At 49.5% G+C, this 71053-nt stretch overlaps 2 protein-coding genes across 5 annotated transcripts; both read right to left on the bottom strand.

Moving 5' to 3' along the window:
• Nucleotides 1-13973: 13973 nt before the first annotated feature.
• On the bottom strand, nucleotides 13974-27475 carry PDP2 (pyruvate dehyrogenase phosphatase catalytic subunit 2). The gene is made up of 2 exons (XM_038772835.1): nucleotides 27372-27475; nucleotides 13974-18111 (listed from the first exon to the last, which is right to left on the bottom strand). Exon 2 carries the CDS (start codon nucleotides 18058-18060, stop codon nucleotides 16483-16485), a length of 1578 nt encoding a protein of 525 aa, XP_038628763.1. The 5' UTR covers nucleotides 18061-18111; nucleotides 27372-27475; the 3' UTR covers nucleotides 13974-16482.
• Nucleotides 27476-47159: 19684 nt separating this feature from the next.
• Nucleotides 47160-69167, bottom strand: CA7 (carbonic anhydrase 7). Of its 4 annotated transcripts, none has more exons than XR_005457352.1 (9): nucleotides 69087-69167; nucleotides 65693-65890; nucleotides 57560-57678; nucleotides 55827-55922; nucleotides 53142-53204; nucleotides 51428-51490; nucleotides 51024-51179; nucleotides 48440-48732; nucleotides 48058-48149 (listed from the first exon to the last, which is right to left on the bottom strand). XR_005457352.1 is itself a non-coding variant. In XM_038772790.1 (8 exons), the coding sequence occupies exons 1-8, from the start codon at nucleotides 69124-69126 to the stop codon at nucleotides 48027-48029; spliced, it is 858 nt and encodes a 285-aa protein (XP_038628718.1). In that variant the 5' UTR covers nucleotides 69127-69167; the 3' UTR covers nucleotides 47160-48026. The 4 variants fall into 4 exon arrangements, 2 of the variants coding, with proteins under 2 accessions (XP_038628718.1, XP_038628719.1); XR_005457353.1 differs by having other exon boundaries at nucleotides 48440-48729; XM_038772790.1 differs by lacking the exon at nucleotides 48440-48732 and having other exon boundaries at nucleotides 47160-48149.
• Nucleotides 69168-71053: the final 1886 nt, after the last annotated feature.

Below are 71053 nucleotides of genomic sequence, written 5' to 3'. Positions count from 1 at the left end.
CCCCCGTGGGACAACCTGATCACCTTGTAACCTCCCCAGCGCTTAGAACAGTGCTTTGCACATAGTAAGCGCTTAACAAATGCCATTATTATTATCATTATTATTATCCCGGCTCTGCCAATTGTCAGCTGTGTGACTTTGGGCAAATCACTTCAGTTCTCTGGGCCTGTTACCTCATCTGTAACATGGGGATTAAGACTGTGAGGCCCCGTGGCACCACCTGATCACCTTGTAACCTCCCCAGCGCATAGAGCAGTGCTTTGCACAAAGTAAGCGCTTAGTAAATGCCATTATCATTATTATTATTATTTGTTAAGCGCCAGGCTATTGGATTACAAGGTGAAACACCCCCACCTAGTGGGCGAGCCTTGGAACGACATGCATGAGATGGGTAATGCTGTTGCAACCTAATAATTCATTCATTCATTCAATCGTATTTGAGTGCTTACTGTGTGAAGAGCACTGTACTAAGAGCTTGGGAATAATGATAATATTTGTTAAGCGCTTACTTTTCATTCATTCATTCATTCAATCGTATTTATTGAGCGCTTACTGTGTGCAGAGCACTGTACTAAGCACTTGGAAATAATGATGGTATTTGTTAAGCCCTTGCTTTTCATTCATTCATTCAATCGTATTTATTAAGCGTTTACTGTGTGCAGAGCACTGGACTGAGCGCTTATCAGCATGGCTCAGTGGAAAGAGCCCGGGCTTTGGAGTCAGAGTTCATGGGTTCAAATCCCGAATCTGCCAATTGTCAGCTGTGTGACTTTGGGCAAGTCACTTCGCTTCTCTGTCCCATCAATTCCCTCATCTGTAAAATGGGGATTAAGACTGTGAGCCCCCCATAGCACAACCTGATCACCTTGTAACCTCCCCAGAGCTTAGAACAGTGGTTTACACATAGTAAGTGCTTAATAAATGCCATTGTCATTATGATTAGTATTATTTGTTGAGCGCTAGGCTATTGGATTACAAGGTAAAACACCCCCACCTAGTGGACAAACTTTGGAACGACACGCATGAGGTGGGTAATGCTGTTGCAACCTAATAATTCAATCATTCATTCATTCAATCGTATTTATTGAGCACTTACTGTGTGCAGAGCACTGTACTAAGCGCTTGGGAATAATGATGGTATTTGTTAAGCGCTTATTTTTCATTTATTCATTCATTCAATCGTATTTATTAAGCGTTTACTGTGTGCAGAGCACTGTACTGAGCGCTTATCAGCATGGCTCAGTGGAAAGAGCACGGGCTTTGGAGTCAGAGTTCATGGGTTCAAATCCCGAATCCGCCAATTGTCAGCTGTGTGACTTTGGGCAAGTCACTTAACTCCTCTGGGCCTCAGTTCCCTCATCTGTAAAATGGGGATTAAGACTGTGAGCCCCCCGTGGGGCAACCTGATCACCTTGTAACCTCCCTCGAGCTTAGAACAGTGCTTTGCACATAGTAAGCGCTTAATTAATGCCATTATCATTATTATTATTATGATTATTATCCCGGCTCCGCCAATTGTCAGCTGTGTGACTTTGGGCAAATCACTTCACTTCTCCGGTCTTCAGTTACCTCATCTGTAAAATAGGGATTAAGACTGTGAGCCCCCCCGTGGAACAACGTGATCACCTTGTAACCTCCCCAGCGCTTAGAACAGTGCTTTGCACATAGTAAGCGCTTAATAAATGCCATTATCATTATTATTATTATTATTTGTTAAGCGCTAGGCTATTGGATTACAAGGTGAAACACCCCCACCTAGTGGGCAAGCCTTGGAACGACATGCATTAGGTGGGTGAAGATGATGCAACCTAATCATTCATTCATTCATTCAATCGTATTTATTGAGCGCTTACTGTGTGCAGAGCACTGTACTAAGCACTTGGGAATAACGATGGTATTTGTTAAGCGCTTACTTTTCATTCATTCAATCGTATTTATTGAGCGCTTACTGTGTGCAGAGCACTGTACTAAGCGCTTGGGAATAATGATGGTATTTGTTAAGCGCTTACTTTTCATTCATTCATTCAATCGTATTTATTAAGCGTTCACTGTGTGCAGAGCACTGTACTGATCTCTTGTCAGCGTGGCTCAGTGGAAAGAGCCCGGGCTTTGGAGTCAGAGTTCATGGGTTCAAATCCCAGCTCCGCCAATTGTAAACTGTGTGACTATGGGCAAGTCACTTTGCTTCTCTGGGCCTCAGTTCCCTCATCTGTAAAAAGGGGATTAAGACTGTGAGCCCCCCGTGGGACAACCTAATCACCTTGTAACCTCCCCAGCGCTTAGAACAGTGCTTTACACATAGTAAGCGCTTAATAAATGTCATTGTTATTATGATTAGTATTATTTGTTAAGCGCTAGGCTATTGGATTACAACGTAAAACACCCCCACCTAGTGGGCAAGCCTTGGAACGACATGCATGAGGTGGGTAATGCTGTTGCAACCTAATAATTCATTCATTCAATCGTATTTATTGAGCGCTTACTGTGTGCAGAGCACTGTACTAAGCGCTTGGGAATAATGATGGTATTTGTTAAGCGCTTACTTTTCATTTATTCATTCATTCAATCGTATTTATTAAGCGTTTACTGTGTGCAAAGCACTGTACTGAGCGCTTATCAGCGTAGTTCAGTGGAAAGAGCCCGGGCTCTGGAGTCAGAGGTCATGGGTTCAAATCCCGAATCCGCCAATTGTAAACTGTGTGACTTTGGGCAAGTCACTTAACTCCTCTGGGCCTCAGTTCCCTCATCTGTAAAATGGGGATTAAGACTGTGAGCCCCCCGTGGGACAACCTGATCACCTTGTAACCTCCCCAGTGCTTAGAACAGTGCTTTGCACATAGTAAGCGCTTAATAAATGCCATTATCATTATTATTATTATTTGTTAAGTGCTAGGCTATTAGATTACAAAGTGAAACACCCCCACCTAGTGGGCAAGCCTAGGAACGACATGCATGAGGTGGGTAATGCTGTTGCAACCTAATAATTAATTTATTCATTCAATCGTTTTTATTGAGCAGTTACTATCTGCAGAGCACTGTACTAAGCACTTGGGAATAAATGATGGTATTTGTTAAGCGCTTACTTTTAATTCATTCATTCATTCAATCGTATTTATTGAGCGCTTACTGTGTGCAGAGGACTGTACTAAGCGCTTGGATATAATGATGGTATTTGTTAAGCGCTTACTTTTCATTCATTCATTCAATCGTATTTATTAAGTGTTTACTGTGTGCAGGGCACTGTACTGAGCGCTAATCAGCGTGGCTCAGTGGAAAGAGCACGGGCTTTGGAGTCGGAGTTCATGGGTTCAAATCCCGAATCCGCCAATTGTCAGCTGTGTGACTTTGGGCAAGTCACTTCGCTTCTCTGTCCCTCAGTTCCCTCATCTGTAAAATGGGGATTAAGACTGTGAGCCCCCCATAGCACAACCTGATCACCTTGTAACCTCCCCAGCGCTTAGAACAGTGGTTTGCACATACTAAGTGCTTAATAAATGCCATTGTCATTATGATTAGTATTATTTGTTAAGCGCTAGGCTATTGGATTACAAGGTAAAACACCCCCACCTAGTGGACAAACTTTGGAACGACATGCATGAGGTGGGTAATGCTGTTGCAACCTAATAATTCAATCGTTCATTCATTCAATCGTATTTATTGAGCGCTTACTGTGTGCAGAGCACTGTACTAAGCGCTTAGGAACAATGGTGGCATTTGTTAAGCGCTTACTTTTCATTCATTCATTCAATCGTATTTATTAAGCGTTCACTGTGTGCAGAGCACTGTACTGAGCGCTTATCAGCGTGGCTCAGTTGAAAGAGCCCGGGCTTTGGAGTCAGAGTTCATGGGTTCAAATCCCGAATCCGCCAATTGTCAGCTGTGTGACTTCGGGCAAGTCACTTCGCTTCTCTGTCCCTCAGTTCCCTCATCTGTAAAATGGGAATTAAGACTGTGAGCCCCCCATAGCACAACCTGATCACCTTGTAACCGCCCCAGCGCTTAGAACAGTGCTTTGCACATAGTAAGCGCTTAATAAATGCCATTATCATAGTTATTATTATTTGTTAAGTTCTAGGCTATTGGATTACAAGGTGAAACACCCCCACCTAGTGGGCGAGTCTTGGAACGACATGCATGAGGTGGGTAATGCTGTTGCAACCTAATAATTCATTCATTCATTCAATCGTATTTATTGAGCGCTTAGTGTGCAGAGCACTGTACTAAGAGCTTGGGAATAATGATGGTATTTGTTAAGCGCTTACTTGTCTTTCATTCATTCATTCAATCGTATTTATTAAGCGTTTACTGTGTGCAGAGCACTGTACTGAGCACTTATTAGCGTGGCTCAGTGGAAAGAGCCCGGGCTTTGGAGTCAGAGTTCATGGGTTCAAATCCCGGCTCCGCCAATTGTAAGCTGCGTGACTTTGGGTAAGTCACTTCGCTTCTCTGGGCCTCAGTTCCCTCATCTGTAAAATGGGGATTAAGACTGTGAGCCCCCCATTGGACAACCTGATCACCTTGTAACCTCCCCAGCGTTTAGAACAGTGCTTTGCACATAGTAAGCGCTTAATTAATGCTATTATTATTATTATTATTATTATTATTATTATTATTATCCCGGCACCACCAATTGTCAGCTGTGTGACTTTGGGCAAATCACTTCACTTCTCTGGTCCTCAGTTACCTCATCTGTAAAATAGGGATTAAGACTGTGAGCCCCCCGTGGCACAACCTGATCACCTTGTAACCTCCCCAGCGCTTAGAACAGTGCTTTGCACATAGTAAGCGCTTAATAAATGCCATTATCATTATTATTATTATTTGTTAAGCGCTAGGCTATTGGATTACAAGGTGAAACACCCCCACCTAGTGGGCAAGCCTTGGAACGACATGCATGAGGTGGGTAATGCTGTTGCAACCTAATAATTCATTCATTCATTCATTCAATCGTATTTATTGAGCGCTTACTGTGTGCAGAGCACTGTACTAAGCGCTTGGGAATAATGATGGTATTTGTTAAGCGCTTACTTTTCATTCATTCATTCATTCAATCGTATTTATTGAGCGCTTACTGTGTGCAGAGCACTGTACTAAGCGCTTGGGAATAATGATGGTATTTGTTAAGCATTTACTTTTCATTCATTCATTCAGTCGTATTTATTAAGCGTTTACTGTGTGCAAAGCACTGTACTGAGCGCTTATCAGCGTGGCTCAATGGAAAGAGCCCGGGCTTTGGAATCAGAGTTCATGGGTTCAAATCCCGAATCTGCCAATTGTCAGCTGTGTAACTTCGGGCAAGTCAGTCACTTAACTCCTCTGTGCCTCAGTTCCCTCATCTGTAAAATGGGGATTAAGACTGTGAGCCCCCCGTGGCACAACCTGATCACCTTGTAACCTCCCCAGCGCTTAGAACAGTGCTTTGCACAGAGTAAGCGCTTAATAAATGCCATATCCTAATCCTCCTCGACCTCTCAGCTGCCTTCGACACTGTGGACCACCCGCTTCTCCTCAACACGCTATCCAACCTTGGCTTCACAGACTCCATCCTCTCCTGGTTCTCCTCTTATCTCTCCGGTCGTTCATTCTCAATCTCTTTTGCAGGCTCCTCCTCCCCCTCCCATCCCCTTACTGTGGGGGTTCCCCAAGGTTCAGTTCTTGGTCCCCTTCTGTTCTCGATCTACACTCACTCCCTTGGTGACCTTATTCGCTCCCACGGCTTCAACTATCATCTCTACGCTGATGACACCCAAATCTACATCTCTGCCCCTGCTCTCTCCCCCTCCCTCCAGGCTCGCATCTCCTCCTGCCTTCAGGACATCTCCATCCGGATGTCTGCCCGCCACTTAAAACTCAACATGTCCAAGACTGAACTCCTTGTCTTCCCTCCCAAACCCTGCCCTCTCCCTGACTTTCCCATCTCTGTTGACGGCACTACCATCCTTCCCATCTCACAAGCCCGCAACCTTGGTGTCATCCTCGACTCCACTCTCTCGTTCACCCCTCACATCCAAGCCGTTACCAAAACCTGCCGGTCTCAACTCCACAACATTGCCAAGATCCGCCCTTTCCTCTCCATCCAAACCACTACCCTGCTCGTTCAAGCTCTCATCCTATCCCGTCTGGACTACTGCATCAGCCTTCTGTCTGATCTCCCATCGTCATGTCTCTCCCCACTTCAATCCATACTTCATGCTGCTGCCCGGATTGTCTTTGTCCAGAAACGCTCTGGGCATGTTACTCCCCTCCTCAAAAATCTCCAGTGGCTACCAATCAATCTGCGCATCAGGCAGAAACTCCTCACCCTGGGCTTCAAGCCTGTCCATCCCCTCGCCACCTCCTACCTCACCTCCCTCATCTCCCTCCTCTCCTACAACCCAGCCCGCACCCTTCGCTCCTCTGCTGCCAATCTCACCGTCCCTCGTTCTCGCCTGTCCTGCCATCGACCCCCGACCCACCTCATCCCCCTGGCCTGGAATGCCCTCCCTCTGCCCATCCAAGCTAGCTCTCTTCCTCCCTTCAAGGCCCTACTGAGAGCTCACCCCCTCCAGGTGGCCTTCCTAGACTGAGCCCCCTCCTTCGTCTCCCCCTCGTCCTCCTCTCCACCCCCCGTCTTACCTCCTTCTCTTCCCCACAGCACCTGTATATATGTTTGTACATATTTATTACTCTATTTATTTATTTTACTTGTACATATCTATTCTATTTAATTTTGATAATATGTTTGGTTTTGTTCTCTGTCTCCCCCTTCTAGACTGTGAACCCACTGTTGAGTAGGGACTGTCTCTATATGTTGCCAACTTGTACTTCCCAAGCGCTACGTACAGTGCTCTGCACACAGTAAGCGCTCAAATACGATTGATTGATTGATTATTATTTGTTAAGCGCTAGGCTATTGGATTACAAAGTGAAACACCCCCACCTAGTGGGCGAGTCTTGGAACGACATGCATGAGGTGGGTAACGCTGTTGCAACCTAATCAACCAATCAATCGTATTTATTGAGTGCTTATTGTGTGCAGAGCACTGTACTAAGCGCTTGGGAATAATGATGGTATTTATTAAGCGCTTACTTTTCATTCATTCAATCGTATTTATTGAGCGTTTATTGTGTGCAGAGCACTGTACTGAGCGCTTATCAGCATGGCTCAGTGGATAGAGCACGGGCTTTGGAGTCAGAGTTCATGGGTTCAAATCCCGGCTCCGCCAATTGTCATCTGTGTGACTTTGGGCAAGTCACTTCACTTCTCTGGGCCTCAGTGCCCTCATCTGGAAAATGGGGATGAAGACTGTGAGCCCCCTGTGGGACAACCTGATCACCTTGTAACCTCCCCAGTGCTTAGAACAGTGCTTTGCACATAGTAAGCATGTAATAAATGCCATCATCATCATTATCAATTATGGTATGTACCAAGTACTGTTCTAAGCGCAGGGGTAGATACAAGTTCACAGACCCTGTCCCACATGGAGCTCAAACTCTTAACCTCCATTTTACAGATGAGGGAACTGAGGCCCAGAGAAATTGACTTGCCCAAGGTGGCACAGACATGTGGCAGAGCTGGGATTAGAACCCAGGTCCTTCTGACTCGCAAGCCTGAGCTCTATTCACTAGGCCATGCTGCTTCCAACTCCCTTCACCCATGCTCCTGACTGGCTTTTGCTCCTCAAGATATTTCTCTCACTTCAACATTGAGAAGCAGTGTGGCTCAGTGGAAAGAGCCCGGGCTTTGAAGCCAGAGGTCATGGGTTCAAATCCCACCCCCACCAACTGTCAGCTGTGTGACTTTGGGCAAGTCACTTCACTTCTCTGGGCCTCAGTTACCTCATCTGTAAAATGGGGACTAAGACTGTGAGCCCCCTGTGGGACAACCTGATTACCTTGTAACCTCCCCCACGCTTAGAACAGTGCTTTGCACATAGTAAGCGCTTAATAAATGCTGTCATTATTATTATTATTATTAGGAGTCAGAGATCATGGGTTCAAATCCCACCCCCACCGTCAGCTGTGTGACTTTGGGTAAGTCACTTCACTTCTCTGTGCCTCAGCTACCTCATCTGTAAAATGGGGATTAAGACTGTGAGCCACCCGTGGGACAACCTGATCACCTTGTAACCTCCCCCGCGCTTAGAACAGTGCTTTGCACATAGTAACCACTTAATAAATGCCATCATTATTATTATTTGGAGTCAGAAGTCATGGGTTCAAATCCCACCCCCGCCAACTGTCAGCTGTGTGACTTTGGGCAAGTCACTTCACTTCTCTGTGCCTCAGCTACCTCATCTGTAAAATGGGGATTAAAACTGTGAGCCCTCCCCGGGACAACCTGATCCCCTTGTAACCTCCCCAGCGCTTAGAACAGTTGGTCCAAGAGTTGTGGGTTATTGTTACATTTGATTTGAATGGAACATTGTCTCCCCCCACAACTGAGTTTGACTGACTTAGCTTTTCCAGCACTTAGAACAGTGCTTTGCACATAGTAAGCGCTTAAGAAATCCATTATTATTATTTGCACATAAAATATCATTATTATTATCTCTAAGTTTATCGGCTCATGGCTCAGCTGTCTCCACAGAAGCAATCAGCTCATGAGCAAGGGTAACAAGTGTCTCTCCCCCCCGCCACACACACACAGTGGGAAGCACAAAGAGTAGGACCAGAGGATAGCCCAAAGATGGGGTGTCACACACACACAATTCCCTAGACAGCCTAGCGGAATAGAAGAGGAAAATTTTCTGCAGCAACCTGAGGCCAGCTGCTTTCTTCCTCCTCCCGCTATTTGTTTCTGCCCCATCTCCTCCCAATTCTGCCTAAAGCCACAGACGAATGCCCTAATTCTTTCTCTTCCCCAAAGTGAAGAGGGCAAGGAGATAGGAGCATGCGAGCTGGGGTGTAGGACCACGTGTGTATCTGTAATCTATTTATATAATATAAATTAATTAATTTAAATTTAGAAAAACAGCGTGGCTCAGTGGAAAGAGCCCGGGCTTCGGAGTCAGAGGTCATGGGTTTGAATCTGGGCTCTGCCACTTGTCAGTTGCGTGACGTTGGGCAAGCCACTTAACTTCTCTGGGCCTCAGTTCCCTCATCTGGAAAATGGGAATTAAGACTGTGAGCCCCCCATGGGACAACCTGATTACCTTGTATCCCCCAAGCGCTTGGAACAGTGCTTTGCACATAGTAAGCACTTAAATACCATTATTATTATTATTGTCTGCCTCCCCCTCTAGACCCACTGTTGGGTAGGAACCGTCTCTATATGTTGCCAACTTGTACTTCCCAAGCGCTTAGTACAGTGTTCTGCACACAGTAAGCGCTCAATAAATATGATTGAAGGAAGGAAGAAAGGGCAGGGAATGTGTCTGTGAATTGTTGTACTGGACTCTCCCAAGCACTTAGTACAGTGCTGTACAGACAGTAAGCACTCAATACAATAATAATGGCATTTGTTGAGTGCTTACCATGTGCCAAGCATTGTATTAAGCACTGGGGTGGATACAAGCATATCCGGTTGGGTAAAGTCCCTGTTCCACAGGTACAGTCTCAATCCCCATTTTACAGACGAAGGAACTGAGGCCCAGAGAAGTCAAGTGACTTGTCCACAGTAGGCACGTGGCGGAGTCAGGATTAGAACTCATGACCTTCTGACTCCCAAGCCCATGCTGTACCCACTAGGCCATGCTGCTTCTCAATCAAATGAATGGATGAATGAACGAACAAGCTGATGGAGTGCTTTAAGGCGAATGGTTGGGAGTTTCTGCTTGATGGAGAGGTAGTTAGGCGACCATTGGAGGTTTTTGAAAAGCCAGGGAGACACGTCCAGAAAGATGTTTAGTACAGTGCTCTGCACACAGTAAGCGCTCAATAAATATGACTGAATGAATGTCGTAGAAAATTGGTCCAGGCAGTGGAGTGAAGAGGGGAAAAGGGGACAGGCCCCATCGTGTTCTGCACGAGCCCCACAGTGCCAGTCTGGTGCTGGAACCACGGCAGGAGCAGCGGCTGGCCGAGTGCTGCGGCTCTGAGCCCCTGAATCCCTCATCCCCTTTTTGGTCTTCTCCCCTGCACGTCCCATCTTGGTCCCTCCTGCTTTCCCTTTCCAGTGCTGCTCCCAGAGGCCCCCTCCACACCCCACCTTGAACTTCCAGAAACCTGGGCCCTGGGCGAGATCCCAGTTCAGCTCGACGCTCCGCCACTTCCTCAGCCCAGGGCTGACGTGATTCTGCGGGGTTCGGTGGAATCACCTGTTGCCCCACTTCCTCCCTGCCCTTCCTCTTTCCAGCCTCTAACCGCACTTTAGCTTACTGAATTGCCTGGTTCACCCTTTGAAAGTGGAGAAAAGGGGTTAATGGCCCAGCAGTTACCGTGCACTCAGGGCTGAAGACCAGTCCCTACCAGCCAATTTCAAGACTCTTAATCGATCAATCGTATTTATTGAGTGCTTACTGTGTGCAGAGCACTGTACTAAGCGCTTGGGAAGTACAAGTCGGCAACACATAGAGACAGTCCCTACCCAACAGCGGGCTCACAGTCTAGAAGGGGGAGACAGAGAACAAAACCAGACATACTAACAAAATAAAATAAGGTTTTAGAGTCTTCACTTTGGCCTGTCCCTTTCTTTCTGGAAAGCAGGTGCTGTCCAGGGGAAAGAGCCTGGGTCCGAGGGGCAGGGGACCGGGGTTCAAATCCCATCTCTGCTACTTGCCTGCTGTGTCATCTTAGGCAAGTCACTTCACTTCTCTAGGCCGGCCTCAATTTCTTCAGGATTGTAGACCTGTTCTCCCTCCCCTTTAGAATAATAATAATAATAATGATGATGGCATTTATTAAATGCTTACTATGTGCAAAGCACTGTTCTATGCGCTGGGGAGGTTGCATGGTGATCAGGTTGTCCCACGGGGGGCTCACAGTCAATCCCCATTTTACAGATGAGGTAACTGAGGCACAGAGACGCGATTAACCCAAAGTCACACAGCTAACAATTGGTGGGGCCACGATTTGAACACCTGACCACTGACTCCAAAGCCCGGGCTCTTTCCACTGAGCCACGCCTGCGAGTCAGAAGGAGCTGGGTTCTAATCCCAGTTCTGCCACTTGTCCTTGTGACCTTGGGCATTTCACTTCACTGTGCCTCCGTTACCTCATCTGTAAAATGGGGATTAAGACCGGGAGCCCCACGTAGGACAGGGACCGTGTCCAACCTGATAAGCTTGTATCTACTCCAGTGCTTAGCACATAGTAAGTGCTTAACAAATACTGTCATCATTATTACTTGGACTGCGAGCCCAATGCAGGACAAGGACTGTGTCCCAACCTGATTGTCATATCTCCCCCAGAGCGGAGTACGGTATTTGGCACATAGCAAGAGCTTAACGGATCCACAACTGTGATTATCCTTGGTCTGACTTGAGGAGGAAGAGGCCCTCGGAGGAACGTGTAACCAGCACTTCACTGGTACCCCTAGTAACGGCTGCCAGGCAGCCTTTGAGAGAGCTCTCACGCTGTGCCCCCACCAGCTGTTCTGTTGTAACAAATGGAAGTGGCTGACTGCCCACAGCTTTTTAGAGGTGGAGCTTGGCCCTGGTTGGGAAGAGCTGCAGCCAGGAGGGTGGGGAGGCCCCCCCGGCCGCAAGCAGCTAAGCGCAGCCAGCAGCGGGAGGATGGGCTGGAGCGGAGTGGGGAGAGGCCTCAGCCACAAGGCTGGCTGGGAATTTGGGCAGGAAGGGGAGGGAAAGTGCCAAGTGTGCCCCCAGCCAGGTAAAGCAGGCCAAAGTGAACGGGGGTGGCTAGGGCTCGGGCCCACCCCCCTTCCACCGCAGCAGCGATGGCAGAGTTGACTGATCACATGTGTGAGTGCGGCTGAGGAAAGACGCTCCCCCAGCCCCTTCCGCCCAGACTGAGGGGACAGACAAAAAGGGAATTCTCACAAAAGTTAAGTAATCGAGTCAGAAGACAAGAAAGAAACAAGCACAAAAGGCAAAGTCAGAAAAGCAAGTGATCAGAGCCCAGCTAGGAAGGGATGATACACCCATAGAGGGGAGAGGAGAGGCAGAGTTATCTAGTGGATCCTGGAGGCTCAGGTACTTGTAGTCCCAGCTCTGCCGTTGGACTGCCGGGTGACCTTGGGCAACTGACTTCACCTCTCCGGGCCTGTTTTCTCATCTGTAAAATGGGGCTTGATTCCTGCTCTCCCTTCCCTCCCATCCCAGTTGAGGCTCACAGACTAGGAGGAATGGGGCCTCTGGCTTTGACCTGATTCTCCTTTATCTGTCCCAGGACTTGGCACAATGTACTTTAATCCCATAATTAATAATAAGAGTTAATAACTATGGTATTTAAGTGCTTCCTATGTGCCAAGCCCTGGGATGGATACAATGTAATCAGGTTGCCCCAAGTGGGGCTCACAGTCTTAATCCCCATTTTCCAGATGAGGTAACTGAAGCACAGAGAAGTTAAGTGGTTTGCCCAAGGTCACACAGCAGACAAGTACCATTTTATGCCTTTCCCTTAGAGGGGAGAGTACAGTCTTTAGGTGGTAGCCATGTACCTGACCACCCCCTGCCCCCCCACCCCCCCAAGCACCAGCTAAAGCACCACAGGCAGTCATTCCCCAAAGGTATTAAGGTGAGCAGTGAGGAGGTGTCCTTAATCACTACCACAGCACCATGTTCATAGCAGGGAAAAGGCCCGGGCCACCAAGCTCAGTCAGTCAATTGTATTTATTGAGTGCCTACTGTGTGCAAAGCACTGATCTAAGCCTTGGAAGAGTTCAACACCATACCAGACACATTCCTTGCCCACAATGAGCTTACATTCTAGACGGGGGAGACCGAAACTAATATAAATAAATTACAGATATGTACTTAAGTGCTGTGGGGCTGGGGTGGGTGAATGAAGGGGAGCAAGTCAGGAAGATGCAGAAGGGAGGTGAAGAAAAGGAAAAGAGCAGAACTCCTGAGGGCATGGCATGGCCCCCGGTGGGAATGGGGCACAGATGAGGCAGTGCCCCCGAGCACCCCCACAACTGGCAAAGTTCCCACGGGGCTTCGGTAAGCCGCCGCTCTCCCGTTCAGTGTTTCCCAACCTCTGCATGGAGGAGAGAGTTGGAATTAAGCCGGTAGGAGAGGTCACAGGTTGCCACGGACACAGGCTGCCTTATTCACAAGGTCCTGTCGGACCTCCTGGTGAAGGTGAACTCTGGCTCCAAGAATCACCCCACCTCAGTGGGCCCGATCCAGGCAAGAGCCCAAACCAGCAGCAACACAAAAGGGAAGAAAAGTTTGCAAAATTTTCTTGGCCTGGATTTACAAGCCACCATTTGCCCAGCTACAAGTTAGAAAATTACAGATATTTAAGAGAAGCAGCATGGCTCAGTGGAAAGAGCCTGGGCTTTGGAGTCAGAGGTCATGGGTTCAAATTCCGGCTCTGCCACTTGTCAGCTGTGTGACTTCGGGCAAGTCAGTCATTTAACTCCTCTGTGCCTCAGGTCCCTCATCTGTAAAATGGGGATTAAGACTATGAGCCCCCCTGTGGGACAACCTGATCACCTTGTAACCTCCCCAGCACTTAGAACAGTGATTTGCACATAGTAAGCGCTTAATAAATGCCATCAAAAAAAAAATCAGGGACAAGGAAGAAACAATACTCATTCTAGAAGAGTCCAGAGTCCAATGGTCTTCCCGGATTTAGATCTCTTCCGAAGAAACAAGACTCATTCTAGAAGAGTCCAGAGTCCAATGGTCTTCCCGGATTTAGATCTCTTCCCTCCTCCCCTACCCACGACTCCCTCTCCCTTCTGCATCGTCTATGCACTTGGATCTGTACCCTTTGGGCATTTGGTATTCACCTTCATGTCTGTCTCCCCTTCTAAACTGTTAACTCTAACTCTTTTTTGGTTGGGAATGTGTCTATCAACTCTGTTGTACTGTACTCACTGTACTAAGCACTTGGGAGAACACACACATATACAAACAGAGAGAGAGAAAGAGAGAGAGAGAGTGTGTGTGGCAAAAGAATGAATCCCATTGGTCAGGTCAGCAAGCAAGTTCAGCCTGAAGCATCAGGTTAAGAATAGTCCCATTAAGCCTCCCACCCTGACAAGACGGCTCAGACCTCTAGGCCAAGTCTAGAGACTTGCCGCTAATTGCACCAGGAAGTAAAGGCACTGTTCTGGGAGCCGTGGGGGAAACAAGTTATCAGCGAGCGGGACCACACTTGCTGTGGCACGCACTTCTTGACACCACAGAATGGAGTAGCGATTTCCCAATCTACTTTTACCCATCAGCAGTCTTTGAAAGTACTCTTTAAACGCTATGACTTTTGCCTCAAAGTTCCCCAAGTCCCACCCTACAGCCTTAACTGAGATAGTCCGCAGCCAGGAAGAGCGCACAGGAACAAAGCATCGCCGTCTCTTCAAGGAGATGTGGCAGTAAACGCTTCTTGGAAAGTGATGGAGACTGAGCAACTTCATCTGCCACGTTCATCTTAACCTGGGCTGAACCGTCCGTTGCGGCCACGGTTCCAGGAGCCGGATCGTCTGGCAGCTCGGGAGCGAGGACTTGCCTGGTCTCTCCCGTCGCCCTGCCGGTGCTACACGGAAGATGGAGCATTCGCGTAAAAGCTCCTTAGCCACATCTTGAATGAGGCAATTTGAGCGAGGAGATTTTTACCTCTCAGGGAGAGGGGGAGAAAATAACTGATACTGTTTTCAAGAAATTTCCATTGCGATACTAGCTTTCTCCCAGATTCGGCCACTCTAGAATGCATCCATCAGTCCAGATTCCCTCCGGCGCTGCAGTCCTCTATGAATCGCAAATTGGGCATTTACCTCTCAGGCAGGCGCTGAAGCAGCAAGGCTCCGAGCTCAATCTGTCCAAAGAGGTGGGCACTCATCCCTACCGAAATTCGAGAGTCTAGGGCGCCTTTCCTCCTCGGCCCCTAACTTAAGCAGCCCTGTAGGCGCCAGAGGGGCCACCAACTCGAGAGCCCGGCAGTAGGCTGCTTGGCTTTTCCCTTCAGAAAGGTAAAGGGACAGAGGCAGCACCTCTGGAAGTGAATCCCTTTAAGGGCCAGCGTGGCCAGGGTCAAAGAGTGCCTCCAAGCAAAGGCCAGCCGTGGCTTCCCCTGGACACCGAGGCCCGGATTTGTCTGCCTGGCAAAATGGAGCTGGCACCCCTGGATGGGTTACTGGAATGACCACCAGACATGGCTCAGGGCCAGCACAAAGGGCAAACTGGAAGAGGAGCTGGCAGAAGAAGAGGCGTTCGCAGTGCCCAGCCCAAACCGACGGCACCTCAGCACTGGGCTAGTGTCCTAACCGACTCTCCCCATCGCAGGTGGTTCTCCGGAGTCACAACCTCTTCGGTAAGCAGTGGCTTCTCCATTCCCACTTCCCAACAGCAATGGAAGTGGGATAATGGAAAGAAGGCACAGAAGCCAAACCCAACAAGGTCAACCTTGCCAGTAAAGTAGGAAGAAGTGCCTGGGGCTTCCTTTTCTTGTGTCTGGGAAAAGTGGAACACAATCCCTAAACCTGGAGGTGCCCCCGCGACCACGGGAGGCCGGGGCACATGTGCACACACAAACACGTGGAAAACTTCACACTACACCCCCACCTAGGAAAAAGGTTTTTGTGATTGGAGGCAGAGCCCCCTTCAAGTGTAAAGCAGAGAACTTGCAACATTCGATGTCCATCAGTCCCAAGGCACACTGAATCTCACCAGAGTTTGTTTGCCCCAGAAGAAAAGTCCCAGCTAAGCTCAACAGAACCTACTTCAGTGGAAAACAGTGGCCTGTAACTTGATGTTCAGCAAGTTGCCAGTGGGGCAATTTAAGTGGCCATGATCCAACTCCAGCAAATCAGGTCCACGCTCCATTTTCCTCTGGAATTCTAGCACTTTTCTAGGGGCCTTCCTTTGAGTGTTCAAAGTGATCGCACATCACCCCCAAGCTGGAACCTAGGGTCCCCCTAAACCAGCAGGCCCGCTCTGCCCATGGCCAGAAGTGGCGGGAGGCCGCTTCAAACCTTCTAGACTCCAACTCTTGGCTGAAAGGGAAGCTCAACTTTCCCCCGGGAAATGCCCTAACCTGGAGAAGAACGCCCAAACCTACCAGCAAGCTTGAAAGTATCCAGAGGTTTTCAGCAGAAGCTGAAAATGCAACCTAAGGGGTCTCCTAGTCACAGGTCAGGAATCTGCTCCTCCCTGCTCCCCGCCCCGAGGCCTGGAACCCCAAAGGAGTTGTTTCCACGGCGGCATGGCCTAGTCCACCGGCTGCATCGGGGACCTTTCTCTGGTTCCAATCCCTCCCTGGGGGTGGGAGGGAAGAGGGGACATGACGGGCCAGGACCCAAGTGGGTGGCGAAGCTTCCCAAAGGTCTATCTACCGATCCTTCTATGTGTTAAGGCCCACCCTCTACCAGAGAAAGTTCGGTTCTCATCCGCAGCTCGATGGCGGGGGACAAGAGAGCATCCTTGGTCCCAAATGGAGCTATTGGTTCCCTCGGTTGTATAGGTCAACGGTTTCAGAGTTAAAATAGACCACGGTCACGGTGACATCATCTCGATACATGCGGGCCAGGTCTTCGGGCAGAGTCAGCATGGCCACCAGCCTCTCCCGGTCAGTGTCCCCGCTCCCGTTGCTGCCAAGGGCGTGGCGGATCAGGTGGGTGGCGGCGTTCTGGTCACGGGGAGGTAGCGGCCCGGCCTTCCTCCGGCGCAGTGGGCCCGGCGTCCGGTCGACGGGCGGCTCCAGCTCTGGGGGACCGGCCCCCCCCAGGTGCCCGGCCACGAGCTTCACCACATCTTCATTGGCCAGCAGGTCCCAGAGACCGTCCGAGGCCAGGACGAGAAACTTATCCTGGCGCCGCAAGCGGTGGTAAGTGACCTCTGGCTCGGCCGTCAGGTACGGTGGGGTGAGGAGGTTCGGGGGGTCGTACTGGTAGATGTTGAGCGCCTCGACGTCGAAGCCCCTACCCAGGATGCTCCGCTGCAGCTCCCTGCTCCACTTGAAGCGGACGTCGCCGAAAGCCCGGGAGGGCATGAGGACGCCCAGTAGCCGGCCATCCACAACCACAGTCCGCTCCTCGGACGCCGGGTGCTCCTCCTTCAGCCGCGACAGCTCGGCCCGGTTCGAGGCGTTGTGGTCCCGGGTCAGGGGGAGGCATGACCAGGCCCCGCCTTCCTCCCGAACCCCCAGGACCGCCCGGCAGTCCCCGGCATTGGCCACGTGAAGGTGGAGGCCGTCCACATGGGCCACGCACGCGGTGGTCCCGGAGAAAGCCACCTGCAGGGCCAGGTTCCGCGTCAGCTCATCTTCCACGTGGGCCTGGACCTCCAGCGAGATGTCGGAGTCGAGCCGCCGGAAAGAGTGCTTCAGGGCTTCCTCGACGCTGAGCCCCGTTTCCGCATGCAGCTCCAGCAGTTCTTGCCAGTACACGCGGAGGTGGTCGGAGTGCAGGGAGGCCACCACCTGGGAAACGGAGTCACCCGCGTGCCTGTGCCACTGCAGGATGGGCAGCACCGGCTTCATGCACTCCAGGGCGTGCTCCATCTCCTCCAGGGTCCGGTGGGGCAGCAGCGAGACCGCGACATAGTAAAAGAGCCGCTCGCTCACCACCTGGGCACAGGCGGGGCCCGCGTGCCCATCAAAGATGCCAAACATCATCCCCCGTGTCTGCAGGCACGTGGCCGCACTCCTGCGATCCTCGTTCGGCGTGTTGGCGGCCAGCTGGTTGCTTTCGAACCTCAGCACCGCACGGCTGGGATTTCTCCCGTCACACTCGAGGACCTTATGGGACAATTCAGCAGCCCGCAGGACGTCGTCCACTTGGGCTGGGGACAGCTGGAAGTGAAACTCTTCCTCCGTGGAGGTGTGCCGCTGGGTCCTCACCAGCATCAAGCCGGCGCCGGCCCGCGAGGCCAGCGGCCCTCGCGAGAGACTCGTCCATTTCATCTTACTCCTCTTTTGGACGCATCTCGGGTACCCGCACCCTCTCCCTTGCAAAGTGGCGACAATGCCATTTCTCGCACAGTTCAAGATCCAGGACGACACAGTCCTTGACATCATGAAAACCCAAACTGGCTGGCCCGATTCCTTCAGGAAACCAGATTTCTCAACCTGAAAGGTAGACACGCCACGTTAAAATTGTCATCTGGGGAATTAAAATTCTGGGACGCAGAACACGTGGCAAATACATCGGGTAGCCCCAAGCTTAAAATGGGAGGGAGAAGAGATTTCCACATCAAGCTCCAGCCACTTTGAAGCAAGGTCTTATTCTTCAAGTACTTTTTCTGAGGCAGGAAAAACAAAGCAGCGTGGCACAGCGGAAAGAGCATGGGCTTTGGAGTCAGAGGTCATGGGTTCAAATCCCCGCTCCACCAATTGTATGACTCTGGGCAAGTCACTTAACTTCTCTGTGCCTCAGTTACCTCATCTGTAAAATGGGGATTAAGACTGTGAGCCCCCCGTGGGACAACCTGATCACCCTGTAACCTCCACAGCACTTAGAACAGTGCTTTGCACATAGCAAGTGCTTAATAAATGCCATCATCATTATTATTATTAATTGCTAGCTGTGTGACCTTGGGCATGTCACTCCCCTGTGCCTCATTTTCCTCAACTGTAAAAAAAAAAAAAGTCAGGATTCAATACCTGTTCTCCCTCCCACTGAAGACTGAGTCCCATGTGGGACAGGGACTGTGTTTGACACATAGTAAGCACTTAACAAGTACCATCAGAAGTTACCATTCAGGGGGCTCAGCACCACAGTCCGTCAGAAGCAGAGCCAGTAATGTTGTTTCGTCTCCCGGCCACCCTCGATCTCAACCTATGGTCTTCAGGAGGTAAGATTATCCAGGCAAGAAGTGCAGTTCTCCATTCATTCATTCATTCCTTCAATCGTATTTATTGAGCACCTACTGTGTGCAGAGCACTGTACTAAGCGCTTGGGAAGTACAAGTTGGCAACATATAGAGACGGTCCCTACCCAACAGCGGGCTCACAGTCTAGAAGGGGGAGACAGACAACAAAACAAAACATATTAACAAAATAAAATAAATAGACTAAATATGTACAAGGAAAATAAATAGAGTATATTACACAGGTGCTGTGGGGAGGGGAAGGAGGTAATAATAATAATGATGGTACTTGCTAAGTGCTTACTATGTGCCCAGCACCGTTCTAAACGCTGGGGTGGTAATAATAATAATAATGATGATGGTACTTGTTAATCAATTGTATTTATTGAGCGCTTACTGTGTGCAGAGCACTGTACTAAGCACTTGGGAAGTACAAGTTGGCAACATATAGAGACAGTCCCTATGCTTACTATGTGCCCAGCACTGTTCTAAACACTGGGGTGGTAATAATAATGATGGTACTTATTAAGCGCTTATTATGTGCCCAGCACTGTTCTAAGCGCTGGGGTGGTAATAATAATAATGATGATGGTACTTGTTAAGCGCTTACTATGTGCCCAGCACTGTTCTAAACGCTGGGGTGATAATAATAATAATGGAGGAGAAACACCTTGGCCCAGTGGAAAGAGCCCGGGAATCAGAGAACCTGGGCTCTAATCCTAGATGCCACTCCTTGCCTGCTCTGTGTGACCTTAGACAAGTCACTTCATTTTTCTGGGCCTTCGTTTTCCCTATAAAATGGGGATTCAAGTACCTTTTTCTCATTCCCCCTTACACTGGGAGCCCCATGCGAGGCAGGCAGGGACTGATACTGATCTTTCATTCATTCAATCGTATTTATTGAGCGCTTACTGTGTGCAGAGCACTGTACTAAGCGCTTGATCTGATTGTCTTGTACCTACCCCAATGCTTAGCATAGCACCAGACACACTGTCAGCACTTAACAAGCAAACTCCTGAAGCTCAGGTTTAGAGACCAGATCCCATGACCATCTAAGTCCTTGCTACACCCTAGCCCCAAAACTCCAAGCCACACCACCGGCCCTGGCTACATCTTGTGGTTTAGTGGAAAGAGCACGGGCTTGGGAGTCAGAGGTTTTGGGTTCTAATCCCGGCTCCACCACTTGTCTGCTGAGTGACTTTGGGAAAGTCACTTCACTTCTCTGTGCCTCAGTTACCTCATCTGTAAAATGAGGATTACAACTGTGAGCCCCACATGGGACAACCTGATAACCTTGTATTTACCCCAGCGCTTAGAACAGTGCTGGGCACATAGCGCTTAACAAATATCATCATCATCATCTTCGGGAGGGGTCCTGGGGTCAGGTTGCCCTGATTCCAGGAGCAACTGAGAGGTTCGGTGGCCACGGCCCATTCCAGGGATCCTTGGGCTCAACTATTCATTCGACCGTATTTACCGAGCGCTTACTGTGTGCAGAGCACTGTACAAAGTGCTTGGGAAGTACAAATCAGCAACATATAGAGACGGTCCCTACCCAACAACGGGCTCATAATCTAGAAGGGGGGAGACAGGCAACAAAACAAGTAAACCGGTGTCAACACCATTAGAATAAATAGAATTATAGCTACATACACATCATTAATAAAATAGAGTAATAAATATGTACAAATATACACAAAAGTGCTGTGGGGAGGGGAGGAGGAGGAGAAAAAGCGGGGGCTCAGTCTGGGAAGGCTTTCTGAAGGAGGTGAGCTCTCAGTAGGTCTTTGAAGGGAGGAAGAGAGCCAGTTCGGCGGATGCGTGGAGGGAGGGCATTCCAGGCCAGAGGTAGGACATGGGCCGGGGGTCGACGGCGGGACAGGCGAGAACAAGGCACAGTAAGGAGGTTAGCGACAGAGGAGCAGAGGGTGTGTGCTGGGCTGTAGAATAAGAGAAGGGAGGTGAGGTAGGAAGGGGCGAGGTGATGGAGAGCTTTGAAGCCGAGAGTGAGTTTTTGCTTGATTCGAAGGTTGATAGGCAACCACTGGAGATTTTCGAAGAGGGCAGTGACACGCCCAGAGCGTTTCTGTACAAAGACAATCCGGACAGCAGAATGAAGTATAGACTGAAGCGGGGAGAGACAGGAGGATGGGAGATCAGAAAGGAGGCTGATGCATTAATCCAGTCGGGATAGGATGAGAGTTGAACCAGCAAGGTAGAGGTTTGAATGGAGAGGAAAGGATGGATCTTAGCGATGTTGGGGAGGTGAGACCGGCAGCTTTTGGTGACAGACTGGATGTGTGGGGTGAAAGCGTGGTGTCAAGGATGACACCAAGGTTGCGGGCTTGTGAGACAGGAAGGATGGTAGTGCCGTCTACAGTGACAGGAAAGTCAGGGAGAGGACAGGGTTTGGGAGGAAAGATAAAGAGCTCAGTCTTGGACATGTTGAGTTTTAGATGGCGGGCAGACATCCAGATGGAGACGTCCTGAAGGCAGGAGGAGATATGAGCCTGCAGGGAGGGAGAGAGAACAAGGGTGGAGATGTAGAGTTGGGTGTCATCAGCGAAGAGATGATAGTTGAAGCTGTGGGAGCAAATGAGTTCACCAAGGGAGTAAGTATAGATGGAGAACAGAAGGGGACTGAGAATTGACCCCTGAGGAACCCCTACAGTAAGGGGGTGGGAGGAAGAGGAGAAGCCCACGAAGGAGACTGAGAATGAATGGCCAGAGGGATAAGAGGAGAGGACGGAGACTGTGAAACCAAGGTTGGCTAGCGTGTTGAGGAGAAAGGGATGGTCCACAGTGTCAAAGGCAGCTGAGAGGTTGAGGAGGATTAGGATAGAGTAGGAGCCACTGGATTTGGCAAGAAGGAGGTTATTGGTGACCTTTGAGAGGGCAGTTTCGGTGGCGTGTAGGGGACGGAAGCCAGATTGCAGGGGGTCTAGGAGAGAGTTGGAGTTGAGGTATTTGAGGCAGTGAATGTAGACGACTTGTTCTAGGAGTTTGGAAAGGAAGGGTAGGAGGGAGATAGGGTGATAATTAGAAGGATCAGTGGGGTCAAGAGAGGGGTTTTTTTAGGAAGGGGAGATGTGGGCATGTTTGAAGGCAGAGGGGAAGGAACCAGTGGAGAGTGAGCAGGTGAAGATGGAAGTTAAGGAGGGGAGGAGGGAAGGGGCAAGAGTTTTCAGAAGATGAGAGGGAATGGGGGTCGCACTTGAGAGGAGTGGGGAGATCTCATCTGAAGATACTGCTGGGAAGGATGGGAAAGTAGTGGGGAGGGTTGAGAGCCGGGGGGATGGAGACAGGGGAGGGGTGACTTTGGGGAGCTCAGACCTGATGGTGTTAATTTTACTAATGAAGTAGGTGGCCAGATCATTGGAGGTGAGGGATGGAGGAGAGAGTTAAGTGTTTAGAACGGCTGACGGGGGTGATGGGCATGAGTGTTAATAAGGGAAGAAAAATAGTTTTGCCTGGCAGAGGAGAGGGCAGAGTTAAGGCAGGAAAGAATAAATATGATTGATTGATTGATTGATTGAAAGGATAAATTGAAAGTGAACAAGGTTGGCTTGGTGTTTAGACTATTACCAGCAGCGTTCAGCAGCTCGAGCATAAGAGCAAAGGAGGCAGACAGTGGCAGTGATCCAAGGCCGTGGGTGAGTGGTGCAAGAGTGACGAAGGGAAAGGAGAGCGAGCGAGTTGAGATGAGTAGAGAGGGTGGAGTTGAGAGCAGTAATCTGGTCATCAAGTGTGGGTAAAGGGGACAGGGAGGCGAGGTGGGGTGTGATGCACTGAGAGCGATGGATGGGGTTGAGAGAGCAGAGGTCTCTGTGAGGGAGTAATATAGATTTACAGGGGAGAGGAGTGTGAGAGAGGAGGCAGGTGAGAAGGTTATTATCAGAAAGAGGGATTTCAGAGTTGGTGAGGGTGGAGATAGTGCTGCGGTAGGAGATGATGAGGTTGAGGGTGTGACCACGTTGGTGAGTGGGTGAGGTGGAGTGGAGAAGGAGGTTGACAGAGTCAAGGAGAGATAGAAGGTGGGTGGCAGAGGAGTCACTGGGGACATCCATGTGGACGTTCAAGTCTCAGAGGATCAGAGTGGGCATGGAAAAGGAGAGAAGGAAGGTGAGAAGGGGGTCAAAATGGTTTTAAAAAGTTGGAGGTGGGGTCTGGGGGGCGATAGATGATGGCTACAAGAATCTGGAGGGGGTGGTAGAGGTGAATAATATGGACTTTTTTATGGCATTTATTAAGCACTTACTATGTGCAAAGCACTGTTCTAAGTGCTGGGAACTTCAAAGGAGGGGAAGAAAAGGGAAGGGGGAGGAGAGATAATAATAATGATGGCATTTGTTAAGCACTTACTATGTGCAAAGCACTGTTCTAAGCGCTGGGGGGGATACAAGGTAATGAGGTTGTCCCACATGGGGCTCACAGTCTTAATCCCCAGTTTCCAGATGAGCTAATTGAGGCACAGAGAAGTTAAGTGACTTGCCCAAAGTCACATAGCTGACAAGCGGCGAAGCCAGGATTTGAACCCATGACCTCTGACTCCCAAGCCTGGGCTCTCTCCACTGAGCCACGCTGCTTCTCTAGTGCTAAAGCGACACTGGAGTGAGAGAAGGAAGCCAACACCTCCTCCTTTCCCGGGGAGTCTGGGGGAGTGGGAGAAGAGAAGCAGCGTGGCTCAGTGGCAAGAACCAGGGCTTTGGAGTCAGAAGTCATGGGTTCAAATCCCCGCTCTGCCACTTGTCAGCTGTGTGACTTTGGGCAAGTCACTTAACTTCTCTGAGCCTCAGTCCCTCATCTGTAAAATGGGGATGAAGACTGTGAGCCCCCCATGGGACAACCTGATCACCTTGTAACCTCCCCAGCGCTTAGAACAGTGCTTTGCACGTAATAAGCGCTTAATAAATGCCATTAAAAAAATAATAAAAATTATTATTAAAAAAATAATTTAAAAAAAGAGGCCTCCGCGGGAGAGAGCAGCAGAAGAGACTGTGTCATCCAGGGGGTGGGGGAGAAGAGGAAGAAAGCGGAAGAGAGTGGGAAAGGAACAGGTCTACTGATTACATGAGATAAATCTGCTCAGGTGACTGTGGGTCCACACAAAGTTTAAAGGGCAGAGGTGCTTGCTCCAGCTGAGAAACTTTGCCAGTTGGAAAAGCTCTGCTAGTCCCTCACACTCAGGCACCACCAATGATTAGCCGAACACCCACCCCAAAGCACCACTAATAGGTGGGTAATAATAATAATAATAATGGTATTGGTTGGGCACTTACTATGTGCCAAGCACTGTTCTAAACCCTGGAGTAGATACAAAGTAATCAGGTTGTCCCACTTGGGCCTCACAGTCTTAATCCCCATTTTACAGATGAGGGAACTGAGGCCCAGAGAAGTGAAGTGACTTGCCCAAGGACATACAGCAGACAAGTGGCAAGGTGGGGATTAGAACTCATGACCTTCTGACTCTCAGGCCCGTGTTCTACCCACTACAATAATTACAGCATTTGTTAAGCACTTACTATGTGCACTGTTAATGATGGCATTTGTTAAGCACTTACTATGTGCAAAGCACTAAGCGCTGGGGGGGGGGATACAAGGTCATCAAGTTGTCCCACATGGGCTCACAGTCTTAATCCCCATTTTACAGATGAGGGAACTGGGCAAGTCACTTCTCTGAGTCCCAAAGTCACACAGCAGACATGTGGCAGAGTCGGAATTAGAACCCATGACCTCTGACTCCCAAGCCCAGGCTCTTTCCACTGAGTCACGCTTGCCCAATAGAGCACAGGCCTGGAGTTAGGACATGAGTTCTAACCCTGGCTCTGCCACTATTCTGCTGTGTGACCTTGGGCAAGCTGCTTCACTTCTCTGGGCCTCAGTTTCCTCATCCGTAAAATGGGGATTCATTCATTCATTCAATCGTATTTGAGCGCTTACTGTGTGCAGCACACTGTACTAAGCGCTTGGGAAGCAGAAGTTGGCAACATATAGAAACTGTGAGCCCCGGGTGGGACAGAGATTATGTCCAACCCGATTTGCTGGAGACCAACCCAGCACTTAATACAGTGCCTAGCACATAGTAAGTGTTTAAATACCACAATTACCACTCCACCTCCCCCAACCCCAGTCAAATTTATTGAGTGCAGAGCACTGTACTAAGCGTTTAGAAGAGTACGATATAACATTCCCTGCCCACGATGAGTTTACAGTCTTGGTGGGGGGGGGGGATGCAACCCCCTACGACCCACAGCCCTCCCAACCCTGGGGCCTGCTACAGTCCCTCGCCCCCCCCCCAACCCCTGCCCGCTATAATTCATTCATACATTCAATCGTATTTATTGAGCGCTTACTGTGTGCAGAGCACTGTACTAAGCGCTTGGGAAGTCCAAGTTGGTAACATATAGAGACGGTCCCCACCCACAGCGGGCTCACAGCCAACATTCATTCATTCAATCGTATTTATTGAGTGCTTACTGTGTGCAGAGCACTGCACTAAGCGCTTGGGAAGTCCAAGTTGGCAACATCTAGAGACGGTCCCTACCCACCAGCGGGCTCACAGTCTAGAAGGGGGAGACAGAACAAAACAAAACATATTAACAAAATAAAAGAGAATAAATATGTACAAATAAAATAGAGTAATAAATACATACAAACATATATAGCATATATACATTATATATAATAATGATGATATTTGTTAAGCGGGTCAAGCACTGTTCTAAGCGCTGGGGTCGAAACAAGGTAATCAAGTTGTCCCACGTGGGGCTGACAGTCAATCCCCATTTTACAGATGAGGTGGCTGAGGCCCAGAGAAGTGAAGTGACTTGTCCAAGGACATACAGCAATCAATCAATTGTATTTATTGAGCGCTTACTGTGTGCAGAGCACTGCACTAAGCGCTTGGGAAGTCCAAGTTGGCAACATCTAGAGACGGTCCCTACCCAACAGCGGGCTCACGGTCTAGAAGGGGGAGACAGAGAACAAAACAAAATAAACAGAATAAATATGTACAAATAAAATAGAGTAATAAATACATACAAACATATATAGCAAATAGACTTTATTACATATAATAATGATGGTATTTGTTAAGCGGGCCAAGCACTGTTCTAAGCGCTGGGGTCGAAACAAGGTAAGCAGGTTGTCCCACGTGGGGCTCCCAGCCTTAATCCCCATTTTACAGATGAGGTGGCTGAGGCCCAGAGAAGTGAAGTGACTTGTCCAAGGACATTCAGCAATCAATCAATCGTATTTATTGAGCACTTACTGTGTGCAGAGCACTGCACTAAGCGCTTGGGAAGTCCAAGTTGGCAACATCTAGAGACAGTCCCTACCCGACAGCGGGCTCACAGTCTAGGAGGGGGAGACAGAGAACAAAACAAAACATATTAACAAAATAAAATAAATAGAATAAATATGTACAAAATAGAGTAATAAATACATACAAACATATATAGCAAATATACATTATTATATATAATAATGATGGTATTTGTTAAGCAGGCCAAGCACTGTTCTAAGCGCTGGGGTCGAAACAAGGTAAGCAGGTTGTCCCACGTGGGGCTCCCAGTCATTTTACAGATAAGGTGGCTGAGGCCCCGGGGAAGTGACTTGTCCAAGGACATACAGCAGACAAGGGGCAGGGTCGGGATTAGAACTCACGACCTCCTGACTCTCAAGCCCGCGTTCTAGCCACTACAATAATAACGATAGCATTTGTAGCACTGTAGCCCCCTTCCTTCCTCTCCCCCTCGTCCCCCTCTCCATCCCCGCATCTTACCTCCCTCCCTTCCCCACAGCACCTGTATAGATGTATATATGTTTGTACATATTTTTTTTTTACTCTATTTAATTTATTTGTACATATCTATTCTATTTTATTTTGGTAGTATGTTTGGTTTTGTTCTCTGTCTCCCCCTTTTAGACTGTGAGCCCACTGTTGGGTAGGGACTGTCTCTGTATATACAGCACCTGTATATATGTATATATGGTTGTACATATTTATTACTCTATTTATTTACTTATTTATTTATTTATTTTACTTGTACATTTCTATCCTATTTATTTTATTTTGTTGGTATGTTTGGTTCTGTTCTCTGTCTCCCCTTTTAGCCTGTGAGCCCACTGTTGGGTAGGGACTGTCTCTATGTGTTGCCAATTTGTACTTCCCAAGCGCTTAGTACAGTGCTCTGCACATAGTAAGCGCTCAATACGATTGATTGATTGTATGTTGCCAATTTGGACTTCCCAAGCGCTTAGTCCAGTGCTCTGCACATAGTAAGCGCTCAATAAATACGATTGATTGATTGTATGTTGCCAATTTGGACTTCCCAAGCGCTTAGTCCAGTGCTCTGCACATAGTAAGCGCTCAATAAATACGATTGATGATGATGATGACTGTACGAAGCGCTGGGGGGGGGATAGAAGGCTTGGCCCAGGTCACACGGCAGCCAAGTGGCAGAGGCGGGATTCGAACCCATGACCTCTGCCTCCCAAGCCCGAAATCTCCCTTTTTACCTGGACCACCACGCGACGGGCTGGGGGGGGGGTGGAGGCGAGAGTCCGGTCCGGCAAAAGAGGTCGTTTCCAAGCCCCCCTCGTTGCCTAACTAGCCACCGGGCCCGCTAACTAGCCACCGGGCCCGCTAACTAGCCCACCGCTCTGCTCCGTCCCCCCGTCCCGCACCTCCCCCTTGGCTCCCAGCCCCGGCGGCCCCTCCTCCTGCCGCGATTGGCTCCTACGTAGACGGGCAGGGAAACCGTCCAATCACAGAGGCGGATGCGCCGCGGAGCGACGAACTGAGCCCGCCCCCTCCCTGGCTCCCGCCCGGCCCCCCCCGCCTGAGCCGCCCGCGGTGGGACTGCTTAGGGAAAATCAATCAATCAATCAATCAATCGGATTTATTGAGCGCTTAAGGTGTGCAGAGCACTGTACTAAGCGCTTGGGAAATCCAAGTTGCCAACATAGAGAGACGGTCCCTACCCAGAAGGGAAAAAAGGACCGACCCCTGGCTCCGAAATATTTATCAATCAATCAATCAATCGTATTTATTGAGCGCTTACTATGTTCAGAGCACTGTACTAAGCGCTTGGGAAGTACAAATTAGCAACACATAGAGACAGTCCCTACCCAACAGTGGGCTCACAGTCTAAAAAGTGGGCTCACAGTCTAAAAATTTGACTTGCACATATTTATCCGATTTATTTGATTTTGCTACTATGTTTTGTTGGCTGGTCTCCCCCTTCTAGACCGTGCGCCCGCTGTTGGGGAGGGACCGTCTCTCGATGTCGCCAACTTGGACTTCCCAAGCGCTTAGTCCAGTGCTCTGCACGCAGTAAGCGCTCAGTAATAATAATAATGGCATTTGTTAAGCGCTTACTATGTGCAAAGCACTGTTCCAAGCGCTGGGGAGGATACAAGGTGATCAGGTTGTCCCCACGTGGGGCTCACAGTCTTAATCCCCGTTTTACAGATCAGGGAACTGAGGCTCAGAGAAGTGAAGTGACTTGCCCAAAGTCACACAGCTGACAAGTGGTGGACCCGGGATTTGAACCCATGACCTCTGACTGCCCAGCCCGGGCTCTTTCCACTGAGCCACGCTGTACGATTGAATGAATGAATGCATTCTAGACTGTGAGCCCACTGTTGGGTAGGGACCGTCTCTAGATGTTGCCGACTTGGACTTCCCAAGCGCTTAGTACAGTGCTCTGCACATAGTAAGCGCTCAATAAATACGATTGAATGAATTCTAGACTGTGAGCCCACTGTTGGGTAGGGACCGTCTCTAGATGTTTCCAACTTGGACTTCCCAAGCACTTAGTACAGTGCTCTGCACACAGTAAGCGCTCAATAAATACGATTGATTGAATGAATGAATTCTAGTCTGTGAGCCCACTGTTGGGTAGGGACCGTCTCTAGATGTTGCCAGCTTGGACTTCCCAAGCGCTTAGTACAGTGCTCTGCCCACAGTAAGCACTCAATAAATACGATTGAATGAATGAATGAGGGCGGACAGCGCCTGGCACTCCCCTGTTCATCTAAAACCTCTCGGAGACCCCTCTGAACTGGGCTGCCAACATTCATTCAATCGTATTTATTGAACGCTTACTGTGTGCAGAGCACTGTACTAAGCGCTTGGGAAGTACAGGTTGGTAATATCTAGAGACAGTCCCAACCAACAGTGGGCTCACAGCCAACACATATTAGAGAAGCAGCCCAGTGGAAAGAGCCCGGGCTTTGGAGTCAGAGGTCATGGGTTCAAACCCCGGCTCCGCCAATTGTCAGCTGTGTGACTCACTTCACTTCTCTGGGCCTCAGTTCCCTCATCTGGAAAATGGGGATGAAGACTGGGAGCCCCCCCCGGGGGCAACCTGATCACCTTGTAACCTCCCCAGCGCTTAGAACAGTGCTTTGCACATATTAAGCGCTTAATAAATGCCATCGTCATTATTATTATTATACCCCGAAGACGGGCCTAGGAGGCCGCGTGGTCCAAATGGAAAGACTACAGGGCTGGAAGACCTGGGATCTAGTGCCAGCTCTGCCCCCGACCTGCTGGGTGCCCCGGGACAATCAATCAATCGTATTTATTGAGCGCTTACTGTGTGCAGAGCACTGTACTAAGCGCTTGGGAAGTACAAGTTGGCAACATACAGAGACGGTCCCTACCCAACAGTGGGCTCACAGTCTAGAAGGGGGAAACAGAGAACAAAACCAAACATATTAACAAAATAAAAACAATAGAATAGATATATACAAGTAAAATAAATAAATAAATAGAGTAATAAATATGTACAAACATATACACATAAATACAGCTCACGGAACCCCTCTGGGCGTCACTTTCCTCTTCTTTAAAATGGGAATAAGATACGTCCTCTCTCACCATTTTGGGCTGTTAGCCCCATCATTCAATCAGGGAGCGCCTCCCGTGAGCAGGGCACGGGGGACTGTGTCCAACCCGATTTGCTTGTATCCACCCCAGCGCTTAGTACAGTGCCTGGCATATAGTCAGCGCTTAACAAATACCATAATTATTATTAAGACTGAGTCCAAGGCGGGGCAGGTACTAGTTTAATTTGTATCCGCCCCAGTCCTCAGGACAGTGCTTGACGCATAGAGATTAACAAACACCATAAAGGTTAAAAGGGCACTCAATAATAATGGCATTTATTGAGCACTTACTATGTGCAAAGCACTGTTCTAAGCGCTCAGTCAGGGTGGTCCCTGATTTGATTATCTTTTATGGACCCCACCTCAGCCCTTAGCACAATCAATCCTATTTAGAGCACTTACTGTGGGCAGATCACTGTACTAAGTGCTTGGGAGAGGATAAAACAACAGAGTTGGTAGACACATTAGCTGTCCACGATGAGCTCACAGTCTAGAGGGGGAGACGGACATTAATAGAGATAAAATAAACTACAGATATGAACAGAAGTGCCGTGGGACTGAGGGAGGGGTGAATAAAGGGAGCAAATCAAGGAGATTCATTAATTCATTCATTCAATCGTATTTATTGAGAGCTTACTGTGTGCAGAGCACTGTACTAAGTGCTTGGGAAGTACAAGTTGGCAACATATGGAGACGGTCCCTACCCAACCGCGGGCTCACAGTCTAGAAGGGGGAGACAGACAACAAAACAAAACATATTAACAAAATAAAATAAATAGAATAGTAAATATGTACAAGACGCAGAAGGGAGTGGGAAAAGAGGAAATGAAGGCTTAAAATGAACTCATTTTACAGATGAGTTCTAATCCCGGCTCTGCCACTTGTCAGCCGTGTGACTTTGGGCCAGTCACTTAACTTCTCTGTGCCTCAGTGACCTCATCTGTAAAATGGGGATGAAGATTGTGAGCCCCACGTGGGACAACCTGATTGCCTTGTATCTTTCCCAGTGCTTAGAACAGTACTTGGCACATACTAAGTGCTTAACAAATACCATGATTATTATTATTATTCTCTGTGCCTCAGTTACCTCATATGTAAAATGGGGATGAAGACTGTGAGCCCCACGTGGGACAACCTGATTACCTTGAATCTATCCAAGAGCTTAGAACAGTGCTTGGCACATAGTAAATGCTTAACAAATACTATTATTAAGGGACCGTCTCTAAATGTTGCCAGCTTGTACTTCCCAAGCGCTTACTGCAGTGCTCTGCATAGAGTAAGCGCTCAATAAATACGATTGAGTGAATGAATGAATTATTATTATTATTATTATTGTGATGGTTTACTTCCAAGAACTCAGCGGCCAATCCTCAGAATTAGAAATAAAAGACAATCATTTTAAATCAATCAAATCGATCAATTGCATTTGCTCAGGAATCAATTGGAGGAACTGTTTGAGTCCTTTCTGTGTACAGGGCACTGTACTAAGCACTTGGGGAAATACAATAAAGTTGGTAGACTCAATCCCTGCCTGCAAGGAGCTTACGTGGTGCCTTAATGGTAGAGGAAGCAGCATGGCATAGTAGAGAGCAAGGGCCTGGGAATCAGAAGGTCATGGGTTCCAATCCTTACTCCGCCATTTTTCTGCAGTGTGGCCTTGGGCAAGTCACTTAACTTACCTGTGCCTCAGTTACCTCATCTGTAAAATGGGGATTAAGACTGGGATCCCCATGTGGGACAGTGACAGTGTCCAACCCGATTTGCTTGAATCCACCTCAGCGCTTAGTATAGTGCCTAGCACATAGTAAGCTCTAGCCATCATACACATGTCTCTTTTGCAGGCTCCTCCTCCCCCTCCCATCTCCTTACTGCGGGGGTTCCCCAAGGTTCAGTTCTTGGTCCCCTTCTGTTCTCGATCTACACTCACTCCCTTGGTGACCTCATTGGCTCCCATGGCTTCAACTATGATCTCTACGCTGATGACACCCAGATCTACATCTCTGCCCCTGCTCTCTCCCCCTCCCTCCAGGCTCGGATCTCCTCCTGCCTTCAGGACATCTCCATCTGGATGTCTGCCCACCACCTAAAACTCAACATGTCCAAGACTGAACTCCTTGTCTTCCCTCCCAAACCCTGCCCTCTCCCTGACTTTCCCATCACTATTGACGGTACTACCATCCTTCCCGTCTCACAAGCCTGCAACCTTGGTGTCATCCTCGACTCCGCACTCTCATTCACCCCTCACATCCAAGCCGTTACCAAAACCTGCCGGTCTCAGCTCCGCAACATTGCCAAGATCCGCCCTTTCCTCTCCATCCAAACCACTACCCTGCTCGTTCAAGCTCTCATCCTATCCCATCTGGACTACTGCATCAGCCTTCTCTCTGATCTCCCATCCTCGTGTCTCTCCCCACTTCAATCCATACTTCATGCTGCTGCCCAGATTGTCTTTGTCCAGAAACGCTCTGGGCATGTTACTCCCCTCCTCAAAAATCTCCAGTGTCTACCAATCAATCTGCTCATCAGGCAGAAACTCCTCACCCTGGGCTTCAAGGCTGTCCATCACCTCGCCCCCTCCTACCTCACCTCCCTTCTCTCCTTCTACAGCCCACCCCGCACCCTCTGCTCCTCCGCCGCTAATCTCCTCACCGTACCGCGTTCTCGCCTGTCCCGCCATCGACCCCCGGCCCACATCATCCCCTGGGCCTGGAATGCCCTCCCTCTGCCCATCTGCCAAGCTAGCTCTCTTCCTCCCTTCAAGGCCCTACTTAGAGCTCACCTCCTCCAGGAGGCCTTCCCAGACTGAGCCCCTTCCTTCCTCTCCCCCTCGTCCCCATCTCCATCCCCCCATCTTACCTCCTTCCCTTCCCCACACCACCTGCATATATGTATATATGTTTGTACATATTTATTTCTCTATTTATTTATTTATTTATTTATTTATTTTACTTGTACATATCTATTCTATTTATTTTATTTTGTTAGTATGTTTGGTTTTGTTCTCTGTCTCCCCCTTTTAGACTGTGAGCCCACTGTTGGGTTTGGACTGTCTCTATATGTTGCCAATTTGTACTTCCCAAGCGCTTAGTACAGTGCTCTGCACACCGTAAGTGCTCAATAAATATGATTGATGATGATGATGATGATGACACCCAGATCTACATCTCTGCCCCTGCTCTCTCCCCGTCTCTCCAGGCTCGCATCTCCTCCTGCCTTCTGGACATGTCCATCTGGATGTCTGCCCACCACCTAAAACTCAACGTGTCCAAGACTGAACTCCTTGTCTTCCCTCCCAAACTCTGCCCTCTCCCTGACTTTCCCATCTCTGTTGACGGCACTACCATCCTTCCCGTCTCACAAGCCCGCAACCTTGGTGTCATCCTCGACTCCGCTCTCTCATTCACCCCTCACATCCAAGCCGTCACCAAAACCTGCCGGTCTCAGCTCCGCAATATTGCCAAGATCCGCCCTTCCCTCTCCATCCAAACCGCTACCCTGCTCGTTCAAGCTCTCATCCTATCCCGTCTGGACTACTGCACCAGCCTTCTCTCTGATCTCCCATCCTCGTGTCTCTCCCCACTTCAATCAATCAATCGTATTTATTGAGTGCTTACTGTGTGCAAAGCACTGTACTAAGCGCTTGGTAAGTACAAGCTGGCAACATACTTCATGCTGCTGCCTGGATTGTCTTTGTCCAGAAACGCTCTGGGCATGTTACTCCCCTCCTCAAAAATCTCCAGTGGCTACCAATTAATCTGCGCATCAGGCAGAAACTCCTCACCCTCGGTGTCAAGGCTGTCCATCACCTCGCCCCCTCCTACCTCACCTCCCTTCTCTCCTTCTACAGCCCAGCCCGCACCCTCCGCTCCTCTGCCGCTAATCTCCTCACCGTGCTTCGTTCTCGCCTGTCCCGCCGTTGACCCCCGGCCCACGTCATCCCCCGGGCCTGGAATGCCCTGCCTCTGCCCATATACCAAGCTAGCTCTCTTCCTCCCTTCAAGGCCCTACTGAGAGCTCACCTCCTCCAGGAGGCCTTCCCAGACTGAGCCCCTTCCTTCCTCTTCCCCTCGTCCACCTCTCCATCCCCCCATCTTACCTCCTTCCCTTCATCATCATCATCAATCGTATTTATTGAGTGCTTACTATGTGCAGAGCACTGTACTAAGCGCTTGGGAAGTACAAATTGGCAACAAATTGGCAACAATTGGCTTCCCCACAGCACCTGTATATATGTATATGTTTGTACGTATTTATTACTCTATTTATTTATTTTACCTGTACATATCTATTCTATTTATTTTATTTAGTTAGTATGTTTGGTTTTGTTCTCTGTCTCCCCCTTTTAGACTGTGAGCCCGCTGTTGGGTAGGGACTGTCTCTATATGTTGCCAACTTGTACTTCCCAAGTGCTTAGTACAGTGCTCTGCACACAGTAAGCGCTCAATAAATACGATTGATTGATTGATTGATTGATTCCTCCCTTCAAGGCCCTACTGAGAGCTCACCTTCTCCAGGAGGCCTTCCCTGACTGAGCCCCTTCCTTCCACTCCCTCTCGTCCCCCTCTCCATCCCCCTCATCTTACCTCCTTCCCTTCCCCACGGCACCTGTATATATGTATATATGTTTGTACATATTTATTACTCTATTTATTTATTTATTTATTTATTTTACTTGTACATATCTATTCTATTTATTTTATTTTGTTAGTATGTTTGGTTTTGTTCTCTGTCTCCCCCTTTTAGACTGTGAGCCCACTGTTGGGTAGGGACTGTCTCTATATGTTGCCAACTTGTACTTCCCAAGCGCTTAGTACAGTGCTCTGCACACAGTAAGCACTCAATAAATACGATTGATTGATTGATTGATTGATTGATATTGACTGTGGTATTTGGTAAGTGCTTACTATGTGCCAGGCACTGCACTGGGGTGGATGCAAGCAAATCGGTTTGGACACAGTCCCTTTCCCACCTGGGGCTCACAGTAGGCCACGCTGCTTCTCACTGTTCTCAACCTCCCACAACACGTGTTTCTAGGGCTGCTAGCAAGTAGACCAACTGATATGGCTCACAGCATTATAGTAACCCCCTGGGACTAACAGACTTAATCCCCATTTTACAAATGAGGGAACTGAGGCCTCTCTCTCTCTCTCTCTCTCACCCCCCTCTCGGCTTTCCTCTTGTTGAAGGTGTAAAGAGCAGCAGGAAAATGTCCCAAAGTAATAATAATAATAATACTGTTATTTGTTAAGCATTTACTATGTGCCACACACTGTTCTACGCACTGGGGGTATACAAGGTGATCAGGTTGTCCCATGTGGGGCTCACAGTCTTAATCCCCATTTTACAGATGAGGTAACTGAGGCCCAGAGAATAATAATAATAATCAATCAATCAATCATATTTATTGAGCACTTACTGTGTGCAGAGCACATAATAATAATAATAATGGCATTTATTAAGTGCTTACTATGTGCAAAGCACTGAGGTTACAAGGTGAATGAGGTTGTCCCATGGAGGGCTCACAGTCTTCATCCCCATTTTCCAGATGAGGGAACTGAGGCCCAGAGAAGTAAAGTGACTCACCCAAAGTCACCCAGCTGACAAGTGGCGGAGCAGGGATTTGAACCCATGACCTCTGACTCCAAAGCCCGGGCCCTTTCCACTGAGCCACCAGAGAAGTTAAGTGACTTGCCCAAAGTCACACAGCTGACAGGTGGTGGAGGTGGGATTAGAACCCATGACCTCTGACTCCCAAGCCTGGCTCTTTCCACTGAGCCAAGCTGCTTCTCTAAGTAGGCTGCAGAAACCCTCCCCCATCCCCGCCAGGGAAGGCCAGTGGGCTGGAGTGTCATGAATATGATCGGTGAAGGCTGGGGTTAATAATTAATAATAACTGTGGTATTTCTTCAGCGCTTACTGTGCCAGGCACTGTACTAAGCACTGCAGTAGATAAAAGGTAATTGGGTTGGACACAGTCTCTGTCCCACATAGGCCTCACAGCCTAATCCCCATTTTACAGATGAGGTTACTAAGGCCCAGAGAAGTTAACTGAGTTGCCCGGGCCAGTTGGAGAGCAGGAGGGGCAGGAGGAAAGGCTAATCAATAAGGAAATTTCCCCACTGCCCCAGGAGACAGAGCAATCAATCAATCAATCATATTTATTGAGTGCTTACTGTGTGCAGAGCACTGTACTAAGCGCTTGGGAAGTACAAGTTGGCAACATATAGAGACAGTCCCTACCCAACAGTGGGCTCACAGTCTAGAAGTCTAGAAAAGCTGATCCATGCCAGAAAACCCAGGTGAATTTACTCCAGCAACTGGCCCACCCCGAGGAGCAAATGGAAGACACAGGACAGGGGCTGGAAAGCCAAAGAAGGAAATGTTCAGCAGGATATGCTTGGCAAGGTTTGCAGAGCTCCAGAGAGAATGGGACATAAATTGTGGCTTTGTTAATAAGTAATCCTTCCTTCTGTATCATTGGTTGGAGATGATGAGATATATCCCCCTCTGGGTAACCTCAAGATACCTTTGATTTCCTTAGAGATCATAAAGCATTTAGGTAGTAGAGTGCATTATCAGGAGACCTAATGTCAAATCCTGGTTTGGTTTAGAGCCACCCCAAAGCATTTATGTACATATCTGTAATTATTTATATTAATGTCTGTCCCCCCACCAGGCACACACTTCTAGACTAATAATAATAATAATGTTGGTATTTGTTAAGCGCTTACTATGTGCAAAGTACTGTTCTAAGCACTGGGGCACTGTTCTAAGCACTGGGGCACTGTTCTAAGCGCTGGAGCACTGTTCCTTCTGTATCATTGGTTGGAGATGATGAGATATATCACCCTCTGGGTAACCTCAAGATACCTTTGATTTCCTTAGCGATCATAAATCATTTAGGTAGTAAAGGAGTGCATTATCAGGAGACCTAATGTCAAATCCTGGTTCAGTTTAGAGCCGCCCCAAAGCATTTATGTACATATCTGTAATTATTTATATTAATGTCTGTCCCCCCACCAGGCACACACTTCTAGACTAATAATAATAATAATGTTGGTATTTGTTAAGCGCTTACTATGTGCAAAGCACTGTTCTAAGCGCTGGGGCACTGTTCTAAGCGCTGGAGCACTGTTCTAAGACTATGCTCGTTGTGGGCAGGGAATGTGTCTGTCATAAGCAGCGTGGCTTAGTGGATGCAGCACAGGCCTGGGAATCCGAAGGACCTGGGTTCTAATCCCAGCTCGGTTACCTGTCTGCTGTGTGACCTTGGGCAAGTCACTTAACTTCTCTGGGCCTCAGTTCCCTCATTTGTAAAATGGGGAGTAAGGCTGTGAGCCCCGGGTGGGTAAGGGACTGCATCCAACTTTATTAACTTGTATCTACCCCAGGGCTCAGAACAGTGCTTGGCACATCATCATCATCAATCGTATTTATTGAGCGCTTACTGTGTGTAGAGCACTGTACTAAGCGCTTGGGAAGTACAAGTTGGTCTCCTCCTTCCCTCACCCCCAACGATCTGGCCTCCTACTTCATTAACAAAATTAAATCGATCAGGTCCGACCTCCCCAAAGTCACTTCCCCCCCTTCTCCAACCCCCCGGCTCTCAACACTCACTGCTACTCTCCCATCCTTCCCAGCAGTATCCTCAGAGGAGCTCTCCTCCCTCCTCTCAAGTGCTACTCCGGCCACCTGTGCTTCTGACCCCATTCCCTCTCATCTCATGAAATCTCTCGCTCCATCCCTTCTCCCCTCCTTAACTTCCATCTTCAACCGCTCACTCTCCACTGGTTCCTTCCCCTCTGCCCTCAAACATGCCCATGTCTCTCCCATCCTAAAAAAACCCTCTCTTGACCCCACCTCACCTTCTAGTTATCATCCCATATCCCTCCTACCATTCCTTTCCAAACTCCTTGAACGAGTCGTCTACACGCGCTGCCTAGAATTCCTCAACACCAACTCTCTTCTCGACCCCCTCCAGTCTGGCTTCCGTCCCCTACATTCCACGGAAACTGCCCTCTCAAAGGTCACCAATGACCTCCTGCTTGCCAAATCCAACGGCTCCTACTCTATCCTAATCCTCCTCGACCTCTCAGCTGCCTTCGACACTGTGGACCACCCCCTTCTCCTCAACACTCTATCCGACCTTGGCTTCACAGACTCCGTCCTCTCCTTGATCTCCTCTTATCTCTCCGATCGCTCTTTCTCAGTCTCTTTTGCAGGCTCCTCCTCCCCCTCCCATCCTCTGACTGTGGGGGTTCCCCAAGGTTCAATACTTGGTCCCCTTCTGTTCTCAATCTACACGCACTCCCTTGGTGACCTCATTCGCTCCCACAGCTTCCACTATCATCTTTACGCTGATGACACCCAGATCTACATCTCTGCCCCTGCTCTCTCCCGCTCCCTCCAGGCTCGCATCTCCTCCTGCCTTCGGGACATCTCCATCTGGATGTCTGCCTGCCACCTAAAGCTCAACATGTCGAAGACTGAACTCCTTGTCTTCCCTCCCAAACCTTGCCCTCTCCCTGACTTTCCCATCTCTGTTGACGGCACTACCATCCTTCCCGTCTCACAAGCCCGCAACCTTGGTGTCATCATCGACTCCGCTCTCTCATTCACCCCTCACATCCAAGCCGTGACCAAAACCTGCCGGTCTCAGCTCCGCAACATTGCCAAGATCTGCCCTTTCCTCTCCATCCATACCGCTACCCTGCTCATTCAAGCTCTTATCCTATCCCGTCTGGACTACTGCATCAGCCTTCTCTCTGATCTCCCATCCTCGTGTCTCTCTCCACTTCAATCCATACTTCATGCTGCTGCCCAGATTATCTTTGTCCAGAAACGCTCTGGGCATATTACTCCCCTCCTCAAAAATCTCCAGTGGCTACCAATCTATCTGCGCATCAGGCAGAAACTCCTCACCCTGGGCTTCAAGGCTGTCCATCACCTCGCCCCCTCCTACCTCACCTCCCTTCTCTCCTTCTCCAGCCCAGCCCGCACCCTCCGCTCCTCCACCGCTAATCTCCTCACCGTACCTCGTTCTTGCCTGTCCCACCATCGACCCCCGGCCCACGTCATCCCCCGGGCCTGGAATGCCCTCCCTCTGCCCATCCGCCAAGCTAGCTCTCTTCCTCCCTTCAAGGCCCTGCTGAGAGCTCACCTCCTCCAGGAGGCCTTCCCAAACTGAGCCCCTTCCTTCCTCTCCCCCTCGTCCCCCTCTCCATCCCCCCCATCTTACCTCCTTCCCTTCCCCACAGCACCTGTATATATGTATATATGTTTGTACATATTTATTACTCTATTTATTTATTTATTTATTTATTTCACTTGTACATATCTATTCTATTTATTTTATTTTGTTAGTATGTTTGGTTTTGTTCTCTGTCTCCCCCTTTTTAGACTGTGAGCCCACTGTTGGGTAGGGACTGTCTCTATATGTTGCCAATTTGTACTTCCCAAGCGCTTAGTACAGTGCTCTGCACATAGTAAGCGCTCAATAAATATTATTGATTGATTGATTGATTGATTAACATATAGAGATAGTCCCTACCCAACAGTGGGCTCACAGTCTAAAAGGGGGAGACAGAGAACAAAACCAAACCTACTAACAAAATAATATAAATAGAATAGATATGTACAAGTAAAATAAATACATAAATAAATAGAGTAATAAATATGTACAAGCATATATACATATATACAGGTGCTGTGGGGAAGGGAAGGAGGTAAGATGGGGGGATGGAGAGGGGGACGAGGGAAAGCGCTTAACAAGTACCAGTATTATTATTATTGTGTACTCTCCGAAGTGCTTAGTACAGTGCCCTGCACACAGTAAGTGCTCAATAAATATGATTGACTGACTCTCTGACAATATAATAGTAATGTTGGTATTTGTTTAGCGCTTACTATGTGCAAAGCTCTGTTCTAAGCGCTGGGGTAGAGACAAGGTAATCAGGCTGTCCCAAAAGGGGCTCACAGTCTTCGTCCCCATTTTACAGATGAGGGAACTGAGGCCCAGAGAAGTGAAGTGACTTGCCCAAAGTCACACAGCTGACAAGTGGCGGGGCCAGGATTTGAACCCATGGCCTCTGATTCCAAAGCCTGTGCTCTTTCCACTGAGCCACGCTGACAAATGTGGGTGAAGAAGGTACATGCCCTTTGCCAGGTAAACTACCCCCTGCCCACTGGTTCATACCTTCCATGCTCCAACAGTAACATCATTCATTCAATCAATCGTATTTACTGAGCGCTTATTGTGTGCAGAGCACTGTACTAAGCGCTTGGAAATTACAGTTCGGTAGCAGAGACAGTCATTACCCAACAATGGGCTCACAGTCTCAAAGTGGGAGACAGGCAACAAAATAAAACAAGTAGACAGGGGTCAATACCATCAAAATAGATAAATAGAACTACAGATTCATTCATTCTGTCGGCTGGGACCCCTCCCCTTTCATTCAGTCAATCGTATTTATTGAGCGCTTACTGTGTACAGAGCACTGTACTAAGCGCCTGGGAAGTACAAGTTGGTGACATATAGAGACGGTCCTTACCCAACAACGGACTCACGGTCTAGAAGATATATACACATATTCAATCATATTTATTGAGCGCTTACTGTGTGCAGAGCACTGTACTAAGCACTTATATACATATGCATATATATACACATATATACACATCATTAATAAAATAAATAGAATATTAAGTATGTACAAATATACACAAGTGCTTGTCCAGTCCCCCTCCTCCCCCCATCCCCCCCACCTTACCTCCTTCCCCTCCCCACAGCACCTGTATATATGTATGTATGTTTGTACATATTTATTACTTTATTTATTTATTTATTTTATTTGTACATATTTATTCTATTTATTTTATTTTGTTAATATGTTTTATTTTGTTGTCTGTCTCCCCCTTCTAGACTGTGAGCCCACTGTTGGGTAGGGACCGTCTCTCTATGTTGCCAACTTGTACTTCCCAAGTGCTTAGTACAGTGCTCTGCACACCGTAAGCGCTCAATAAATACGATTGAATGAATGAATGAATGTATATATGTTTGTACATATTTATTACTCTATTTTATTTGTACATATTTATTCTATTTATGTTATTTTGTTAATATGTTTTGTTTTGTTGTCTGTCTCCCCCTTGTAGACCGTGAGCCCACTGTTGGGTAGGGATAGTCTCTGTATGTTGCCAACTTGTGCTTCCCAAGTGCTTAGTACAGTACTCTGCACACAGTAAGCGCTCAATAAATACGATTGAATGAATGAATGTCCCACAGAACAGGTGTATTCATTCAATCGTATTTATTGGGCGCTTACTGTGTGCAGAGCACTGTACTAAGCCATTTTACAAGTGATGAGGCAACCGAGGCACTGAGAAGCAAAGTGACTTCTCCAAGGTCACTCAGCAGTTTCACAGTCCACACCTGTAATCAATTTCCTTCATTTCCCATTCCATTTCCCGCCATAAACTCTGAAGTCCTAAATCTAACCTCTTTTCTCTGGGTTTTGTTTTTTTTTTTTGGTGTGTGTGTGTGTCTATGAATGTTCACTGCTCCCACAGGGTGGGATTGACTCCCTGAGGCACGTGGGTGGGGAGAAATTTGGGGAGCAAAATTCATTCATTCATTCATTCAATCGTATTTATTGAACGCTTACTGTGTGCAGAGCACTGGACTAAGCGCTTGGGAAGCACAAGTTGGCAACATACAGAGACGGTCCCTACCCAACAGTGGGCTCACAGTCTAGAAGGGGGAGACAGACAACAAAACAAAACATATTAACAAAATAAAATAAATAGAATAAATATGTACAAATAAAACAGAGTAATAAATATGTACAAACATATATACATTCATTCATTCATTCAATCGTATTTATTGAGCACTTACTGTGTGCAGAGCACTGTACTAAGCACTTGGGAAGTACAAATTGGCAACATATAGAGGCGGTCCCTCCCCAACTGTGGGCTCACAGTCTAGAAGGGGGAGACAGACAACAAAATCAAACATATTAACAAAATAAAATAAATAGAATAAATATGTACAAATAAAATAAATAAATAGAGTAATAAATACATACAAACATATATACATATATACAGGTGCTGTGGGGAGGGGAAGGAGGTAATTCCCACCACGACTCGTTCTATGTGTCCCGCTCTGAAGAACAGGGTTTGTATCAATCAATCAATCAATCAATCATATTTATTGAGCGTTTACTGTGTTCAGAGCACTGTACTAAGCGCTTGGGAAGTCCAAGTTGGCAACATATACAGATGGTTCCTATCCAACAGTGGGCTCACTGTATGAGGCCCGGGCTCCCTCTACCACTCAAGGAAGGAAGGCTAGAAATTAAGAACGAAATATTTCTCTGCTCCTGAGCGGTGATGCGTGATCTCTCCCGGCCCTAGAGGGTTTCCTTCCAGCTTTACAATTCAATCCTGTAAAAATTTCTTGCTTTTCCCATCCCATTTCCCCACCCTAACCTTTAAACCAAATTCCTAAAACTACTGGAGCGCTCTCCCTCCTCACATCTGACGGACAATTACTCTTTCCCGCTCCAAAGCCTTACTGAAGTCCCATCTCCTCCAAGAGCCCTTCTCTGACTAAGCCCTCTTTTCCTCTTCTCCCACTCCCTTCTGCGTCGCCCTGACTTGCTCCCTTTATTCCAGCACTTATATCAAGTATTTATACAAACATGTATATATGTTTGTTTGTATTTATTACTCTATTTATTTATTTTACTTGTACATATTCTATTTATTTTATTTTGTTAATATGTTTTGTTTTGTTGTCTGTCTCCCCCTTCTAGACTGTGAGCCCACTGTTGGGTAGGGACCATCTCTATATGTTGCCAACTTGTACTTCTCAAGCGCTTAGTACAGTGCTCTGCATACAGTAAGTGCTCAATAAATACGATTGAATGAATGAATGAATCCCCCCTCCCAGTCACACAGCACTTAAGTGCACTTATGCTGGAGAAGCAGCGTGGCTCAGTGGAAAGAGCCTGGGCTTTGGAGTCAGAGGTCATGGGTTCAAATCCCTGGTCTGCCACTTGTCAGCTGTGTGACTTTGGGCAAGTCACTTTGCTTCTCTGTGCCTCAGTTACCTCAACTGTAAAATGGGGATGAAGATGGTGAGCCCCACGTGGGACAACCTGATCACCTTGTAACCTCCCCAGCGCTTAGAACAGTGTTTTGCACATAGTAAGTGCTTAATAAATGCTATCATTATTATTATATCTGTAGTTTATGTATCTATATTAATGTCTGCCTCCCCCTCTAGACTGTAAACTCATTGTGGGCAGGGAATGTGTCTGTTTATTCTTACATTATACTCTCCCAAATGCTTAGTACAGTCCTCTGCACACAGTAAGTGCTCAATAAATATGATTGAATTAATTAATTAATCCTCTGGGTGTGCAGGACACTGTACGAAGCACTTGAATAAGTATAATACCATTGATTGATTAACCTTAAGATTAATCAACCAATCTGTCGCATTTATTGAGTACCTACTGAGAGCTAGGCATGATGCTATTGATGCCTGTCCAGTTGCTTTGTTTTGTTTCATTGTCTGTCTCCCCCGTTCTAGACTGTGAGCCTGTTGGGTAGGGATCGTCTCTGTTGCCGAATTGTGCTTTCCAAGCGCGTAGTACAGTGCTCTGCACACAGTAAGCGCTCAACAAATATGATTGAATGAATGAATGACTGGAACTAGAACTTGGGAGAGGGCATCAGGAGCAAGATACACATTCCTTTCCCTCAAGGAGCTTGCAATTTAAGGCAGGGAGCCAGAAAAGAAATATTTACAGAGAGCAAAAGCCAGAAGAAGAACACGCATAAAGCAGGAAACAGAGCAAGGCAGGACAAAATGGCTGTACAAATAATTGATTACCTAGATAAATATAATAAATGAGGGAAAGGAATTGCTCAATATGGGGGAGTTCCTGGGGGCTCCAGCTCCCCCAGGATCTGGGCAAGTGGCTTCCGCAGTGGCCAGGGGGAGTAGAACCACTGCAGCTCTTCCAGGTCCTGGGATGAGGGTAATAATAATAATAATGATGGCATCTATTAAGCACTTACTATGTGCAAAGCACTTTTCTAAGCACTGGGGAGGTTACAAGGTGATCAGGTTGTCCCACTTGGGGCTCACAGTCTTAATCCCCATTTTACAGATGAGGTAACTGAGGCCTAGAGAAGTGAAGTGACTTGCCCAAAATCACACAGCTGACAGTTGGCGGAGCTGGGATTTGAACTAATAATAATAATAATAATAATAATGGCATTTATTAAGCACTTACTATGTGCAAAGCACTTTTCTAAGCACTGGGGAGGTTACAAGGTGGTCAGGTTGTCCCACGGGGGGCTCACAGTCTTAATCCCCATTTTACAGATGAGGTAACTGAGGCCCAGAGAAGTGAAGTGACTTGCCCAAAGTCACACAGCTGACAATTAGTGGAGCCAGGATTTGAACCCATAATAATAATAATGACATTTATTAAGCGCTTACTATGTGCAAAGCACTTTTCTAAGCGCTGGGGAGGTTACAAGGCCATCAGGTTGTCCCACAGGGGGCTCAGTCTTAATCCCCATTTTCCAGATGAAGTAACTGAGGCCCAGAGAAGTGAAGTGACTTGCCCAAAGTCACACAGCTGACAATTGGCGGAGCCGGGATTTGAACCCATAACCTCTGACTCCAAAGCCCGGGCTCTTTCCACTGAGCCACGGAGAGGGCGCGCTCACCACCCGGAGAGCTCGGGCTGCTGCTGCTGCCTCCTCTCCTCAGAGACTAGGCCCCTGGTTACAGCCCCCCACCCCTTTTCCCCCTTCTTCCCAACCCTGTGAGTTGGGAAGAAGCCAACATTCATTCATTCATTCATTCATTCAATCGTATTTATTGAGCACCCTCCTCGGTGCCTCCTTCCCCTCTCACTCCCCAACGCTCAGCCCTGCGCTGGGGGGACCCCGGCTCTGACCCCCTGTGCTCTGGAGGTTTATTTTATTTTATTTTGTTAATATGTTTTGTTTTGTTCTCTATCTCCCCCTTCTAGACTGTGAGCCCACTGCTGGGTAGGGACCATCTCTATATGTTGCCAACTTGGACTTCCCAAGGGCTTAGTACAGTGCTCTGCACACAGTAAGTGCTCAATTTTGTTCTCTGTCTCCCCCTTCTAGACTGTGAGCCCACTGTTGGGTAGGGACCGTCTCTAGATGTTGCCAGCTTGGACTTCCCAAGCGCTTAGTACAGTGCTCTGCACACAGTAAGCGCTCAATAAGTACGATTGAATGAATGAATGAATGAATGAATGAATGTTGGCTGGGAGCCCGCTGTTGGGTAGGGACTGTCTCTAGATGTTGCCAGCTTGGACTTCCCAAGCGCTTAATACAGTGCTCTGCACACAGTAAGCGCTCAATAAATACAATTGAATGAATGAATGAACGAATGTTGACTGGGAGCCCGCTGTTGGGTAGGGACCGTCTCTAGATGTTGCCAGCTTGGACTTCCCAAGTGCTTAGTACAGTGCTCTGCACACAGTAAGCGCTCAATAAATATGATTGAATGAATGAATGAATGAATGTTGGTTGGGAGCCCGCTGTTGGGTAGGGACCGTCTCTAGATGTTGCCAGCTTGGACTTCCCAAGCGCTTAGTCCAGTGCTCTGCACACAGTAAGCGCTCAATAAATACGATTGAATGAATGAATTAATGAATGTTGGCTGTGAGCCCGCTGTTGGGTAGGGACCGTCTCTAGATGTTGCCAGCTTGGACTTTCCAAGTGCTTAGTCCACTGCTTTGCACACAGTAAGCGCTCAATAAATATGATTGATTGATTGATTGATTAATCTGGAGAAGCAGCGTGGCTTAGTGGAAAGAGCATGGGTTTGGGGGCTCAGAGAATGGGGGTTCTAATCCTGATCTGCCGCCTGTCTGCTGTGTGACCTTGGGCAAGCCACTTAACTGCTCTGTGCCTCGGTTACCTCATCTGTAAAATGGGGATTAATAATAATAATAGCATTTAATAAGCACTTACTATGTGCAAAGCACTGTTCTAAGTGGTGGGGAGGTTTACAAGTTGATCAGGTTGCCCCACGGGAGGCTCACAGTCTTCATCCTCATTTTACAGATGAGGTAACTGAGGCACAGAGAAGTTAAGTGACTTGCCCAAAGTCACACAGCTGACAAGTGGCGGAGCAAGGATTTGAACCCATGACCTCTGACTCCAAAGCCCGTGCTCTTTCCACTGAGCCATGTTGCTTCTCTACTGAGCCTCCCCCTCCTCCCCCTCTCCACCCCCCGCCTTACCTCCTTCCCTTCCCCACAGCACCTGTATATATGTATATATGTTTGTACGTATTTATTACTCTATTTATTTATTTTACTTGTACATATCTATTCTATTTATTTTATGTTGTTAATATGTTTTGTTTTGTTCTCTGTCTCCCCCTTCTAGACTGTGAGCCCACTGTTGGGTAGGGACTGTCTCTATATGTTGCCAACTTGGACTTCCCAAGCACTTAGTACAGTGCTCTGCACACAGTAAGCGCTCAATAAATATGACTGATTGATTGATTGAGCCCTACGTGGGAGAGCCGGATTACCTTGTATCTACCCCAGCACTTAGAACAGTGTTTGGCACATAGTAAGCACTTAACAAATACCACTGTTATTATTATTATTATTGTTATTATTATTATTGTTATCAATCCCTATTTTACAGATGAGGGAACTGAAGCACAGAGAATTTATGTGACTTGCCCAAGGTCACACAGCAGACAAGTGGTAGGGCCGGGATTAGAACCCAGGCCCTTCTGACTCTCAGGCCCGTGCTCTATCCACTAGGCCACGCTGCTTCTGCAGACCATGTGCCAACCACTAGACTAAGCCCTGGGACAGGTACAGTGCAATCGGATCCAGTCTCCATCTTCCATGAGGTTCCCAGTCTACGGGGGAGAGAAAACAGGTATTTATCCCCCATTTTACGGACAAAGGAACTGAGACTCAGAGAAGTTAAGAGGCTAGTCTGTCATATAGCAGGGAAGTGGTAGAACGTGGATTAGAACTCAGGTCTCCTGATGCCCTGGTCCCTGCTCAGTCCACTAGGCCACGCTGCTCCTGTCCCGCTGCCTCTCCCTCCATCCCTCCCTCTCTCCCTCCATCCTTCCCACTCTCCCTCCATAGTATGAACTAGCCAGGGAATTGAGCTGACCGCAGGGTAGCCTCCAGGGTCAGTAGTCCTTGGCTTCTACTGATTCTATTTCGTCAGCAGAGGTGGTGATCCTTGGCTTCTACTGATTCTATTTCGTCAGCAGTGGTGGTGATGGTTGATTGGCAGTGGATTTCCCCACCATTCCTGCCCTTCTGGTCCTCTCCAGCCACAAGTAACACGAGGCAGGGATGCGTCTGCTCTAGGTTTAATGATTGTCGGTGAAATGATTAAAAATCTTTGTGATTTGAGGGTGAGAGGCAGCCATCGTTCTAAGATGCCCAAGAGGTTCCATTTACGGAGAGTCTCCCCTTTCTTAGGTCCTATTGCTTTTCGTCTTTCCAGCAGCCAACTGATTGGCAAGCAGGGCAGCAGGGCAAGGGGGCAGCATCAATTTCGACCCTGCGGCACACTTGCACCCCCCCTCCCCCGCCCCGCGAAGGGATATGGGAACCTCCCCGTTAGTGGAGGGTTTCCTGGGTCTGAAAGGCTAGAGGGTGGAGGAAGCGCTGGGGGCATGAAACATTTCTAGGGGCCGCCGGCCAGCTGGCCAAGTGCCAAGAAAGCCCTGGGGAAGGTAGGTCCGTGCCCCTGCACCCCCTCCCCCGACTTGGAGGCCCCAGGACCCATGGTCGGGGCCACAACTGAGCGGTTCCGTTCTGACACTCACCCCTCCAGTGTGACTCTGATAAAAAAATCTCTATTCAATTTGAATAACAAGAATGTGTGGGGGGCAGTTGTGGTCTCCTGCTGGGGGCGGGTGGCGTTGAAATGAGTAGAGCTCCGTACTGGCACCCACCCACCCTCAGGCTGTCCCCCAAGAGGTTCATTTTCCCTGTTGCCAGAGATGGGAATGATAAAGGCGTCAGGAGGAACTGGAGGGTAGTGGGGGTGGTGGTTGGGGGAACTTTCTGGAAAGACTAAGAAACCTGGGTGGGAGGTGCTGGAAGTGAGCACCAAGCCCCAGAGCGGTTCCTGGGGCTCCAGTGGGCTGCCCCTGGGTTTGGTCTTTGCTGATTGGAAGCACTTAGGATTCTGGGTGTTGCCACTGGAGGTTGTCCGGCTCCTTCAGGTGCGGAAAGATGCTTGGACGACTCGTCCCTTCAGGGGCTGCGGGGGACGAAAGTTGTTCACCATGTGGATCCTCTCATCTTCCTCAGCGGTGAAGAGGAGGGTCCGGAATTTCTCCAACTGAAACGAGACGTGGGCTCTGGGCAGGGGGAGGGAGGGAGGGAAAGAGAGAGGGAGGGAGGACCGGGGCAGTCCATGCGGGCCATGAGAGCCGCAGCCCAGGATTTTGTGGGCATTTACCACGGACAACCCTGACTGCTCCATTGGTAAATACTTGTGTGTGTTGTCTTGTCTCCTTCGTTAGAGTGGGAGCTCCTTGTGGACAGGGACCATGTCCCTTCTGTATGTTAAACTCTCCCAAGTGTCTAGTACAGTGAGTGCATTGTACTCAGTAGGTGCTCAATACATACCATTACTATTGCTACTATCTATGGGTTTGGTTTCCATAATCCAGGACGAGCGGGGAATTGAGGCAATCATCCAGGCAATGTAGCCAAAAAGTCACCCATCTGTATTACTCAAAGGAGAGCCTCAGCCATGGAGAATTTGATTCCTGGGCCAAGCTACTTTGGAGGGAGTGGCCATCTTGGCCTATAGGGAAGTCCCCTGGGCAAGGGCCTTCTCATCTCCTAAGAGAGGTAGGAACATTGCATCCAGTGGGAGCTCAGAAAACACCATTATTGCCACTCCTGCATCATGGCTTCTTGGGCAGAGAAAATTAAGGGACAAAGAAAGGGAGGGAGGGAAGGAGGGAGAGAGGAAAAGGGGAGAAAAACATTGGCTTTTATCATTTTTCTCTCCACTCTTATTTTTTTTTTTACTTAGAATATGTTCTCAACCTGTGTCCCCTCACCTCCCCCATTCTTTGAGTGCTGGGGCTGTGTCTTTTATTTCAGTTGCAAGGTCCCAAGTAACTAGTCGAGGGCTCTGCGCCCAGTAAGTGCCCAGGGCAGTGCTGCAGCTCCACAGTAGTGGGCTCGGGTGGAAGGTAGGAATGGTCCAGAAATGTCCGGAGTGGGGTATCAGTAAAACCACAAGTGCTGGTCGCCCGTTCTGGTTGGAATGATCCCGAGCGGATGCTTTCTTGGGATTTGGTGTTGCCGAGCCACCCGGACTGGTAACATCACGGCTGTGTGGGGGTTGGGCATGAGCCAGAGAGGGACTTGACCCCAACCCGATTTCAGTCCTCTACAGGGCACTTGGCTCTGGATGGGACACAGAGGGGTGTGGAGGGTGTGGGGGCTGCTCCGGTAATGAGGATGGGATGGGGGGTGTCGGGGGAGAGAAGCCGGCTCACATTCCTCCTGCTCCCTCTTTCAGCCAGCAGTACCTCTGACTCAGTCCAGAGACCCCAAGGCCCAGGGAGAGAGGAGGAGTGATTCCAGGGCCAATTTGCCCCAGTTGAAGAGCAAATATTTTCCTGAACTTGGAGTCATGACAGCAAAGTCAGGAATGCCAGGCTGGAAGAGGCTGTCCATCCCCTTCCATGGGGCCAGGTCCCACTGAAGCCATTCCAGACAAACAGACAGACAGTCAGACAGACAGACCAGCAGGCAGAGCCTGCCAGTGTTTGCTGGCTCCTCCCTCCCCACAGGGAATCATGGCTTACAACAGCCCCTTCCTCCCTAATTCAGCGAGATCTTTTTCTTTACATCAATTCCTCCTATAGTACCTTTGTTTCCCCTTGGTCAGTCCTCAGCTGAGACAGAGAGGTTCAGGCCCTCGGGACACTAATCTTTCAAGTATTTTAATCCCCTCATTAATAATAATGATTGTGGTATTTGTTAAGCATTTGCCAAGCACTGTACTAAGTGCTGAGGTAGCTACAAGATAATCAGGTTCCACATGAGGCTCGCACTCTTAGGAGGTAGGACAGGTATTGACTCTCCATTTTGCAGTGGAGGGAACTGAGGCACAGAGAAGGGAAATGACTTGCCCAAGGTCACACAGAAAGGCACGTGGCAGAGCTGAGATTAGAACGCAGGTCCTCTGACCCCTGGGCCTGGGCTCTATCCACTAGTCCACTGTGGGACAGGAACTGTGTCTAACTCACTGGTATCCAACCCAGTGCTTAGTACAGTGCTTGGCACATAGTAAGTGCTTAACAAACACCATTATAATTATTAGTCTGTGCTGCTTCCCTTATTGACCTTCTTTCACTCTCTCCTTTCCAGGCTGAATGACTCCTATTTCCAGTCATCTTGGTGGTTCAAGCTGGCCCTTTTGGTCTCTGCCTCTCTGTCCATCTCTGTATCTCTCTTTCTCTCTCTTTCTTCAGTGGGGACACCCAGAGTGGGCACAAACTCGTGCACAGGTGTGTTTGTGTGTGGTTTGCTCCTGTTGCCTTAGCTGAGGATTGAGCTCACTCTCCTGCTGCCTTTGTAAGCCTTCTGGCAACTTTGGGGCCCACTATGATCCCTGGATCTTTTTTCTACCAAAGTTTTGTCCCTCTTGTAGATGTGGGCTTGGTTGCTCCTCCCTGGGCATCCAGTCATGCATTTTTCTTTTAGACTGTGAGCCCACTGTTGGGTAGGGACTGTCACTATATGTTGCCAACTTGTACTTCCCAAGCACTTAGTACAGTGCTCTGCACACAGTAAATGCTCAATAAATACGATTGATTGATTGATTTTTCCTTATGGGATGTCTCCCCTGTGGTATCTAGTGTCTGAGCCAACTCACCGAGACCCAGGAGAATTCAAATCCTGATTTCAAGGTGCCTCTTCGGCCCGGTTCCCATCGACACAGTGACACCCACCAGGCTGGCCTGGAAGCTCCCGGGCCGAGTAGCAGACTTGTACTTCCCAAGCGCTTAGTACAGTGCTCTGCACACAGTAAGCGCTCAATAAATACGATTGAATGAGTAGCACTGGCAATGCCTTGGGGCTGGCCCCCACAGAATGGCACCCACCATCTGTGCCTTCCCCTACTCGGGGCTGACTCCTATCTGCACCTCTCCCCTTGGCCATGGTTGGGCCTGAAGTGCCTTCTTACCTGTTTCTCTGAGACCTTGATCGGCTCCTTCAACACAATCCAGGTGACACTCTCGTTGAGGGGCGGGGTGGTCAGAGAGCCGGGGTAGGTCCAGTAATGAAGGCCCAAAGGCAGGAGGCACTTGGGACTGAAGTCGGAAAACTGGGCTTTGGACCCCTGGGGAGGAAGGAGGGGAGACAGAGCCACTCAGACATCCACCTAGCCGGCCTCGGGGAGGCAAAACACAACAAAGACAGGTCAGACCCTGACCGTATCTCGGGAAGAAGTGAGGGCCCCCAAGTTACATAAGGCTGAGAAGTGCCAGAGCCCCTTGTAGGACCGTTGTCTTGGAATCCGGAGCTTCTGTTCCCAGCTGTTCCCCCACACACCCAGCCCACCCCAGCATGAAGAAAAATGTCACTCACGCTTTCAGTGGAGATGAGCCCTTTTTCCCACTGGCTGGGGCTGCTGGGGTTTCGGTTTCTCCGCTACCAGTGTTGAGAGAGGTTGGGCAAACAAGAAGCAAACTGCTGGACTTTCAAGAGGCCAAATGCCATGTCCACTCTCACCGGAGCCCCTCAGGAATGGGCAGGGAAAGCAGGGAGCCAAAGGGGAATAGTACTAGGGCTCCCCAGTTTGCAGAGAGGCTAATGACCCTTCATGCCTCAAGCCCTCCCTCCAGCTTCTGGCACTCTGGCCCTAGAGGCTTTGTGACCTGGGGGAAAGAGCATGGGACCAGAAGTAGCGTGGCTCAGTGGAAAGAGCCTGGGCTTTGGAGTCAGAGGTCATGGGTTCAAATCCCGGCTCCGCCAATTGTCAGCTGTGTGACTTTGGGCAAGTCACTTAACTTCTCTGTGCCTCAGTTACCTCATCTGGAAAATGGGGATGAAAACTGTGAGCCCCGTGTGGGACAACCTGATCGCCTTGTATCCCCCAGTGCTTAGAACAGTGCTTTGCACATAGTAAGCGCTTAACAGATACCATTATTATTATTATTATAAGTCAGGAGACACAGCTTCTAGGTCCCGCTCTGCCACCGACCTGCTGTATGGTCCGGGGCAAGTAACTTGAACCTCTCTGGAAGGGATCGTGTCTCCTGACTCTATGGAATTGTCCACTCCCCAGACCTTAGTACAGTGCTGTGCACACAGTAAGCATTCAATCAATCCCACTGATTGATCAAAGGATTGGGGTGGGCCTCAGTTTCTTCCTCTATGAAATGGGGATAGGATCTCAGCTCTTCCTGCTCTTCCTCCCTCTTAGATCGTGAGCCCCATGTGGGGCAGGGTCAGAGTCCAGTCTGATTTTCTCCTAATACCCCAGCACTTGGTGCCCAGTGAGTAGAAGGAGTAATAGTATATATTTTAAGCACCTCTTGTTTTATTAATAATAATAATAATAATGGCATTTATTAAGCACTTACTAAAAGCACTGTTCTAAGTGCTGGGGAGTTTACAATAATAATAATGATGGCATTTATTAAGCGCTTACTATGTGCAAAGCACTGATCTAAGCACTGGGGAGGTTACAAGGAGATCATGTTGTCCCACGGTGGGCTCACAGTCTTAATCCTCATTTTACAGATGAGGGAACTGAGGCACAGAAAGGTTAAGTCACTTGCCCAAAGTCACACAGCTGATAAGTGGCGGAGGCGGGATTAGAACCCACGACCTCTGACCCCCAAACCCGAGCTCCAAGGATGAGCTATAGACATGGCTCTTGGCCCTCCAAAGGAGCTCCCGGTCTTAGAATAAGGGGGAGAGGGGGCTGGCAACAGCCAGATAAGGAAAGATGCAAACAAAAATCGGAGAGAGGAGAACGTCAGTTAATATGGCAGGAGCAGTAGGATCATCGTGGATCAGTCCAACTGTCACCAAAAGTTTCAGGCACAGCCACAGTCATGGCCAGGCCTTCCAGGCATTTGAATCCTTCAGGGTTGGGATGGAGAATGGGCCAGTGCTTGATAAACACTGTCATTATTATTCTCAATAAGTTAGACCTTCCTTCCCCATCTGATCAGCTTTGGTTATTCCTAAAAACGTCATGAGAACAACACATTGTCTCCAGGAGTCGCTGTGCTGGGGGAAGTGAGAGTCGAGAGAGTCAGGAAGGACAAACTGAAGCCAATAAAGCACTCACTTTGAACTTGACCATGTACAACACGTCAGTCAGCCTGTTCATACTGGCCCGCTCACCTCCAGTCTAGAATTGAAAAGTGACAATGAGAGGCGTGAGAAAGCAACAGTCCTGCTCCCTGCCTGGACGTGTGGGGCTCGGATGCTTCCTCCAGACTTGGCGAGAAGCCAGCTAGGCCTCCTCTCCCAAAGCCGAGTTTCTCCCGGCCCGGGGCACTGGCCTTCTCCGCAGGGCTTGGCACTGTAAAGTGAAGCCATCGGTGTTTTGGCTTCCTAGTCCTATCTTGTAACCCTGTGGGGCTGTCTAGGAGGGCAACTGGCACCCGGCTCCTCCAAGCATCCTGGTGCTTTTTGCGGAGATTCCTGGGCTAGTGGAACCGCAGGCTGGACTCAGGATGGCATTGCTAATTATCTTGGGATTTTAGGGCCCTCTAGTGATTTTGCTCTTGTGTTCTTGCTTTCTAGAGCTTCCTCTCACTTCCCCCCTCTATTTTCCCTCCTCCTCCTTCTTTCCCTTCTCCTCTCTCTCCCGTTTCCCTGGGCTCCGGCTCTGGCCAGGCTCCAGGCAGGCTGTTTAAGAGGTTTTTCCCAACCTTCTCCGGAGCCGACCCAGCCCAGTGGTAGGGACCATCTCTATATGTTGCCAACTCGTACTTCCCAAGCGCTTAGTACAGTGCTCTGCACACAGTATGCGCTCAATAAATACAATTGAATGAATGAATGAATACTGGAGCCATTCTGGAGGCCTGGGGAATGAGGGTGGGAGTGGGAGAGGGAAGTCCACGCTCCCTCAAAGCCTCACCCCAAGATCGCACCTGTGCTCAGAATGGAAAGTTGGTGATTTTGCCTGGCTCTTTTCGGAAGAGCCACCATGCTGGGCCAGACCAATAGACTGTAAGCTCCTTGAGGGTAGGGACTATGTCTTCTACTTTCTTGGACTTGTATTTTCCCAAGCACTTAGTACAGTACTCCGCACCCGGAATGAAAAATCACTTTGTACTCAAAGATGACACTGATGGTGAAATTAAGCTTGTAGGCAGGGAACGTGTCTACCAACTCTGATGTACTGTCCTCTCCCGAGTGCTTAGTTCAGTGCTCTGCACACAGTAAGTGCTCAGTAAATACCATTGATTGAAATCCACCCAAGGGTTTGTGAATGTTCTGTACAGTAGGAGGCATTCAAGAAACATTAGTGTTGATCTTTTAGTACAGTGCTGTGCACACAGTAAGCGCTCAATAAATACAATTGATTGATGGATTGTTATTGATTCATTCATTCAATCGTATTTATTGAGCGCTTACTGTGTGCAGAGCACTGTACTAAGCGCTTGGGAAGTACAAGTTGGCAACATATTGATGGTGATGATGATGGTGGCGATGACGATAATAACGATGATGATGCAGAGGTGGCCCATGTTGGCTCGGATCAAATTTGATGATGAAGAAGAATGTGCTTATAATCTGGGGCATGAACACTTAATTCAATTTGGAATATGCTCCAGCTCCTAGAATTGGTCACTAAAAAGGACAAGACCGGGATACCAAGCGCAAAAGCCAAAAACAAGCTTCAGCCGTCAAGGGGTCTGAGGCCACTACGTCCCACCCAGCCTCCTAGGAGCCTGCTGCAGTGGTCAGAGGAATGGGCTGCTCAGACTGACTAGGGGCTGGGAGAAGCCGACCATCCAATGCAGAGGTGGGCATCAACGGGTTTCCCCATGGCCACTCAGAGGCCCTGAACCCACTCGGCAACCTGGCCTAGACCCTGGTAGCACCTGGATCAGCTGCCCAGCCCAGGGGCAGGAGACAAGGGCCAGGGGTCCGGAGCCAGGAGGGGCAGGAGTTAGGGTCGATTCAGCACCTACTGTGCGCAGAACACTGTACTTAGCCTTTGAGAGAGCACAATTGAGGTAAAAGACAGAACCCCTGTTCTCAAGATTACCGTCTAATAGTGGAAAAAAGCAGACATAAATTATTTAGAAATAATGGGAGGGAAGTGGGAACGAGGAACCAAGATAGATCTGCTAATAGCAAGAGTATATGAAAAGAGGAAATGGATGACTAACTAGTTGGATAAGTCGAGTAGGTGGATCAACACATAAATCAGTGCTGAGGGTGGCTGGCTTTGGGTGGGTACCAACTGGGCTATGGGGAAATCATCCGGGAAGGCCTCCTGGGGGAAATCTGATTTCAAGAGGGCCTTGAAGATGGAGGAGAGCTGGGATCTGGTGGGTTTGAATGGGTAGGAAGTTCTGGGTCAGAGGAAGGATGTGAACTGGGAGTCAGAGGCAGGAGAGTCGAGAGCTAGCTCATTGAGAAGGTCTGTTATCTTTTGGGGATTCACAGCCTGGGAATCCTGAAGCTCCATGAAACCTGGGTCTTGGGTCTCACTTGGGTCGGGTGTCAGACTAGGCTGAGAGTCCTTCAGCAGCTTCCCAAAGGGCCTCCCTCTGCCCAGTGCTTGGGAGGCAATGAGAGGAGGGGGAGAAGGAAGAGGAGGAAGAGGGAGTCAGGGGGAAGAATGAGGAGGAGGCAGGAGGAGGAGGAAGAGGGAGGAGGAGGAGGCAGGTCTCTTTAAATGAGGCCTCCAGAGGCGGGCATGGAGTGGTGTAGGGCAGCTGGATGGGCACCTCTCATGAATTCCAATGCCAGTAAGAGGGCTGCGCGGCCCTTCCTTTCCCTGCCGGCTCACCTCCAGGAAAATGCCGATGACTGCCAAGCCATCAGGGGCTGCCGCTGCTTCTCCAAAGGTGTCATATTTTTTCGCGTTCCAGTGGACTAAGTGGAGCTGCAGGTGGGAATGACAAACCAGACCCCAAATTTGGTCAACTCCCCATGATCCAGGGGCTCATCATGCAGTGCTCTTGCTCCTTCTCCTGTTTTTCTTCCTTCTTGTCTTTCCTTCCACTGCTCACTTGTGCCCATCTCCCTGCTCCCTGGCACTTCCTTCAGGCTATCAAGATTTGGGTGGAGGAGGAAAGCTCTCCTTTCCTCTTCTCCCACTTCCTTCTGCGTCACCTGGACTTGCTCCCTTTATTCATCCCCCCTCCCAGCCCCACAGCACTTATGCACATATCTATCATTTATTGATTTCTATTTATGTGTGTCTCCCCCTCTAGACTGTAAGCTCTTTGTGGGCAGGGAATGTGTCTGTTTACTGTTACTTTGTACTCTCCCAAACGCTCAGTACAGTGCTCTGCACACAGTAAGTTCTCAATAAATACAATTGAATGAATGAATGAGGAGAGGGCACATCCCCCTAAGCTAACAGATCAGTCACTGGGCTGAGGAAGTAGAGTTCAGCGAGGGTCTCTTAATTGCTCACTTGGTCAGTTGCACCCACCTTCCATGCACAAACACTCTCCCATCACCGTTGCCCCCCATCAGCCCCTTCCCCACCCTCCAGAGGGCCCTGAAGCTCGACTGGACTGAGAGCCTTTCCTTGGCCTGGTAGCTCTCGATGCCCAGAGCTGGCTGTCCTCGGGGTTGGTAGAGCAGAGCCCCCATAAAGTTCCTACGCTCTCTGTGAGTTTGTTCCAGGACCTCAGCAAGGAGCCGGCAACCACGTGACTAAGATGGGGAAGGAGCCGTTCATGGCCAAGTCAGCAGCCGTGCTTTGGGGAGGCCTTGGCAGAGGGGCGGGCCATGGTGCCCTGATCTCTACCCTTCTACACTTCACCAGGGACTCGCTTCCCTCCCTGTCATGCTGAGATTGCAACTGGAGTGGGGCCAGTCTCAGCACAGCCAACCCTGCCGCCCCTGAGACCAAGAGGACTCATAATGAGCCACCCTCCCTCGGGTCCTGTTCCCACCACTACCTACTGGGTCCATCCTGAGGCGGCAGAAACACCAGCCCGGGCTTGGCCCAAGTTGCTACTGGCCCTGCTGACTGCTCAGGGACAGGGTGTTAAATGAGCAGGGTGACAGGGACCACATAGGTAATGTGACAGCAGTGAAACCGGGGCCCTGGCATGGAATGCAGGGAGCCGGGGCAGGGCCTGGGGCACAGCCAAGCCAGGGGCAGAGCCAAGAGGACCAAACCCACTCGCCTGAGCCGAGGCCTAAGGGCTCAGCCACCCCACCGCCAGTGCTGGCGGGAGGCAGCTGTGGGGATGAGTGGTGCAGAGGGAAAAGGTGGGCAGTGGAGACTGGAGAGAGCCAGCCCAGGGCCACTTGGGAGGAGAGGCAGGAGGACCTGCAGAGTGATCCTGCTGGCCCCTTCCTAACTCCCCTGCTAAGCCGGCAGGGGAGAAGCGGCTGTTGCATCTCTCCTGATCCCCATGCCTCCTCGGGGCCAGCTCTCCCCCAGCCCTCTCCTGCCCCCGAACAGAGCTGTGGGGCCTGAGAGCCACCTAGCCCCCGGAACCAGGCCTCCCGATGGCCCCCTCCCACTTCAAGCTCAGGCTCAGGTTAGGAAGGTCTTACCTCACTAGGGAAAGAATGACCATCCACCGTGTGCTCCGAGCCCTGACCGGGCTTCTCTCCCCAGTGGAAATGAAACTGCTTCAGTCTATAGGGCCCATCCAGGGGTCCCCCATTTACCACTGTCAAGAGACACACAAAAGGAAAGGTGAATTTTGGCTCCGGTTTCACTTCCAGAACCAAAGAGCCAAAAAAAGGTGGCCAAATCCCAGGAGGAACCTGATTCTTCCCATGATTCCTGGAGAGGTGGCCCCTGGGGGTGGGCAGCAGGAAAGTGGTGGGAGGTGATCTGCAGACCCGCATCCATGCCCAGGCCGGGCAGGATGGTGTTGGCTCCCCTTGGCAGGGAACGGCCACCTATTTCTGGCTTAGTCCAGAGGCACCTGTGTGGCTGACTGTGTGACCTCGGGCAAGTCACGCAACCTCTCTGGGTTTCGCTTTCCTCATCTGTAAAATGGGGGTGAGATCCCAGCTCTCCCTGACTCACAGGAAAGTTGTGAGGATAAAATGGGTTGACTGATGTGAAAGTACTTTAGGTAAAAAAGAAAAAAGCACCATACAAATGCAATGGGCTATTATCCCCTCAGGAGGACTAATTCTCTGGAGAAGACACTAATGCTAGGATCAGTCCAGGGAAAATATGGAAGAGGCAGACCAGCAGCTAGATGGATAGAGACCAAAACAACGATAACGGAAGAACCGTTAGAAGGGTTATGGTAGAAGACAGCTCGTTCTGGAGAAAATATGTCCATAGAATCACTATGAATCGGAAACGACTCAATGGCACTGGATAATAATTATCCATTAGACTGTAAGCTACCCTAAGGCAGGGCTATGCCTTTTACTTCTAGTGTATGCTGCCAAGCACCAGGTGCGGTGCTCGACCTCCAGGAACCGCTTGATGACTGTTGCTGTTGCTGCTGTGGGTTTTGGGCAAGTGCCTCTCTGGGCTTAAGTGGGCAGTTGGAGAGTGAATTGACCCTTTCAGCCCACCAAGGGTGTGACACCCCGGTGTCCTGGGGACTCCTGCCCAGGAGGCTCTGTGGCCATCGGTGGAGCGTGTCTGACCGAGGCCCGGAGGAGGCCAGCCGCCCTGGGTCTCAGAGGACAATTCAGAGGTGGGTATCAATGGGTTTCCCCTAGGCCACTCAGAGGCTCTGAGACTGCCCAGCACCCTGGTCCTTCTAACACCTGGATGGATTGCCCAACCCAGGAGCAGGGGACAAGGGGCAGCATCCCGGTGAGTCGCTGCTGAAGTCATCATCATCGTCACCATCGTCGTCATCAATAGCATTGCCTGAGCACTGTACTCAGAGCTTGGGAGATTCCAAGAGAGTTAGGGGTGTGGCCCCTGCCCTCAAGGAACTTACAATCTAACAGGGGAGACAGACACTAAAAATTATTTCAGCTGGGGGAGTAATAGAGAGTATAAAGATACGGACATAAGCGAAACGGGGGCCGAGGTAAAGGAAGTGCTTGGATGGTGCTTAAGGGCCAAAGTGGCTGTTGGGTGACATGAGGTGGGGAAATGGGAGAATGATCGGCTGGGGAAGGCCTCCCAGAGGAGAGGTGATCTCAGAAGGGCCGGAGGAGAAGGGGAAGGGTATTCCAGATAGGAGGAAGAGCGCGAGAAAGAGATCGAAGGCAAGATAGGTGAGAGTGAGGCACAGTGGATGGGTGGGCTAGGGATACGGATAGGTGAAGAAAATCCTCCAAGCTGCTCCAGAACCAAATTTTGCTCCTTGGGCAACACTCAAACCCACCCAACACTGGAAAACAAGGAAAAAGCTACTGGCATGTGGGGACAGTCCACTGACCCACTGAAGGGGAAATGGCCCAGGTGAGGCACAGTGGCCCAGGCCTAGATTCTAGAACTACAACTTTTCCTTTCAAAACTCTATGCTGGTCATTGTATTTGCACTCAAACTCTCTGAGGTGGGGGAGGAGCAGGGATTGGTATCTCCACTGCCCCCAGTTACTGAGTGCCTACTGTGTTTTGTAATTTATTTTAAAGTCTGTCTCCCACTCTAGTCTGCAAGCTTGTTGTGGGCAGGGAATGGGCCTGCCAAATCTGTTGTATTGTACTCTCCTAAGCACTTAGTACTTAGTTTGGTGCACAGTGAGCGCTCAATAAATTTTATTGATCGATTCAGAGAACTGAGCTGGGTTCCCACCTGTGAAGAGCCCTGTACTGGGCATCTACTGTGTGCAGAGCACTGTATTGGGTCCCTAATGTGTACAGAGCACTGCCTGGGCTGCTATTGGGTGCAGAGCACTTTATTGGGCACATGCTGTATGCAGAGCACTGTACTAGATGCTGGGGAGAATCAGCCCCTCCTCTTTTTTCATTCATTCATTCATTCAATCGTATTTATTGAGCGCTTACTGTGTGCAGAGCACTGTACTAAGTGCTTAGGAAGTACAAGTTGGCAACATACGGAGACAGTCCCTAAGAGCTGCAACACCATGAGCCTTCCACCCTCCCCTTACACCAGACCTTTAGACTACTGAGAAGGTCACTGTTGTAGCCATGGCTACAGTCTTCTAGAATGTGAGCCCACTGTTGGGTATGGACCATCTCTATATGTTGCCAACTTGTACTTCCCAAGCGCTTAGTACAGTGCTCTGCACACAGTAAGCGCTCAATAAATATGATTGAATGAATTGAATGAATGAATGAATGGCTGTGGGTCCTGGGACTGTTGGACTGAGCCATGAGAAGCCTGAAATCCTGCTCCTCCAGTCATAGTAACAATAATAAGAAGAATTATGGTACTTGTTAAGCGCTCACTATGTTCCAAGCACTGTTCTAAGCGCTGGGGTAATGATGGCATTTATTAAGTGCTTACTATGTGCAAAGCACTGTTCTAAGTGCTGGGGAGGTTACAGGGTGAACAAGTTGTCCCACGAGGTGCTCACAGTCTCCATCTCCATTTTACTGAGGCCCAGAGAAGTTAAGTGACTTGCCCAAAGTCACACAGGTGACAGTTGGCGGAGCCGGAATTTGAACCCATGACCTCCAACTCCAAAGCCCGTGCTCTTTCCACTGAGCCACGGGGGTAGATACACAGTAATCAGGTTGGACACAATCCATGTTCCACATGGGTCTCACAGTCGAAATCCCCATTTTACAGAGGTAACTGAGTCCCAGAGAAGTGAAATGACTTACCCAAGGTCACACAGCAGACACGTGGTAGAGCTGGGACGAGAACTCAGGTCCTTCTGACTCACAGGCCTGGGCTCTATCCACTAGGCTATGCTGCTCTTCCAAGTGTTTGACTTTTGTCAATCAAATCCTCAGATTGGCCCTAACAGTCTTAATCCTCAGTGGTGGTAAATATCACCTGGCAAACCTTGACCTTATCATTCTCTGTTTGAAGTCTTTCCAATCTATGTTACTAATTAACTCCCGACTTTGATCTTGTCTAGTTGGGGAATCGGATTTAGCCTTGGCCACTGGGACCTATACAGAATTCTCAATTTGGATACCCAATAGAGTTTCTAGTCCTAAACTCTGGGCCTCAGTTACCTCATCTGGAAAGTGAGGATTGAAACTGTGAGCCCCACGTGGGACAGGGACTGTGCCCAACCCAATTTTCTTGTATTCACCCCTGTGCTTAGTACAGTGCCTGGCACAGAGTAAGCGCTTAACAAATATCATCACTATAAAATATTATTTCTGGACAGTTGTATGGTTGGCAGAGAGAGGACCAAGGGCCGCCCTTTTATTCCCTCAGGTGAAATAAAATTCCTTTTCCCACAGAACAGCAAACTGGCAGAGCAGAACAGGCCTCTCTGCTTTGATTTGATTTCGCTCCTCCTTTATGGTATGGACCATACCGATATGGACCACGTCTGCCGACTCTACTGTATTGTATTGTACTGTATTGTACTCTTCCAAATGCTTAATACAGTGCTCTGCCCACTGTAAGTGCTCAATAAATTCTACTGCTTGATTGACTGAAGGATTGATTTTCCAGCCAAAGAGGCCCCAGTTTCCATCTCCCGGGAAACCAGCCTCAGTGGAGTCTAAGACCCTCCTATTCCACCTGCCCGCTGGGGATGAGATGAGGCCTGTCGCCACCGTCCCACTGCAGCAGCTGTTGAGGCCAACTGCGGGGGTGCAATGGGGAGGCTCACCCAACTGGATTTGGGGCTCTGGCGACCTAAGCCATTGGCTTTCCCGCCTAGCTTTTGGGGAAGGCAGGCAGCAGCGGGAGCCAGACCCACCCCTTGGGGTCAGATGGGGGTGGACCAGAAGATGGCCTTCAAGATGGTGGCTTTCTTCTGGCTAAGCCCCCACCTGGCAGTATACAGCAGGTAGGACTGGAATAGACCCTGAACCCAAGGTGAGTGGACATCCCACATCAGGCAGGTGATCGCACCATGCTTCCCCGGAGGGCTGCCAAGGACACGATCATCACCTTGGCCCAGCTGCCAGCCCCACTGGCCAGGCGGTGGTGATGGCAATGGCCGGGTCTCAGGCAGCTGCCCTGCCTATGTTGGCAGAGAACAAATGGGCGTTTGGCCGACTGCCCACTGGAGTCCTGGCCTTGCCAGGCTGGTGTCGGCAAGCACTGGGGCAGCCTACTTTCAGCAAAGCAAGGGTGGGGGAGCTTCCTGAAGGTGACTGACTTTCAATGAAGGAGTTCAGCCAACGGGAGGGGGAAAGCCAGCTCCTGGATTTGGACCGGGATTTGTATGTTGAAGGAGCTGAGTGTGCAGAGTGGGTTGTAGTAGGAGATTAGTGAGGCAAGGTAGGAGGGAGGGAGTTGATTGAGTGCTTTAAAGCCGATGGACAGGAGTTTCTGTGGGATGCGGAGGTGGATGGGCAACCACCAACTGTACTGGAGGAGTGGGGAGACATGGACTGAATGGTTTTCCAGACAAAAGAGCTTCCCATTCCCCAAACTCCTGACTCCAGCCAGATAATGGCCCAGCACAGAGTCCTTGGGTGCTCTCCAAATCGAAGCAGAGAGGCCTGTTCTGCTCTGCCAGTTTGATGTTCTGTGGGAAAAGGAATTTTATTTCATGAGGGAATAAAAGGGTGGCCCTTGGCCCTCTCTCTGCCAACCATACAACTGTCCAGAAATAATATTTTGTAATGATGATATTTGTTAAGCGCATACTCTGTGCCAGGCACTGTACTAAGCGCAGGGGTGAATACAAGAAAATTGGGTTGGACACAGTCCCTATCCCATGTGGGGCTCGCAGTTTCAATCCCCACTTTCCAGATGAGGTCACTGAGGCCCAGAGAAGTGAAGTAACTCGCCCAAGGTCACACAGCAGGCAAATGGCGGAGCAGAGATTAGAACTCATGACTCCCAGGCTCATGCTCTATCCACAAGGCCATGCTGCTTCTCTTTATCTGCTTGAAGGTCACTTAGGTTATGGACACGGTCCACTAACGCTTCCTACCAGTACCAGTCATCCTCACCTACTCACTGCATGTCACCCCTCATCTCTCCTCCCCTCCATCTCTCCTCCATTCCATCTCTCCTTCCCTCCATCTCTCCACCCCATCCCTTCTTCTGAGAAGAGAAACTGAAAATTGATCATATTTAAATCAAATATTTGATCAAAATATTCAACATATTTTGTTAATATGTTTTGTTTTGTTCTCTGTCTCCCCCTTCTAGACTGTGAGCCCGCTGTTGGGTAGGGACCGTCTCCATATGTTGCCAAATTGTACTTCCCAAGCGCTTAGCACAGTGCTCTGCATCATCATCATCATCATCAATCATATTTATTGAGCGCTTACTATGTGCAGAGCACTGTACTAAGCGCTTGGGAAGTACAAATTGGCAACATATAGAGACAGTCCCTACCCAACAGTGGGCTCACAGTCTAAAAGGGGGAGACAGAGAACAAAACCAAACATACTAACAAAATAAAATAAATAGAATAGATATGTACAAGTAAAATAAATAAATAAATAAATAGAGTAATAAATATGCACACAGTAAGCGCTCAATAAATACGATTGATTGAATGAATGAATGAATGAATGGCTCCGATAAGCAAGATTGCCGGTCGGTCTTGGACCCTAGGAGATCCAGCCATCAGCGAAGGCCCGGTGCTACTTCTCGCTGCAATCGGGTGACGTGTGTGCGGAGTGTGAAACAGGCTGCCTGAACCAGACGGCGAGTGGAAGGGCTAACGTGTTTCGTTTTCACAGCCCAGTCCAGCGAGTGGGGCTTCAGGGGTGGGCTGCTCACTTTCCTTTTTGCAGTTTTCAGGCCCAAGGCCGAATGAAAAATTCAAGACTCTCTGAGCCGGAGCTCTGACAACATGATTGTGTTACTCTTCCAGCCCTGCAAAGCACGCTGCTGGTCAGCTAAGAGGGAAAGTCACACCGCCTGGCACCTGAGAAAGTCAGTGTCAGTGTCAGGGTCAGAGTCAAACACAGTAACAAGGGCCCAAGGGCTGATTTGTGGCTGGTGGAAACTGGGAGCAAATGAAATGGGGCCATCAGAGGGGCCATCATTTTCTTTGTGGGTTTATCGCTAACTCTAGCCCTGACTCACAGGGTAAAGTTCTCCTTCCCTGAAAACCTTCCAAATACCTCTCACAAGGACCCAGAACAGGGTTTTCCGGGCCTTCTCGGGGCCCAATCCGGGGACTGTGCCCTCTTCCTCCTGCTCAGCTGATCTAAAATTTCCCCAGCTCTCCTTTGGGCTCCCCCTGCCACCTCCAGCACCACCCTCAGGAGAGTCAATCAATCAATCAATCAATCAATCGTATTTATTGAGCGCTTACTATGTGCAGAGCACTGTACTAAGCGCTTGGGAAGTACAAATTGGCAACACATAGAGACAGTCCCTACCCAACAGTGGGCTCACAGTCTAAAAGGGGGAGACAGAGAGGGAGTCCACCATCCATGGCCACAGGACATCAGGAGTGGCCTGACACTGTTGACTCGGCATTCCCCCTGATCTTCCCATCCATCATACCTCTGTGCCCTCTGGGAGCAAAGCGCCAAATGGGACAGGAGACCAACCAGGTCAGAAACAGATTGTCTGGCCAAAAAGTGAACAGTTGGCCACCCTAGTTCCAAGTCTAGGAAGAAGCAGCGTGGCTCAATGGAAAGAGCCCGGGCTTTGGAGTCAGAGGTCATGGGTTCAAGTCCCGGCTCTGCCAATTAGCAGCTGGGTGACTTGGGGCAAGTCACTTAACTTCTCTGTGCCTCAGTTCCCTCATCTGTAAATGAGAATTAAGACTGTGAGCCCCCCACGGGACAACCTGATCACCTTGTAACCTCCCCAGCACTTAGAACAGTGCTTTGCACATAGTAAGCGCTTAACAAATGCCATCATCATTATTATTATTAAGTCTGGAAGGTGGGGGGAATAGGTGGGTGCCTGGAGAAGCTGACCGGGCTGCAATTGTGCAGTTGGGGCAGGAGAAAGCATAGCCACCGCCAGAACCGGGGCACAATGCAGCAGAGAGTGGAATCTAACAGCTGGCAAAATGCCCAGGGTTCTGAGTGCCCAGATATTAGCAGAGGCAAGTGATGTGATCAAGGACATCCTAGGACCCACTGACAGCCTCAGCTTCTGGAAGGGCATTTCTCAGCTCTGACTCTCTGCCCTCTCCTCCTTCAGTTATCACCACCTCTTCCCTGAAGGGCCCTGGCAGCCAGGAAAAGTGGTTTTGGGGAGAGGAGGGAGTTGAGCCACAGGAGCTAAAGCCAGTAGGAACAGGCTTCCTGCTGAGGCCAGAGCTCCATCCCCTTCAGAAGCAGCGTGACTCAGTGGAAAGAGCCCGGGCTTGGGACTTAGAGGTCAGAGGTCACGGGTTCTAATCCCAGCTCCACCGCTTGTCAGCTGTGTGGCACTGGGCAAGTCACTTAACTTCTCTGTGCCTCAGTTACCTCATCTGTAAAATGGGGATTAAGTCTGTGAGCCCCAAGTGGGACAACCTGATCACCTTGTATCCCCTCCAGCACTTAGGACAGTGCTTGGCACATAGTAAACACTTAACAAATACCATTATTATTATTATTAAAGCCCCATCTTCAGGGCGGGAAACAGAGGGTGTGAGAGGTAAGGGGTTCCCCAGATCAGCCTGTGAGCCAGGATCCGAGCCAGGACCTGAACCCTGTTCCCCAACCCCAACCCAGCCCGGAGTGCTCACCTGTCCTGCCGTCCCCATCATCGAACTCCACCATGACGGAGTGGCCGTTGTTGACGATGCTCAGGGAGGTGCAGGCCTCGTAGGAGATGAGGAGGGGCTTGAGGCTTGAGTTGTACACCGCTTGGCTGGACACGATGTTAATGGGGGACTGGCGATTTCCCTTGGCAATGGGGTAGGACTTGTACCACTCTGAAGGGCCTGTGGGGCAGGAAAGAGAGCACCATTACTGTACACTGGTAGACTTGCTCCCGTTGACCTTCCCAAGTGCTTAGTACAGTGCCTTGCACCCATTGGGTGCTCAGTAAATACCATTATTGCTACTGCTCCTACTACCAATTGGGTCCTGAAAAGAAGGAAGCTGGGTCCCAGTCGCTCCCTAATGTACATGGGTGTCCTCGGTGCCTGTGTGTGCATGTGTGTTTGTGTGTGTGTGTGTCTGTGAGAGAGAGAGAGAGAGAGAGAGAGAGAGAGAGAGAGAGAGAGAGAGAGAGAGAGAGAGAGAGAGAGAGAGAGGTTGGGGGGGGATGGGGGAGCTGACAAGCATCCCTGCCATTCCTTCTCTCTGTATCCCGTATCCTGTATCCTGTATCTCTCTGGGATACAGCCATGGCAGCACTGCTTGTTGGCCTCTCTTTCCCACCCTGGCGGCAGAGTGGGCTGAGTTTAGGAGGCTCACTCATTCCCCAGGGCCCCAAATCAGAGGGGTTTGTTTTCTTGGGCTCTTGGGCATCCGTTGGAATCCCCATCTGTCTTTTAGTCAGGGCAGAAAGAAAAGGTGAGAAGTGGCCCCTGAGTCCCCCCCCCCCCCCCCCAACATAGGTACACAATTACTTCAGCATTTTCTCCAGGCCAAATACTGTCCTAAGTGCTGGGGTAAGTACAGGATAATCAGATGGATGAGAGCCCCTGTCCTTCCTGGAGTTCCCAATGAGTGCTTTTTTCTCCTCAGCAGCTTTCTTGAATGCACAGCCCAAAGGAGATAAGGGAGGGCAATCAGTGCACCCATGCTTGCAACCACACACACATACTGGAGAGGAGCCAGTCTCTCTGGGTCCTTGGGATTGGGGGGGGGGCGGGGGGTGAGGAACGGGATGGGGACAGCAGGACTGGACGGGGACGGGAGGTCCCTAGGTGACTAATTTTATCCAGAGTTTTTTTGTAGACTTCACTCTGCTGGTGTGTGAACACAAGTCTTCTCGGGTAGAACAGTGGCAAGTGCCGCGGTTCCAATCAGATGCATATGACTCAGATTCTCACAGCTCCTGACTTTGTTTATTTTTAAAACCCTTCATGTCTGCAGTAAATCCTCTGTCGGTAAGCAGCCATTCTCCCCAGAGGGGCTGCCCACACCGCAGGTGAACAGATTTGATCATGGCGAGCTGTGGGTCACTAAGGTCCCCTGCAATCGACCCAGAAGAATGGGAGGAGAGCCTCCTTGTTAGTGAGTTCCAGATAGAGTCCTGGGCCATGGACCCCTGGCCAGGCTGCCTGACGCTGGGGAGGGGGAAGATGGAGTTTAGGGTGAAATCTAAATGATGTAAGTGTTCACGCACGTCTAAGGCTCGGTTCAGTCATCTCCGTTGAAAGGGTAGAACATAGAGAAGCAGCATAGCTCGATGGAAAGAGCACAGGCTTGGGAGTCAGAGGTCATGGGTTCAAATCCCGGCTCTGCCAATTGTCAGCTGTGTGACCTTGGGCAAATCACTTAACTTCTCTGTGCCTCAGTTACCTCATCTGTAAAATGGGGATGAAGACTGTGAGCCCCCCGAGGGACAACCTGATCGCCTTGTATCCTCCCCAGCGCTTAGAGCAGTGCTTTGCACGTAGCAAGTGCTTAACAAATGCCTTCATCATCATCATCATTATTATTATTATCTCGGAGTTGGTGCCTCTCTTTCTCTCCCCACCTCACCAACCTCTTTCCCAGACGTCCAAGTATTGTAAAGGAGGTAATGAGGAAGTGAGGCTAGGACATACCCCCCTCTCCTTGGGCTGAAGGGAGGGGCGGAGGGAACCCCAGCGGAGCAAAGTGTGAAACCCAAGACAGTGAAATGTGGGTTTCCTTCTCCCACTGAGGCTGTCCTATCCCCCCAGGCCCATCCCTGCGGCCCTCCCTCCGCCTCTCCACTGCAGACCACTCACCTTGCTCGCCAACCTCCCCCACGACCCCTCCCGAGTCGCCCACTGTGGGTAGAACGCTCCTCCACCACCACCTGCGCCTTTGCAGCCTGCACATGTCAATCAATCAATCTATCAATCAATCGTATTTATTGAGCGCTTACTATGTGCAGAGCACTGTACTAAGCGCTTGGGAAGTACAAATTGGCATCACATAGAGACAGCATGTCCTTAGCTCTCTTCCTCCAGAGCGCCTCTCTGCCTCAGTATCCCCCCACCCTCGCCGGAAAAGGGGTAGGACAATCCCATACTTGCCGGAGCCCCACAGAGGAGAATGAGCAGATGCATGTGTGGTGGGGGAAGGGGGTTTTCTGTCTCTCTGTCTGAGGTGTCTCTGCTCTAGGCGTCTCTGTCTCTGGCTGGGTCTGGCTTCAGCGCTCAGAACAGTGCTTGGCACATAGTAAGCGCTTAACAAACACCATCATCATCTCACACACCGTCCCAACTCCCCTCCCCCCGCACTTCTCTGCTCGCTGACCCCGGACACTTTCCCCATTTCCCCCGTTCCCTCGGTCGGCTTGGACGCTGCAAGCTTGTGCTTCCCAGGCGCTTAGTGCAGTGCTCTGCACAGTAAGCGCTCAATAAATACGATTGGACGAATGAATGAGTGAATGAATGATGGGGAGGGGGAAGAGGGGGAGAGGAAGGAGGGGGCTCAGTGGAAAGAGCCCGGCCTTTGGAGTCAATCAATCAATCAATCAATCGTATTTATTGAGCGCTTACTGTGTGCAGAGCACTGTACTAAGCGCTTGGGAAGTACAAGTTGGCAACATATAAACAATAAATACGATTGATGATGAACATATAGAGACAGTCCCTATTCGACAGTGGGCTCACAGTCTAAAAGGTGGGGGGTCACGGGTTCGAATCCCGCCCCCGCCAACTGTCAGCCGTGTGACTTTGGGCAAGTCACTTCGCTTCTCCGTGCCTTCGTTCCCTCATCTGGAAAATGGGGAATTAAACGCGTGAGCCCCCCCCGCGGTGGGACAACCCGATCACCTTGCAAGCTCCCCAGCGCTTAGAGCAGTGCTTGGCACAGGGTGAGCGCTTAACAAATACCATCATCAGGATGATCATTCCCTCTCCGCCGCGGGGAGAGGAGAGGAGGAGCCGAGGCCGAACCGAGGAGGCAGAGGGATGCGGTGGCCCGGGCTACTAAAGCGGGAGGGGGGGTCCACGCCGGGCCCGGGGGCTGGGGAGGGGGCGTCTAGCCTACCGTCCTGCTGGCCGTAGCCCCAGGGGTGATGCCCGGTCATGCCGCACCGGCTCCGGCTCCGGCTCTTCGCGAGCCCGGCGCTGCTCGACCGCCTCTTTAAAATCGTCGCCCGCAGGGACTGTCCCCGGAGACGCCGCCCCCTCGCCCCTCCAGAGACCCTTCCCCCGGGCTCTCCCCACCCCCGGAGACTCCGCCCCCTAGGAGCTCCGTCAATCAGTCAATCAATCATCATCATCATCATCATCGATCGTATTTATTGAGCGCTTACTGTGTGCAGAGCACTGGACTAAGCGCTTGGAAAGTACAAATTGGCAACATAGAGAGACAGTCCCTGCCCAACAGTGGGCTCACAGTCTAAAAGGGGGAGACAGAGAACAAAACCAAACATACTAACAAAATAAAATAAATGGAATAGATATGTACAAGTAAAATAAATAGAGTAATAAATATGTACAAACATATATACATATATACAGGTGCTGTGGGGAAGGGAAGGAGGTAAGATGGGGGGATGGAGAGGGGGACGAGGGGGAGAGGAGGAAGGGGCTCAGTCTAGGAAGGCCTCCTGGAGGAGGTGAGCTCTCAGTAGGGCCTTGAAGGGAGGAAGAGAGCTAGCTTGGCGGATGGGCAGAGGGAGGGCATTCCAGGCCCGGGGGATGACATGGGCCGGGGGTCGATGGCGGGACAGGTGAGAACGAGGTACGGGGAGGAGATTAGCAGCAGAGGAGCGGAGGGTGCGGGCTGGGCTATAGAAGGAGAGAAGGGAGGTGAGGTAGGAGGGGGCAAGGTGATGGACAGCCTTGAAGCCCAGGGTGAGGAGTTTCTGCCTGATGGTATTTACTGAGCGCTTACTGTGTGCAGAGCACTGGACTAGGCGCTTGGGCGGTCCAATCAATCAAGCAATCAATCAATCGTATTTATTGAGCGCTTACTGTGTGCAGAGCACTGGACTAGGCGCTGGGGCGGTCCAGTCAATCAATCATTCGTATTTATTGAGCGCTTACTGTGTACAGAGCACTGGACTAAGTGCTTGGGAAGTCCAAGTTGGCAACATATAGAGACAGTCCCTACCCAACAGTGGGCTCACAGTCTAAAAGGGGGAGACAATCAATCAATCAATCAATCAATCATATTTACTGAGCGCTTACTGTGTGCAGAGCACTGGACTAGGCGCTTGGGCAGTCCAATCAATCAATCAATCAATCGTATTTACTGAGCGCTTACTGTGTACAGAGCACTGGACTAAGCGCTTGGGAAGTCCAAGTTGGCAACATGTAGAGACAGTCCCTACCCAACAGCAGGCTCACAGTCTAAAAGGGGGAGACAATCAATCCATCAATTAATCAATCAATCAATCATATTTACTGAGTGCTTACTGTGTGCAGAGCACTAGACTAAGAGCTTGGGAAGTCCAAGTTGGCAACTAGACCCTACCCAACAGTGGGCTCACAGTCTAGAAGGGGGAGACAGAGAGCAAAACCAAATGTACTAACAAAATAAAATAGAATAGATATGTACAAGTAAAATAAATAAATAAATAAATAGAGTAATAAATATGTACAGATGTATATACATATATACAGGTGCTGTGGGGAAGGGAAGGAGGTAAGATGTTGCCAGGTCAAGTTGGCAACATCTAGAGACGGTCCCTACCTCACAGTCGAGAAGCTCCAGAGACTCTCTCCTCCTCATCTCATTTCCTCATAATAATAATAATGATGATGGCATTTGCTAAGCGCTTCCTACGTGCAAAGCACTGCTCTAAGCGCTGGGTGGATGCAAAGTGATCAGGTTGTCCCACGCGGGGCTCACGGTCTTAATCCCCATTTTAGCAGATGGGGGAACTGAGGCTCAGAGAAGCGAATTGACTTGCCCAAGGTAACACAGCAGACATGTGGCAGGGCCGGGATTCATTTTCATTCATTCATTCAATCATATTTACCGAGCTGTTACTGTGTGCAGAGCAC

Source organism: Tachyglossus aculeatus, chromosome X1, assembly GCF_015852505.1.
Source record: "Tachyglossus aculeatus isolate mTacAcu1 chromosome X1, mTacAcu1.pri, whole genome shotgun sequence".
Taxonomy (NCBI): Eukaryota; Metazoa; Chordata; class Mammalia; order Monotremata; family Tachyglossidae; genus Tachyglossus; species Tachyglossus aculeatus.
This window is presented reverse-complemented; position numbering and strand designations above follow the sequence as displayed.

Bases quoted from the DNA above. Each gene is read 5' to 3' on its own strand.
- CA7 (XM_038772790.1), bottom strand. From the start codon at position 69,126: ATGACCGGGCATCACCCCTGGGGCTACGGCCAGCAGGACG. The intron at 51,491-53,141 runs GTGAGTGCTTTA...CAACACTGGTAG, and splicing joins TGTACATGGTCAAGTTCAAA to CGGAGAAACCGAAACCCCAG. The intron at 51,180-51,427 runs GTGAGTGACATT...CTTCCTCCCCAG, and splicing joins GGCTCATCTCCACTGAAAGC to GGGTCCAAAGCCCAGTTTTC.
- PDP2 (XM_038772835.1), bottom strand. From the start codon at position 18,060: ATGATGTCAAGGACTGTGTCGTCCTGGATCTTGAACTGTGCGAGAAAT.